Source organism: Nannobrachium achirus, assembly GCF_963921795.1.
Source record: "Nannobrachium achirus genome assembly, chromosome: 16".
Classification (NCBI taxonomy): domain Eukaryota; kingdom Metazoa; phylum Chordata; class Actinopteri; order Myctophiformes; family Myctophidae; genus Nannobrachium; species Nannobrachium achirus.
In genome coordinates this window covers 787,501-840,257 of record NC_137823.1, presented here as the reverse complement: position 1 = coordinate 840,257, position 52,757 = coordinate 787,501, and the positions used below count along the sequence as shown (strand labels likewise).

The 52,757-nt window shown below is 40.8% G+C and overlaps 1 protein-coding gene across 1 annotated transcript; it reads left to right on the top strand.

Annotated features, from left to right (window-relative positions):
- Window positions 1–43,774: 43,774 nt before the first annotated feature.
- On the top strand, window positions 43,775–47,356 carry LOC308300331 (serotriflin-like; the record flags this gene model as incomplete). Its single annotated transcript, XM_080744147.1, has 4 exons — window positions 43,775–43,897; window positions 45,052–45,149; window positions 46,215–46,291; window positions 47,229–47,356. The coding sequence occupies 4 exons, from the start codon at window positions 43,775–43,777 to the stop codon at window positions 47,354–47,356; spliced, it is 426 nt and encodes a 141-aa protein (XP_080600273.1).
- Window positions 47,357–52,757: the final 5,401 nt, after the last annotated feature.

Genomic DNA, 52,757 nt, shown 5'->3' with positions numbered 1-52,757 from the left:
TTGGCTGCAGCTTCGTCGTTCCAACTCTGTGAGAACGAGAGGACGCTGGATGTTAGGCAGTGGCGTCAGTTCAGAAAAAAACTAAGGTATATGGCAACATGACGTGCAAGACACCAGACACCATATATTTATTTTAAGAAGAAGTACATTTTATTGTTTTCCCCCGTTTCTGCGGTTTCTTGGGCTGGATGGCAGACTGGAACTGGAACAGTTGTTCAAGTGCAGAGCACTAAACGTGGCATGTTAGTAAACGTAGTAAACGTGCCACAATTAACAATAATGCATTGGACCTGTGCAGCTGACCTGCGGAACCTGGGAATATACCATCTTGTCAAGATGGGAAGAATAAAAGTGTGGAGAATATAATTATAATACCTTGTTAAAGTGACCATTTTGTAAAATGTTGCATTTGCAGTTATTTTACTGTAATTTAAGAACATAATAACCAGCACAGATCGACAAAGAGATATTCATGGATCTATATTTAGAAGAACTAACTTTTATCTTCCCCCCCTGGACCGAGGGTATGGCAGCTGCATACCCCTGCCATACCCAGCTGACGCCCCTGATGTTAGGTCTGTAATAAGAACCTCTGATATAGTTAGTGGTCATGAACAGTGCATGAGAACCACTGACATAGCAATATGGGAACGCATTCAGTAAAAAAAAGTAAAAAAATATATAGGCTATGTTCCCCTTATTCTTTTTGCCTCTGGGGGAGTCTCGTGCCAAACAAACATTCCACAATCTCCCGAAATCCGAGTAACGGAAGCTGGCATTTCAGTTCAAGAACAAATATTGATGATGGCCCACGCCATCATCAAAGTTGCCAACCCCTGGTGTAGCTGTTAACACATCTAGACCTGGAACGTTTGTGTTCAAACATTATTTTATGCTTTAGCTATTGTAAAAAAAATGCAGATACAAGCTCACATTGCAGCACCGAGTTTGTAGAACTGCTGTTTTTGAATAATCTTGAACATTCAAGTCTTTGAATACACAGTACTGACCCGATTCCACAATGTCTTTAAATCCTTCTTCTAAATGAGTGGTTCTCAAACCTTTTCATGTTAAGGACCCCCAAAATTACTTGTATTTCGCCCGCGGACCCCCATCTCAAAATATGTCGTTCCAGGGACCCCCCAGAAGCAAGTACAGTATGTTCACTTTCAAAAAGATATAAGATATTCAAATATTTGCCCAAAAAAACAAACATGATTCTTCAAAAATAGCAGATCTACAAGCTTGCAGCGTGGCACTCGGTGCCACACTGTGAGCTTTTATATCTGCCATTTGTAATAGTTTAACCATAAAATAATGGTTAAAGTGGTTCCAGGTCTTCTTGACCACTATATATCAGTGACCCATCTGAAAATGTCGTTCCACCATACAAGATTTGTGTTGCTATTTATTTTATTTATTTTTCGAAAATATTCAATTCACAATTGTTGTGAGCTATGGATCGACTGGTGAGACACTGGATCGTATATATGTGTATATTTTATACTTTATACTTTATGGACCTTCTGGAGAGCAGGGGGCGTCAATTGGGTCCAGGGGGGAAATTAAAAGTTACTTTTAAATATAAATCCATGAATGTTTCTTTGTCTATCTGTTCTGGTTATTATGTTCATTAAAATAACTACAAATGCAAAATTTAACAAAATGGTCACTTTAAGAAGGTATTATAATTATATTCTCCCCATCTTGACAGAATGGTATATTCCCAGGTTCCGCAGGTCAGCTGCACAGGTGCAATGCATTATTGTTAATTGTGGCACATTTACAAACATGCCAAGTTTAGCTGCACTTGAACAACCGTTCCAGGCTGCCATATCCAGCCCAAGAAACCGTAGAAAAGGGGGACAAAATTAAATGTACTTGAATGTGTCATGCCTGTTGCTAAGGTATGGCAACATGACTGGTGTCTTGCACGCATGTTGCCATAATGTACCTTTCTGAACTGACGCCACTGCTGGAGAGTGTGAATTACAGATGGAATTGAATGGAACACTGTATGTGGTGTGTCTTACCATCTTCAGCATGTTGCTAGCGGGGGGGTCCACTCCTAGTATATAAAAGTATTGGTATTAGTATTATTATTACATTAGTATCAGTATTATGTAGAGAGAGAGTGGGAGTGCGTGTGTGTGTGTGTGCGTGTGTGCGTGCGTGCGCGTGCACCTCTTCTCAGCTCGTTATGTTTGTTCACAATGTCATTCTGGTCTGACACGGGTACTCCTCCTACATGAACACAAATAGACCAAAAAGACAGGAAAGATTGAGTGAAATTCTGACAAACAACGTTATAGAGAGAGAGGAAAGGTTCATTAATACTGCAAAGAGCATGAATTCAAAACATTTTTTTTACATAATTATGTCTTGGGCCTAAAATTATTGGATGCTTTAACTATTAAAAAATAGCAGATATACAAGCTCACAGCGCGGCACTTGAAAATGTTGTGAAAATGTGTGCAAATCTTTGAATATATGTATTTTCAAAGCAAACGTTTATAACTCAGATTTTGCTTCTGGGGGTGGTCCCTGGAACTAAATATTTTGAGATGGGCACCCGTGGCCAAATACATATCATTTTGGGGGTCCTTCACATGAAAAGGTTTGAGAACCACTGACATAGTAGTCTCTCAAGAACAGACTAACTGAGCTCCATTTAAGTGAAAAGGACCTTTTCTTTGACGATGGCTGATGGAATTTTGGATCATATTCCATATTGATGAACAGTTTTCCCCAATCATAATAAAATACTCCACACAATGAATGAGACCACACCGGAGAATATGCGTTTTTTGGTGAAGTTTTAGTCAGAGTTCAAAGTAGTGTACAAAGTACAGTAGTGAGCATTTTCTCACCCATAGTTTCTCTCTGAGTACAAAGCATAATGATTCCACATATATAGTTGAATGTGTACAGCATAAAATACATTAGTCACATTCTGATTGGACAATTCAGAACATGGATGGGATGTTGTTGTGACTGAGTCACAAGCCAAGGATGTAGAATGTTTTGGCTTTCCATTATCCCGTGTCCTAGACACTTTGACATTTCGCTGGTCAATCTTTCTGTCCCTGGAGTGGGGCAGATTCTCGTCTCGTGCATTAGTTATCAGATCAAAACATCATGGCATTGACTTTTAACACTGAGAATGATATCTATACCATGTTAAACAACAATAACATATTGTACTATCAATTCCCTCCTGAGATAGCATTTGAAGTGTTAAATGTCAAGGCAGCATAAACAACAAGGGAAGAAAACATGGGTTAAACTTTTTTTTAAGGTATTTGAAACAGAACATAATAATTGAACAATTTAAGTCAAAACATTTCGATAGTTTTTGAAGAGTAGAGTCAAAAGAACTGTATATTTCCAAAGGTATTTAAATCAGAATATCATAATTGAACTTTGTTTTTGTTTTTTAAGTAGAGGTAAAAGATTTGTATTGTCTTAATTATTAATTATTATATATATGTATTTTACAAAGGTTCAATGTGTCGAAGATTGATTGGAAATTATCCATGTCAAGCAAGATAAAAACACATCAGCATCACGCTCCCGGGTGGTTATTACAATTTGGGGCCGATTTTAGTCAAAACAAGACGAACTTGACTCTTTACCATAATTTAGGTTAAAGACAAAAGCATTCAAAATGTATTTAGACAGCATCCGAAAATCAGCCGTTTGGCGGTCATAATTCGTACACCTCCGAGGTTACCTTTAGGTAATGAGTGGTCTTAATTGTCCCTGCAGGTTGGGGACATTTATAGTGAGGTGTCAAACCGGAGCCGCCTTAAAGCCAACTGTCTATTCCTCCTTACTGGCTTTTGTCCGAGTCAAGGTCTGAAAAAAAACTTTACAGCGGGAAAACGTGTGTGATGCAGTTTCATACTCACGAAATACATATGGATTTTTCAATCATCCTTTTTGACATTTCCACTTTGGACAGACATGTAGTGAAGTATGTGTCTGTCAAATCATTCTCAATTATCATCTCAAAATATCTTTATCTGTAAGACAAGGGAAAAGACAGGGACAAATCAATCCATACTGTAAGGCAATAAGGTATTTATATATAGAAATTAAATTGAAATGTTTAGATACATCACCAAAAAGGGGACACAAGTTGTGTCAGTTTGTTCTGTTAGGGGAAACAGATTAACCCTGTTGAGGATTGGAATCAACTTCACAAAATGAAATATATTTAAATGGGATGAAATGAAAACAAAATGAAATATGAAAATATGAAATCAGAAAATGAAATATGAATTCAGAAAATGAAAATATGAAAGAAATAAAATTAAATGAAAAAATATTAATTCTAAATATTAATTCTCCAAACACATTCCCTCCCGTTTGCCACAGCCAAAAATATTGGGTGTGACAAAAATTGTTTTGTTTGGAGGATAATTTGTTAAAATATGGTTAAATGAGAAACAGATGGTACCGAGGTACAGTAGGGTACCGAGGTACAGTAAAGGACAATGACTCTGCTCACTGTCAGAGTTAGAGTGAGCTTCCAGGCCTGTGAGGGGGGAAGTGTATCATAACAAGATAAGGTTTTCCCAAAACAATAGTTAGCGAGGCCTGCTGAAAGGCTCTCTACTGAAAGTGTCCCAGAGAGAGAGACTTTAAAGAAGTAAAATAATAATAATAAAAATACATAACATAATCATAATGTCATTTTTTTTTTTCCATAATGTGTAATCCCGTATAAGCCCAGTAGGGTTGTAATAATTGTGGAATTTGACTGAACGGGTTTGAATGGAGCCCAGCCATCTAAATTGTTTTTGGAACCGTCTCAGCCTGCTTTTACTCAAGTAAAGAGGATAAAGTATTACCAAAAATAAACCAACATGAGAAATTAAAGGTTGAGTAAAGCAGGGCTAGGCCTCTTCCATCCTTAACCCATACTGCAGTTTATGTGTTAAGAATGGTAAAAGTAAATGTTTTTGGTTCATGTCCATAAGGTGTGGTTTGAAAGAACAAGGTTCAGTTGTTACACAGGAAATAGTGTTTTTCACGACAAAACAGGAGGACAGGAGAAAACTGGTTAAAATAAAATTGAAATAAAACAGTCAGTCAGTCAGTCACTGATAATCAGTCAGTTAAGTTGGTAGCGAGTTAGTGGAGTTAGTTCCACTATACCTGTTCTGCCATGTCATTAGTCCGTCCTGTCCCCTAAAATAAAATAAAGCCCACCTGTCATTGATGGGAAGAAAAAAATTATTAAGACATAGAAACATTCAAATAAACCCAAGCGTTGGTTGTTATCAGTACGAGTATAGTCATAACAAGAGCGAATGAGATCCCCTTTGAGAGAGAGAGGGAGAGACAGTCATATGTGTAAATAATTCCTAGTTTTGCAAACCAGGCAAGTGAGTTAGAACACAATACAGAGGGAGAAAAACCCAAGACAGATTCAAATATAACCCCAGCACATTGTTATCAAGCCCTGTATTAGAATGTAAACAGTAGATTATACAGAACAAGAGCGAATGAAACCCATTTTTGAGAGAGAAAGAGAGAGCAAGGTCACACAGAAACTGAATCGGCTCGTGGCCTCTCAAGGTAAAAATAAGAAAAATGAAATAAAAAACAATTCCAGCAATCCCCTCATAGTTTTTTTTCCAAAATAAAACAATAATAACACATAGGCCGTGCCAGCCTATAAGCAGCGTAAGCAGCTCACGCGAGCAGCAGGCATTGAGCAAGCAAGCAGCATAAGCCAAGCACATATTGTACCATATTGTACACAGAAGCCGCACCGCTCACTTTATACTTGGTTTGATTTTCCTGCTTTCATAATAGACAAACCGAAATGTAACCAGGGGAGGAAAATTGGATTAGAGATGATTAGACAGACAATATATCAAAAACATTTAACAGATGGGTTTGTCAGTCAGAACTTGATTTTTTTTTCTTTTTTTTTTTCTCAGAAGTCGTACTTAGTCAAAAGTAAACAAAATATATAGTACCATTATCTCGGGCGTCCCCAGGGTCAAAAGAGCGTTTGTTCTTTTCGGGACATTGTAATCCATGACAGTCACGTAGCAGATCTACAAGCTCACAACGCGCCCCATCGCGTTGTGAGTGAAAGGCCAGCCAGGTTCGGCTGGGGGGGGGGCTCTGTCAAGCCCTTCAGCCCATCGTGTTGTGAGTGAAAGGCCAGCCAGGTTCGGCTGGGGGGGGGGGGGCTCTGTCAAGCCCTTCAGCATCTTGAAAACATTGCTTGCGTCCTCTGTTCCTTCCTGATGAGGTTCGAACATCCAGTGGCAAATAATGTCCGATTTCTCCACAGCTCCGCACATATCCATTGACATGTTCCAGGAAAAGTTTTAGGCAGTGTTGATAACTGGGAGTCCCCGATGATCTTCCAGAATGACTTGAGGTCCGGGTTAAAAAGAGGTTCTGGGTTTAGATTGTAACCTTTCATCCGTGTGGGTCCAGGTTTTACACGATAAAAACACTGCTTCTCGGAGCAGGGGGCTTTTTTAGCTTGAATGGTCATGTTTCTTAAAAATGTTCTTAGGAGCGCTGAGATAAAAAGCTCCTGTATTCAACATCTCAGAGTCGCCTGAGACGGAAATTAAATAAAATAAAATAAGATAAGACGAAAACGAAGCTTAAAGCATGAAGATTTCCGTCAGAACGTTCGGTTCTAGAGCATAAAGTGAAATCTCCTAATTAAAATAACCACGCTATTTCTTATGTGATTAAGTGGCTCTAATCAGCCGTATTGGGTTATCGTACTGGCCGAAGAGACATTCCTTCAGAACAAAATATGTTCTGGCCCCAAATAAAAAGATTTCTTCTCAGAACTTCTTGAAACAGCCGTTCTAGAGCATAAAATGAAATCTATATTGAAGTCTCGTACTGATACAAACCCAACCTTAGACAAGCAATCTCCGTGGCCAAACGGCTGCTATGTCCTCAAAACATGTAACAAAAAGCGACAAAAACAATAGACTACAAAACATTAAACATTAAACAATAAAAACGCAGCTGTGTTAAGAGCTAGCTAGCCTCTTAAGACAGCAGGTATAAACGTATGACCTGGGTTCTGTTGAATTAGGACAGTGTGTGAGAATGAAGCCCGCCTCTCAAGTCTCTGTGAGAGAAACTGTCTGTGTCCGGTCCCTGGTGTGGAACGCTGTGCCAGAGCCAACCCTGGCTGCCTCCATTTCGGCTTTCTTCAGACCGTTGTGAGATTTTATCGATATGTTGATGTGGGAGAGAGTCATCATATCCGAATTCCTTTCTCCATATGGGCAAAAATGGTGCAATTGTGGGGCACCTAGAAACAACTGTTTCATTTCCTCATCGTCTATCTTAGCCATTAAAGCTGTTATCAGTTCATTCCCCAAGCTTTGGAGAGAGGCTTCAAGCTCAAAAATGGTGCAATTGTTCCGTTTATAAAAAGGTTGTTTAGATTTCGGCAGGTGTTTTCTGCCTCCCTGTGCTCGGGGCGTCCCAAGGTAATTTCTCCTCGCGCAGGAGGAAAAAACGTGTGGGAGATAGTCCTTTCCGTGGGAGTCAGGGGAAACGTCTGATAATATCCCCGGCTGGTTGTTAACTGGTTCTAGCAGCGGAAGAGACCAATATCTCCTCGGAGCTAATCCGGCAATCGAATGGACCATTTGATGGAATTTTGGATCATATTCCATATTGATGAACAGTTTTCCCCAATCATAATAAAATACTCCACACAATGAATGAGACCACACCGGAGAATATGCGTTTTTTGGTGAAGTTTTAGTCAGAGTTCAAAGTAGTGTACAAAGTACAGTAGTGAGCATTTTCTCACCCATAGTTTCTCTCTGAGTACAAAGCATAATGATTCCACATATATAGTTGAATGTGTACAGCATAAAATACATTAGTCACATTCTGATTGGACAATTCAGAACATGGATGGGATGTTGTTGTGACTGAGTCACAAGCCAAGGATGTAGAATGTTTTGGCTTTCCATTATCCCGTGTCCTAGACACTTTGACATTTCGCTGGTCAATCTTTCTGTCCCTGGAGTGGGGCAGATTCTCGTCTCGTGCATTAGTTATCAGATCAAAACATCATGGCATTGACTTTTAACACTGAGAATGATATCTATACCATGTTAAACAACAATAACATATTGTACTATCAATGGCTGGCCAGATTGCTGACATAGAAACATAGGTTTTTCAAAAAACCTTAGAAGGATTCAATAGACACTTATAGAATCGGGTCAAAATTCAAATTTTCACGACTTTTCAAAAATAGCAGATCTACAAGCTTGCAGCGCAGCACTCGGTGCCACGCTGTGAGCTTGTATATCTGCTATTTTTTCAATAGTTAAAGCATAAAATAATGATACACAATAATGTGTACCCGTTGTAAATGGATTAAAAGGAAACAGTCAATGTTCATTAGAAACTCTTGCATCATCATATGGTAACAGAAAATACCATGTTATGAATACGTCTCTCTGGTATAGCCTCAACTAGAGCCTGAACTGAGTCCTTTAGGCCTCTATTAGACGAAAACAGGCTTCACTATAAACGGCTAAGAGCCGTTTAGTTTTCATTTTTTATGTGGTCTTTAGATGAAAACGCAATTTGTCCATAAACGCGGTAATTTGCATGCCAGGTCGCTAGGTGGCGCATGTCGCCATGACCGCACTGCCCAAGTTCCGTTCTCTGGTCCTCCTCAGTAGAGATGGGATTTATGGCTCTTTGAAGTGAGCCGAATCTCTGGGATCCGTTCCTTTCAAAGAGCCGTTCAAAAGACTGGCTCATTCTAGTCACTAGTTGTACTTACTTTGTAGATTTTGATTATAATTATCACTTATACATTAACCCTATATACATTTATTTCGGACATAATAGGTTCAAACGACAGCGATCCTCTGTCTTGAATTCGGGCCCGGTATATCCCGCTGTGCCAGTGAACTATCTGATACCTTTTCAATTGAGCCAGATATCCTGGATGACCACCCCTAGCGATCTCGGGCCAGAGTTGAATGGGGAAAAAGTTTTATTTTATTTTTTCTGGCAGTTGATTGAATAAAGAAACAAGGCTCCAGCCTCCAAGGAAAGACAAAGTGGCAGCGGTTCTCAAACTATGTGTCCCGACCCAACTTGGGGTCGCGGAAGGTGCCATGGGCTTGCACATTGCCGACCAAAAGAATAAAAAAATAATAATGAATAGGCCTATAACCAAGAAACGCTAAAAGTGAAGTTGTTGCGACCAGCGTGAAGCCAACGGACACGTTCCCAGCCTACATATACTGTGTATAACGTGTATTTGCCCTTCTAAATATTAAAACGGCGAAATTATACAAATATATTCGCTATATAATAAAGAGTCTCTCTCTCTCTCCCTCTCTCTCTCTGTCTGTGACATATTTGTAGCTAATAATGCAGTATTGATACTTTTACTTAAGTAAAGAATGGGAGTACTTTTACCATCACTGCTCAAATTAACTGTTCATCAGCGTGAATGCTTTCAGGTGTGTATGTGTATCTGATCAATATAGGAAATTGCCCAGTACATTCTGCATGACATCAGAGCGACATGTTGTGTGAGCATCTTGTGAGCATGAGAGAGTTTGAACTTGAACGATGTAGGCCTAGTGCGCTACATCGTGAAAAAAGTATCAAGAGTAGACCTAGGCCTATAAAAGCCTTTTAAAATGTTATATCTTGCTCAAATTAATCATTACATCATTGCGCGAAACTAGGTCAGATCAATAATTAGCGCATCAGTTCCAGCTGGTGGTCGCTGCAACAGCTGACTGGAGTAAAACAAATTTTCAAAAAGTGTGTCTGCATGACTAGGTATTAAGTCAGATATTGCATCTGAAAGGGGCAGTGGTTCTCAAACTATAATATAGTTTGAGACCCAACGTGGGATCGCGGAAGGTCCCATGGGCTTTGCCGACCAATATAAATAAATAATGAATATATTGTTGTAACCAACAGCGTGAAGCGAAGGACGCGTCCTCTCCCTTTCCACACACACACACACACACACACACACACACACACACACACACACACACACACACACAGATCATTCATTTTGATACAAAAAAATAGAAAACGAAGAGGGAAAACACGATCTGATCATAGCTGGTGCTTCAAATAGTGGTCCTTGAGGGTGTTCCAGGTGGTCCCCAGCTTAATGATGGAGATAACCAAATGGACCCTGAATCTTCTTGAGAGCGTAAAATGAAACCGCCGTATGGCTCCATTTGGTTTCATAATCATTCATGCGCGAACGGTAGACTACTACTTCATTGGAGAGACGACATGGAATCACCTGCCAGCCAAGTGAGCCAACGTGAGCAGCCTTACATTGCTGTGCGTTTCCTAAAACTGTCCATTAACTTAAATCCACAATGCAAGGCTACAGTATATGAATACAATGATGGGGATGTTCATCCCATCCATCCATAGTTCCATACATGGTGCGTGCATTGAGTTGATGTATTCTCAAACAGCCGGTCTGTTCTCTGTGACTGTTCCACGCCAAATCATTTTCCTCATTATGGAGCCGTGGTATTAAAAAGGTTTGAGAACCCCTGGACTAGAGTATATTTGGCTGTCAAAGCATGCAGTGATCCTTTCTGAGTTTGTTTTTTGAGTTTGAACTTGTAGTGCGCTACATCGTGATTACATAATACAATTAATTAAAAGGGGAAGAAACACGCAAATTAACCCGGGATATATTATATAGCTCTCTCCCTCTCCTCCGTTTGAGCTTGCAGATCGGCTATTTTTCATGCTGAAACTTGTTGAAGGATGAGTCAGTGTGATGCCGGCAGCGAATCACTGCAGTCAGATAGACCTATTAGTCTGTTATATTATTTAATAAACTGTTACTGTCCAACTTTATAAATGACGTTCCAACCTCGAGTTTCACCTCGCTATAAAGAAAAGTTATGATTTAACTTCAGCCGATTGGCGCCGCGGGAATGAATACAAGGCTCACAAAAACAGGTATAGTAGTAAAAATAACAATAATAATAATCCACCCCCTATGTGAATGGGGCCAACGATATGAACCATATGGAATAAGGCGAACATCAACTGTCAAACCAAACCTTGCCGTTGTGACGCCGTAAAAGATGATTTGACATCCAACTCCAAGCCAAATATAGCCTAATATTACTATTAGCCTATCTTATATAAATATAATAAAAATATTATATATCCCCACGTGTTGTTGTGGGGAAAGGCTTTTTGTGTGGTGATAGAAAGAAAAAAGAACGCTAGGCCTATAACGTTTTTGAACAAGTGATTAGGCTAAAACATTTTAGGGGGAAAAGTAAAGTAAAAAGTAAGTAAAAATGATAATAACAATAATAATCTGACCCCAGTGTCCACTCCTAAAAGGCAGAGGAGGAGAAACTGGCTTGGATAGGTTATAATCTGGAGTAATCCCGGGGATTCATTCAGACGACAATAATTGTAAAGGATTTCTAGCCGATGGCCCGAGAATATCAAGCTTAATACTGTCGGGAGCCCTCCCGAGGTCATAAAAAGTCCATTAACATAATCCAATCGTGTCGGGGTGCCGTTCAAACCCAAGACCGAGTCCGGGGCTGACAGAACGATTTTCCCGCGGGGGTCATAGAATTCAGCCCGAGTAAAATTCGGCTACGGGATCTGCCCAGTGCGCACGGGCCTTAACAGACATCAAGGAGTGTAAATCCCTGGCCTCCTTCAAAACCGCTCTGAAAGCCACTTACAGGCGGCTGCACTCCAAACTGGTAAAATAAAACATAGTACTGTGTTTTATTGGTCTGTCATTCAATGTTATATGAGTTAAATATCTATCATAGTACTGTGTTCTATCTGTCTGTCATTCAATGTTGTATGAGTTAAATATCTATCATAGTACTGTGTTGTATTGGTCTGTCATTCAACGTTATAGGAGTTAAATATCTATCATAGTACCGTGTTCTATCTGTCTGTCATTCAATGTTATATGAGTTAAATATCTATCATAGTACTGTGTTCTATCTGTCTGTCATTCAATGTTATATGAGTTAAATATCTATCATAGTACCGTGTTCTATCTGTTTGTCATTCAATGTTATATGAGTTAAATATCTATCATTGATTGATTGAAGAATTTATTAAGTTTGCAATAGAAAAAAGTACAGTTTCATGACAGTACAAATCACTGGTACAAGGTCAACTAAAAGGAGATCCTAGAAAGCCGAGGCTTATTTCCACAGGAACCACACTTTAAGTATCTCATATAACATTGAAAGACAGACGGATAGAACATAGTACTTTATCTAGGATAATATCAGTTTCAAGAGCATAACATCAAATACAAAGGCAGAAAAAAAAGAAAAAAAGAGGGGGGGGGGGGGGGGGAGCATGGGGCTTAGTCTATTTACAAGTCACGGGTAGCAGCTGTCTGAAGGTGACTTTTCATACCAATTTTGAAGGAGGCTAGGGATTTGCTCTCCTTTAAAGCTATACTGTGTAAGTTGCTCAACTAGTGGTCAGAGCTGTAAAGCAAACCGCGGTCCCGTCCGCGTCTTTCGGCCGTTTTTCGCTGCGGACCGGGCCTCTCGCCTGCAGCTCGCCGAGATCTATCTTTAGAGGGGTCCCTGGTTCCTGTGCGTTCAGGCATTCCGGAGAAACTGACTCCTTCACCCGAGTATGTTGTTGTTATGTTGAGGCAAGCTACTTCCTGAGAAGTCAGCAAGATGCGCCTGTGATTGGCCGGTAGTGTACCATGTGTTTATGATCGGCGATATGATTGGTCAACGTATACACATGATGCAGATGACGTCATTTTGCCGCGAAATTCTCCCCCCCCTCACGGCTCATAGAAAACATATAAAGAGAACGCTTTAGAAGCTGAAATTAACGGAGTGGGGGTTCTAAAACTTTAGCGATTTAACAGTTAGGACAATTATAAGATGTGTTTTATAAAAAAAGTTACATGGTATAACTTTAAGGCTTGTGGAAGGGCGTTCCACATGTTGATGGTATAGAGTACTGTGTTCTATCTGTCTGTCATTGAATGTTATATGAGTTAAATATCTATCATAGTACTGTGTTTTATTGGTCTGTCATTCAATGTTATATGAGTTAAATATCTATCATAGTACTGTGTTCTATCTGTTTGTCATTCAATGTTATATGAGTTAAATATCTATCATAGTACTGTGTTCTATCTATTTGTCATTCAATGTTATGAGTTAAATATCTATCATAGTACTGTGTTCTATCTGTCTGTCATTCAATGTTATATGAGTTAAATATCTATCACAGTACTATGTTTTATTGGTCTGTCATTCAATGTTATATGAGTTAAATATCTATACTGTGTTCTATCTGTTTGTCATTCAATGTTATATGAGTTAAAAATCTATCATAGTACTGTGTTCTATCTATTTGTCATTCAATGTTATGAGTTAAATATCTATCATAGTACTGTGTTCTATCTATTTGTCATTCAATGTTATGAGTTAAATATCTATCATAGTACTGTGTTCTATCTATTTGTCATGCAATGTTATGAGTTAAATATCTATCATAGTGTGTTCTATCGGTCTGTCATTCAATGTTTTATGAGTAAAAAAAGGACCCCAATTGAAGCCGAAACCTTTCTTCAGGTGTTTATCCTTTTAGTTGACCTTGTACCAGTGATGAGTACCTATGCATAATTATAATAGTCAATCATCAATCAATCAATCAATCAATCAATCAAAAAATAATAAATCAATAAATCAATCAATCATAACTCATGACATGTTTTTACGGCTATGCCTCTCACAAACCGATTTTGTCAAACTTTTTTTTGTAAAAAAAATATCCCTCTGCACTTATTATTTACAAATTACAATTTACAAGTTATTTACAATGTCATAAATTCATTGCATGGCCATATTTATCTAAAATTCTTGTTTTTTTCCCCCTATGGCTTATTGCACATAATGCATTTAGCATTCCATTTCACATAATGTTATGTATTGCATTGCTCGCCCTTCACATTGCTGCTTGCAGCTATATCCATTTTTATGAATGTATAATTGTTCATTAATAGTAAATGGAGGTAAAGGTTTGCTCCTGATTGTTGTACTGTGTATTTTCTTACCCTCAGCTGCTGGTGTTGCTCCAGTTCCAGCCAGGAGAACAAAGAGCACCGTGAGAGCAATGTACGCCTTCATCCTCTGTGGAAACCATAAGAAATCATCTTGTTTAATAGGCCTAGGATTATTGACTGCTTTAACTGTTGAAAAATAGCAGATATACAAGCTCACAGCGTGGAGTGCCGCGTTGCGAACTTGTAGATCTGCTATTTTTGAAAATTAGATTTTTGACCCGATTCTATAAGTGTCTTTTGAATCCTTCTAAGGTTTTTTGAAAAACCTTTGTTTCTATGTCAGCAATCTGGCCAGCCATCGTCAAAGAAAAGGTCCTTTTCACTTAACTGGAGCTCAGTTAGTCTGTTCTTGAGAGACTACTATGTCAGTGGTTCTCAATCTTTTTTAAGGGGAAAGATCCCCACAATGATGTGTATTTGGCCACAGAACAAAATATTTAGTTCCAGGGACCACCCAGAAACAAAATTTTAGTTACAAACGTTCGCTTTAAAAATACATATATTCAAAGATTTGCTCACATTTTCACTACTTTTTAAAAAATAGCAGATCTACAAGCTTGCAGCGCGGCTAAATGTGTTAAAGTCTGGGCGGACACATAGATGGACGGACGGACGGACGGACGGACGGACGGACGGACGGACGGACGGACGGACGAGTTAAAGTCTGGGCGGACACATAGATGGACGGACGGACGGACGGACGGACGGACGGACGGACGACGGATAGAGACGGAGAGAGAGAGAGAGAGAGAGAGAGAGAGAGAGAGAGAGAGTACTGTATGTCTGTGCACTTTTATGAATATTTGATGCTGATGACAATTGTAACAACAACAACAACAACAACAGTCATTATTCCATCTAATACAACAGTGAGATATAAAACAGAAAATAAATATGAATGATATTATAATGACAACAGAAATATAGCAAAACATTATCAAAAGAGTCAATCTAAAATCATATGATGAAAGAAAAGCTCAGAGTATCAAATGTACTCTGTTAAGATGCTTAACTGTGAAGTCAAATTGAATGGAAATGGAAACAGGAGATCCGCTGAAAGTAGTAGAAACTTGTGAGAGTTGATAAACCTACCGTCAGTGGTTTGAAGTGTGTCCTTTCAGATAAAAGAACTGCTGATGTTGAATGTTGGTTAGTCTCATCCATTGGTCATAGATATATCCTCAAATAATTAGCCTGTGTGTGTGTGTGTGTGTGTGTGTGTGTGTGTGTGTGTGTGTGTGTGTGTGTGTGTGTGTGTGTGTGTGTGTGTGTGTGTGTGTGTGTGTGTGTGTGTGTGTGTGTGCGTGCATGCTTGCGTGTGTGCGTCTCACAGTGTGTTTTCATAGATAAACACCCAGGGCCTGTGTGTATTTACACATCACCTCATATTGTGCCAAGGTCTTCATGTTGCAGCATAATCAACGTCAGTTTGTTTTATTCTTCAAACACGTCTAATAATTAATTGTCACACAAATAATTGCTTTTAGGCAATTATGTAATCATTTCAACAGGCCCAGGTCACCAGCTGAGTCAGGTGACCAACTGCTGTAGCTGCTCCATTGTAATGAATTGGATGTTGGTAGACTTATTTGCAGAGAAAGGTGTTGAAATACCAGCCGTGTGCTATGTTCACTGTTTACATTTAGTACTTCTTCCAAGGAATTTACTCCCAGCTGACCGTATGAATATATTTACATTTATTAGTGTTGTTGCCCTAGCAAGGCAACCAGAATAAAGTAATTGTCTTAGGACTTTATTTCCATAGTGCGTAGAGCATACATGGGCAACTGGCGGCCCGGGGGCGACATGCGGCCCCCACCTTCGCTTAATGCGGCCCGCAGGTTAATACCGGAATACTGATATATTATTGATTTCAGCTGTTACAATTCCTAACATGACCTGGTTTAATTCCGTTAGACTATATTAGTAGCTTAATGACTAGTATAGTAGTATTTTCTTTTTATGTCCAATGTATTTGTATTTAAGTTCATAAAGTTAACATGAATAATATAACTAAAGATTCTGGAAAGACAAAGTAGGACGTAGCAATATGCAATGTAGCCCTCTGGAGTGAAGGTGGAAATATGGTGGCCCTCGCCCCTTGCCATCATCAAAGTTGCCCACCCCTGGCGTAGAGCATGACACATAGTGCGTGTCGCGCAGTGTCACGCACTTGGGCCGTATGTCAAATCAATCAGCTTCATCAGGGGTGCAATTTGAGATACAGTACGTTATAGAGTTTAATTTATATAAATGTATGTGTGAATACATTTTCTCCTTTGACTTTAATTAAAAAATAAAATCTTTCCCCCAAAATTGAGATGACTGACATCATAGATCAGTGTTTATCAACCTTTTTTCTGCATGGGAACACTTTTCATGTCCCAAGAATCCTTGGGCACACCAACATATTGTCACTGTCTGGAAGAACAGAGCACCGCAAGGCGTTGTGTGCTTGTAGATCTGCTGTTTTCACTAGTTTAAACCATTTTTTAAATGATAAATACAATACTGGCTTTCAAGCAGTTGCAAGGGGCACACTTGACCCTTCTCAGGGGCACACCAAAGGACATCTAAGATGTCTGACATAAACACAATATGGCCATATATGGGCATTCCAAGAAATGGGCATTCCAAGAAATGGGCTTGATATTGATGACATCAGGGATCTATGGGCATGAAAGGGACAATGACTGACACAGAGATCTACATATGGCCATTAATGTATTTGTGAATACATTTTCCCCATTGACTTGAATGAATGGGAACCACACTTGCAATTTCCAATTGCGTCTTTCTAGTTTATTATTAATTTTATAACCCCTCCTCCACACACGCACGCAATCACGCAGGCCCAGTCCAGCACAGTTTGAAATCGTCACTGTCGGGCAGAAACCTTGTATCTCCAAGTTTCAAATGTTTGTTTTTTTCATAAAGTAAAGCCCTGTTTCATCATACAAGACTGTCGCACAGGACTAATGAAAATAGCAGATCTACAAGCACACAACGCCTTGCGGTGTGACTCTTGCAAGGCTTTGTTAAGGGTAGATCAGGGGGGAGGATGAGTGGGGACCGTAAGGAACGGGTTAGGACCTATTTAAAATGAACAAATCGCCATAATGGTAATCCCTGTTGTCATCAATATGACATCATAATACTGACATCAGGTAACTCTCAATTTACCATATATGGGAGACCATTAGGCATCAGCATTATTGATTGGCTTAACTTTCCATGATGTTTGTGTCGCTGATTCTATATAGGTTTTTGCATGCACATTAGAGCTGCATTCTTGTACAGAACCAGACTGAAATAATAATCATTTTTTATCCACTGTGCTGCAGGAGTGTAAAATGTTTCACTGGACCGCTCATCTCAACGTCAAACCAAATAGATCCTATGATCATCCGGCTGTTGTCGTGGACAACAAGCTGTACTCCTTTGGAGAGTACAGCGACATGAACGACAGAGTTCACGTCTTCAGTACAGTGTCTTTATGCTGGATGACCCCTGTGACAACAACTGCAAGAGGAGAACGTCACCTTGTGGTTCCCTCCAGGCGCTGGGGCCACACAGCTGTGTTGATAGAACATATCAGCTACATCTGGGGAGGACAGTGTGCTTCCACATTGAAGTGCTGCAACGCGCCTTATGCATTTGATATCAACACCCACACATGGTTCAAACCCAGGGTTTCCGGTACAGTTCCACAGGAGAGGTGCGACCACTCAGCCTGTGTCTTTGGGAAGGTCATGTACATCCATGGAGGAAGCAATGACCTGCTGATATACAATGACATCTACAGGTTGGACACCACCACAATGGTCTGGTCTTTAATTAACACCAGAGGCACTCCACCACCTGTTTCATCAGATCACTCTGCCACCATCATCGGGACAAAGATGTTTGTATCTGGGGGCATGGGGGACGAGGGGGACGAGGGGGTCTACAACAACATCAGAGTGTTTGACACAGAGACCAACTGCTGGCTGAGCACACCTTCTGCACAGCTTCTTCCAGAAGGCCGCTTGGGTCATTCATCCTTTGCCCACAATGGAGAGCTGTACATATTTGGTGGCCAGCACCACGGCGAGGACTTGAATGATCTATGGAAATTCAATCCAGAAACCTTCCGCTGGAAGAAGGTTGAGCCCAAGGGAACAGGCCCGTGTTCAGGGATGTCTTGGATGTGCTGTTGCATGGTGGGATATCGTATCATCCTCATTGATGATGATCTGTACATCTTAGACCTGAGTCCTGGTCTCAAGATGTTGTGCAAGCTAGCAGTTCTACAGTACAACCTGGAGCAGTCAGAACTTCCACATGACATCAGGTGGGAACTGGCAGCCATGACTAACCAACAGCAAGAGGAGAAATAATATCCAATACAAAACTATCTCCTGAATAGGCAAAACAAGAAGACAGAAACAGCCCACTAATGAATATATTAAAAAAGCTAACAAAAAAGTGTTTTGTCTAATAGGCCAGGGGTCCCAAACTTTTTTGTCTCAGGGCACCCCATACATTTTTTTTTAAATCCGAGGCACCCCTACATTATAATTTTCACTCCCAGCACCTTATATTTATAGCATATCGTCGTTGTCGAGTGGAAACCTTGTGTCCAAAACCATTCGTTTTGTATTTATCATCTATAAAATGTACTAAACTAGTGAAAACAGCAGATCTACAAGCACACAATGCCTCGCGATGTGCTCGTAGATCGGCTGTTTTCACTAGTTGTGTGTGACGGCCTTGTATGATGAAGCAGGGCTTTGCTTTACCAAAAGACGTACACATTTGAAACTTGGAGATATGAGGTTTCTGCCTGACAGTGACGATATTTTAGTGATTATGTTGCGAGGTAAACATTGACATAATGGCCATTTTGGTTAGAACTGACTGAAAATAACTTTGTAGTTCAAGTTTAAAATTATACTAAATATTTTTTCAAGTGTCCAAATAAATTGCAAATATTATAAAATTATCTCGCGGCACCCCTGGACTGCTGTCACGGCACCCCAGGGTCCCCCCGTCACCCACTTTGAAAAAGAAAAACCTGTAATAGGCCAAGGGTGTGTACTGTCACATCATAATGACAAAGACAAGAAAAAATAATTGCTGTAATAATTTTATAATTGTTATTTGTGTTCCAAAGACTATTTGCTTGTGTAATATGACACAATGCCCTGAGCCAGGGTGGTGTTAAGTTTTATGCATCCAAAAGACAGGGCTGTCATCATGACATTTTACATTTACACATTTTGAATAGTTTATTTTTATACTTGTACGGGGTTTACGGGGTTCATTGTTCAGAAAAGACTGAGCAACCCTGAGAAAGCTCTAGCAAATGAGATACAATGAGCTATATGTTCTTCTTAGAACTTTTTTTTCTCTCCAAATAAGCCTCCCAATATGCACATTAATGTCAACAGAGTAGCAGTAGATTGTCACCTGACTTGGCTTGTCAAGTGTATTACATAATGGCCATTATTTGAGTGACAATTAATCGTCAATTAAAATGTCACGACCAGGACAGAACTAGTTTAGACGTGTTTGAAGAATAAAACAAACTGACATTGACAACAGTTCCTCTGGGCATTATTTGATTATGCTGCAAAATGATGTTGGCATTTTTTTAATGCTTTATTTGGCATTTTATGACGTTAAAGTACACACAGGCCCTGGGCGTTTATCTATGAAAAACAGACTGTGAGGAAACACACACACGCACGCACGCACGCACGCACGCACACACGCACGCACGCACGCACGCACGCACGCACACACACACACACACACACACACACACACACACACACACACACACACACACACACACACACACACACACACACACAACCCTATGGCAAATACATTATTTGAGGATCTGCATAAGACCGACCAACATTCAACATCATCGGTTCTTTCATCTGAAAGAGGGTAGGATCTCCCGTTTCCATCTGCTTAAATGTGACTTTACAGTTAAATATCTTAACAGAGTATATTTGAAATTATGTATACTCTGAGCCTTTCTTTCATCATGTGATTTTAGATTTTCTTTATTTATATAATGTCTTGCTATACTTGTTGTCATTATTATACCTTTGATATTCACTTTCTGTATTGTCTCATTCTTGTTGTCAGCTGTAATAATATAATAATAATGCTTGTTGTTGTTCTTGTCATCAGCATCATTTATTCATAAAAATCTGCTCTGCGTACCTTTTTAACACCTAACCTAATCCTCACCCTGACCCCAATAGTGCCAGTAAATACACACACACACACACACACACACACACACACACACACACACACACACACAGTATCTATCCCACTCTTTCTCTCTTCCCCTCTCCGTCCGTTTGTCTGCCCGCCACACACTTTGAACATGATGTTTTCTCGTGGTTTTCACAGAGCATGAAGGTGTTCATTGCTCTCACGATGCTCTTTGTTCTACTGGCTGGAACAGAAGCAACGCCAGCAGATGAGGGTAAGAAATAAAACATAGTACAACTATCAGGGGTACATTTTTGCATTAACCCATTTAGGCCTGAACACATTATTACGCAATATTTTATGCTTTAAATATTAAAAAATAGCAGATATACAAGCTCACAGCGCGGCACCGAGTGCCGCGCTGCGAGCTTGTATATCTGCTATTTTTGAAAATTCTTGAAAATTTGTGCAAATCTTTGAATATTTTGAACCGATTCTATAATTGTCTTCTAAATCCTTCTAAGGTTTTTTTTTTTTTTTTTTTTTTGTTTTAACTATATTTCAGTGGTTCTCAAAATGTTTCATGCCAAGGACCCCCAAAACTACATGTATTTGGCCACGGACCCCCATCTCAAAATATGTTGTTCCAGGGACCCACCATCTCAAAATAATGTATCAGGGACCCACCAGAAGCAAATATTTGAGTTACAAATGTTCACTTTCAAAAAGATATATTCATATATATTATATTCATTAAAAAAAAAAAATATATATATATATATATATATATATATATATATATATATATATATAGCTTGTATATCTGCTATTTTTCAATAGCTAAAGCATTCAATAATTCTAGGCCTAAATGGGTTGAACAGTTAAACAATTAGTATGGAGACCAGGCAATGCAATATATGAAATCTGTAATGCACAAGAATATGAACTACATTTTAATTTGAGAGAAAATTTGCCATGCAATTAAATTATGACATTGGAAAGTCATAGTCCAGACGGATTGTGTATATTGTAATCTATCTCTGTATTATGTTGATTATCATGCTTTTTTAAATTATTAGATAGGTTATCATGACAGAATGTGCCAATTGGTGTAAGCAAGTTTCAAACAAGGCATGCCTGTTCAACGTTCTCATGTTCAAAATGTTCGCTATAGCGCCCTCCTTTGGTCAATTGGAGTAATGTTGGTTTCAGCACTGTTTGGCATGACTCTCTACTGTAATACAGTTGTTATCATGCCATAGTTTGCGTGTGGGAAGTTTGATGTGATCGCTCAAAAATCCCAGGAGGATGCTAGATTTAACCCATTTAGGCCTAACATTATTGACTGCTTTAACCAGTGAAAAATAGCAGATATACAAGCTCACAGCGCGGCACCGAGTGCCGCGCTGCGAGCTTGTAGATCTGCTATTTTTTTAAAAGTCATGAAAATGTGTGCAAATCTTTGAATATATGTATTTTCAAAGCGAACGTTTGTAACTCAAATTTTGCTTCTGGGGGGGGTCCCTGGAACTAAATATTTTGAGATGGGTGCCCGTGGCCAAATACATATCATTTTGGGGGTCCTTCACATGAAAAGGTTTGAGCACCACTGACATAGTAGTCTCTCAAGAACAGACTAACTGAGCTCCAGTTGAAGTGAAAAGGACCTTTTCTTTGACGATGGCTGGCCAGATTGCTGACATAGAAACATAGGTTTTCTCCAAAAATCTTAGAAGGATTCACAGTTGATTTAGTCAACTAAAATGTATTTTGGCAAGCCTTGATGGCATTGGCATCGTAATGACTGATTTTACACTTGGTTGCATGCTGAAAATAGCCGATCTACAAGCTCACAACGCGTCCCAGCGTTGTGAGCTTGTAGATCGGCTATTTTCAGCACGCAACACCTGAGAGCAACCAAACATAAAATTACTCTCTTCTCCACTAGTCCCTCCCTAACGTTTTAGTCTAGTTTTTATTTTGTTGTAGAAATTGTCAATATATTTAGTCTTACTTTAAGTCACCACAGCTTATTTTTTGTTTAGTTTTTATTTAGTTTTCATCAGTGAAAAAAACACAGTCGACAAACATTTTTCGTCATAGTTTTAGTCAATGAAATCAACACTGGTTAGAAGATTGACCTGGGGGCAGACAGAGACCTTCTGTTTGCCGGACGGTTTCTCTACCAAAACGTCTTTGAGTTTACTCTCTCCATCCATCTGCTTCTCCCTGTCCTGTCCACCTACCGTCGTCCCAGAGCTGATCTGCTACACTGGCGACGGCAGAGACTATCGGGGAGAGGTTGCCACAACAGAATCTGGGTTAACCTGCCAGAGCTGGTCATCCCAGACACCTTACGAACACGACACCACACCAGAGAATTACCCAGACAAGTAAGAAGTCCCAGCCAAACATCTATACAGCAGGGGTTCCCAAACTTTTTTGTCTCAGCTAGGACACCCCATGAATATTTTTTTAATCCGAGGCACCCCTACATTATAATTTTCATTCCCAGCACCTTATATTTATAGCATATCGTCGTTGTTGGGTGGAAACCTTGTATGTCCAAAACCGTTTGTTTTGTATTTATCACCTATAAAATGTACTAACATGAGCTTGTAGATCGGCTGTTTTCACTAGTTTAGTGCAACAGTCTTGTATGATGAAGCAGGGCTTTGCTTTACCAAAAGACGTACACATTTGAAACTTGGAGATACGAGGTTTCTGCCCGACAGTGACGATATTTTAGTGATTATGTTGCAAGATAAACGTTGACATAAAAGCCATTTTGGTTAGAACTGACTGAAAATAACTTTGTACTTCAAGTTTAAAATGATACTAAATATTTTGTGTCCAAATAAATTCCAAATATTATCAAACTATATCTCACGGCACCCCTGGACTGCCGTCACGGCACCCCAGGGTGCCCCGTCACCCACTTTGAAAAGCTCTGCTGTACAGTATATCCATCTAAATGATCTAGCCATCTGTCTGTCTGCCTGTCTGCCTGTCTGTCTGTCTGTCTGTCTGTCTGTCTGCCTGCCTGCCTATCTGAATGTCTGTCTGCCATTCTGTTGGTATTTCTCCTTACTAACTACTGTCCCTACCTACCTATACATATCTTTGTCAGGGGCCTGGACAACAACAACTACTGCCGTAATCCTGACCTTGTGGCGATGCCATGGTGCTGGACCACTGACCCAGAGATGCCATTCGAGTACTGCCAGGTCCCCAAATGTGGTATTCCAGGTAACTTTGAGCACTTACGTACATGACAATAATTTTATTGATGACTTTTAGGACATTTCTGCAGAGGATGAATAAGAAATCCTCATCTCTCTATGATTCACTGTACTATTTTCAGATAAACTGACCGTGATTATAGTTTACTAGGTAGGTAGGTACTCAGGTTGGTTGGTCAGTAGGTAGGTTGGTCGGTAGGTACTTTATTCATCCCAGAGGTGAAAAGTGTTACAGCTCTCATTGAGACATCAATATAAACACATTTGTGTCCCAATCTCACTGAGAGCCAGTCATTGCAATTTTTTTTTTCATTTTCATTTTTTCATTTCATTTGAAAGCTGGGGATCATAGCTACAAAATGATATATTGGTTGTGGAGATTGACCCAACAGTTTTGAAGATATGGCTTATAGAATGATGCCATGCTGAAATAGGACTTTTGAGATATTCAAGTTTTAAATAAATTTCTAACCTGCAATGACCTGACTCCGCCACATGGGGAGCAATCTTCAATTCAATCTTCAATTCAAAGAAGCTTTTTTGGCATGAGAACACAAACGTTTACACAGTGGTGGAAAAAGTACCAACATTTTATAATTAAGTAAAAGTATCAATTCTGCAATGTAGAATCACTCTGTTACAAGTAAAAGTCCAGAATTAAAAATGTACTTGAGTAAAAGTACAAAAGTATTGGTATCCAAATGTACTTAAAGTACCAAAAGTAAAAGTACAAAATGTTTGAAAATAGCAGATCTACAAGCTCACAACGCGTCGCACCGCAATGCGTTGTGAGCTTGTAGATCGGCTATTTTCAAATAGCCTTGGTATAACATAGGGCTAAAGTGGTTTATGTATGTTTTAAACTTTAGTTATTGCTTTGTAGATTAGCATTATTGGGCTAAATGTAAAGACGCTACGCTGCGCCAACCGTGAATTCAACACAATCTGCTGTTGAGCAGTTTAACCAATTTGCTACGTACGTCTACACAAACGGTCAGATTACAAAGATAAATTGCTTAGTGAAGGCTCACGGATGTCACCATAGGGTACGCTCCAGCAGAATGTCCCGTAATGATCGTATTATTTAACGAGGAGCATTTTAATCCGATCGGTCGTCGTTTCCTTAAAAAGGTATTAATGTATCTAAGTGCAGTACACCTCGCAACCGAAGGGGTCGCATGGCTGAAAAACAACAGAAAATGGCGTCTGATCGGATTAAAATGCTGTTTATTAAACAATACGAAAGATACGGGTAATTCTGCTTGAGCGTACCATACTGTGACATCTGTGAGACTTCAGTAAGCACTTTATCTTTGAAATATGAACGTTTTTGTAGACGTACGTAGCAAATAGGTTTAACTGCTCAACACGAGGTTGAAGTGAATTTATTACGTGCGCAACACCGTTAGCCTGTCGGCTAACTGTGCTAACTGTGCTTTATATAACATCGTCGAGTGTTTGTGTAACTTCAGTCAGATTGAAGGATCATCTGACTCTGATAATGAACCACAATCTACAGGCTACGCTTAACCGCCTCGCGTTGTGAGCTTGTAGAAGAGCAAAAATAGAGTTTGGTCGCGTTTTATACAACAGATGCCTATGTTAGCCTGCAGCTAGCGCTAGCTAACGTTAGCGTTAGCCGTTAGCCAGTCATCTAGAATAGTCTAATAAGTCAATTTTCCGACGGCGAGTGAACGAGCATTCCATGTGTCCTTCTGATGGATTTTTTTTCCTGGCTGTGAATGTTTTTATTGTCCAAAAAGAAAACGCTCTGAACGTTAAAACTAGATAGTTTACGATGACACACTGTTCTAAGTCAAAGCTAAGCTAACTCAGTGAGAAAGGACACTCCTCGCCATCCGGTCCAGGCAGGAAACTGATCATTTTCCCCCCAAAAGTCGAGAAGAAGAACAGTCAACGGCTGAATAATAAATAAATAAATAATAGATTAAATCATTATAACAACGTAACGTGGTTCATTTGGAACATACGTGGCACTACATTAACGGGATAAATACTGTGATTTGCAACGCTAGGTAATGGAGCGCCGATATTACCGCATTTGGCTACAAATGGCTAACACAGGGTGGTGAAAACTAGCATGTTAGCTGTATTCTGGGAGGACCAACATAATTATGTCCCAATCTCTCACATTAATTAAAAAAAGTCTTATTTACATGCAGAGTTAAGCTCTGGCGTTTAAGTGAAACGCCTGATATTTATGAAATACTTTTGTGGCTTTATCACATTTTAATGAAAAAAAAAAAAAAGTTATTTCAGCTGTGGTCTAAAGTGGTACCATGCGAAATGACTGGCTCTGGGTGAGATTCAGACACATTTGGTAAAAAAATAAAAAAAATAAAAAATAAAAATAGGCATCTACCAAAACATTACTAAAAGAGTCTGATAAACTTGCATCTCACATCCCCCATCTCAAACAGCCTGATCAAACATCTCCTATAGCAGTGTTCCTCAACCACTGTGCCTGGGGACCTTTGGTGTGCCCCTAAGAAGGGTCAAGTGTGCCCCTTGAAACTGCTTGAAAGCCAGTATTGTATTTATCATTTTAAAAATGATTTAAACTAGTGAAAACAGCCGATCTACAAGCACACAACGCCTCGCGGTGCGAGGCGTTGTAGATCTGCTGTAGATCTGCTGTTTTCACAACTGTTGTGCTACAGCCTTGTATGATGAAGCAAGGCTTTACTTTGCGTAGAAACGTACACATTTGAAACTTGGAGATACAAGGTTTCTTCCCGACAGTGACGATATTTACACCCCCGTATTATGTGGGTGTGCCCATGGATTCTTGGGACATGAAAAGTGTACCCATGCAGAAAAAAGGTTGAGAAACACTGTCCTATAGCACTCCTTCTTGCAACTTTAGCTGTAACAGTCTGTTGCTAAAGGAGCCCTGTCACAGAGTATGGTATGGATGAGAGGGCTTGTCCATGATGGCCAGGAGTTTAGCCTTCATTCTGCCATTGGATATTGTTCCACAGCATCCAAGGTGGAGCCTAGGACAGAACCAACTGTCTTGATAAACAATGAACGCTATTGAGTTTCTGGCTTTTGGGTTTCTCTAACAAAACACTGGTCTTTGTGTTTACTCCATCCATCTGCTACTCCCTGTCCTGTCCACCTGCCATCGTCCCAGGTGTGTCCTGCTACGTTGGCGATGGCAAATACTTTCGGGGGAAGGTTGCCAAGACGGTCTCTGGGAAAACCTGCCAGAGTTGGTCGGCCCAGAAACCTCAAGTACACGACCGCACGCCAGAAAACTACTCAGGCAAGTAAGAAGAATTAGCCAAACATCTATCTATCTATCTATCTATCTATCTATCTATCTATCTATCTATGCCAGTCTGTTGGCCTGTCTACTACCTACCTACCTACCTACCTACCTACCTACTTACCTACCTATAGGGATGGGTATCGTTCACCTTTGAATCGATACGATACCTTTTTCGATACCTGGGAATTGATACGATACCCTTTTCGATACCATTTTCGATACTTTTTATTTAAGTTGAGGTGATGATGATGATCACACAGTGTGGCGGAGCGGAGAATATAGATGTTGGATAATCATCATAATAATAAACATTACAAGCTATTGTCGGCTATTTTTCACAGTAACGAGTGAAGCCTACTAAAGCAGTCATTAAACTCTCAGTAGCCCAACTGTTACAGATTCGACCGGGGGTGCGTTCCAGAGTATGTAAACAAGGTATTGTTCGTTTTTACGCGAACCGATACCCGATAGTATCGACGTCATGCGATCGATACCATTAAAAGTATCGCAGACGATACCCATCCCTACCTACCTACCTACGTATTTTTGCCAGAGGCCTGGACAGCAACAACTACTGCCGTAATCCAGACGGTGAGAAGATGCCATGGTGCTACACCACTGACCCAGAGAAACGATGGGAGTACTGCCAGGTCCCCAGATGTGAAGGTAACTTTGATCACTTAAGTTCATGGCAAATTATTTTCTTGATAATGTTGAGGACATTTCTGTTGAGGTTGAATAACAAACCCTCATCTCTCTGTGATTCACTGGACTGTTCTCAGAGAAACTGACCATGAGTTTAGCTAGATGTCGAAGTTCCCTTGATTATAGTTTACTGAGCATCAGTAGCAGCCTTATCTCTGCCTCAGGGACAGACACGTGTGATTAGGGGTGGGCGATATGGTGATAATTATCGTATCGACGATACAGCTTTGCCACGATATGCCTTTTCAGATTATCGTATGTCTCGTGATACAAACAGTCAAGGCTCTGGATACAGCGAGTGCACGTTCTATGAGTCACAGCTCTATTGCTTAATTTATACTTCTATAGTACGGTGGTGTAATTCGCCAAAAAGAAGTCGCGGCTCAACGTGCCATATAGCTTGAGGATCTGTCCCTTTGCTTTCACGGCCCGCCCCCGGGCAGCACGCAGACAGGCTACGAGTGTCTACACTCTACACTGCTCCGGCCAGTCAGTCACTGTAGACTCTACAGTGACTGACTGGCCGGAGCACCGAGCGAGCACGGCACACTGGTCCACGATTTAGTTTCACTTTCACGGGACTTTGTAAAGCAGTGATGCAGCTTGCCCTGCATTCTTTGAAGCATATCTATCTATAAATGCGAGAAGTCTCTGCGTGTCTGTCTGTGTGTATGTAATCCGCGTATCTCGAGAACCGTTCGTCCCACCGGCTTCAGATTCGGCACGCGCGTTCCCCGCCGCGGCACGGAGTGCAGTGCCGGGTCTCGACCCGACCTGACGCGCGGTTTTCCCGAACCGGCGAGAAACGTTCGGAATCTCCTTATGCGGGGTTGATTGTTGACATCAGGCTGTTCCGGAGGAAATCGGCGAAAGCTCTGACTCATTGTGACATCACTTCATAAAAGGCTCTGACATCACGTACGCCACATGAGTCAACAAAAAATCTCTGTGAGTGTGTATGTATGTATGTAACCGCGTATCTCGAGAACCGTTCGTCCCACGGGCACGCGCGTTCTCCATATATGGGCATAAAGTGAATGCCCCCATATATGGGCATAAAATGGAAAAAATCTCTGTGAGTGTGTATGTATGTATGTAATCCGCGTATCTCGAGAACCGTTCGTCCCACGGGCACGCGCGTTCTCCATATATGGGCATAAAATGAATGCCCCCATATATGGGCATAAAATGGATTGCAGACAGACAGATACAGATATCTCCATATATGGACAGAGGCAAACAGATGGTCAAAGATCTCCATATATGGGCATAAAATGGACGCAGACAGACAGATACAGATATCTCCATATATGGGCATAAATGGACACAGGCAAACAGATGTTCAAAACGGGTCCTATGACAACATGTATAATGAGGTTTGCATTAAAGGGGGAACCGGCACTGTGTCTGCAACACAGTTGGAGGCACAGACAGATACTCCATATATGGGCATACAATGGACGCAGATAGACAGATATCTCCATATCTGGGCATAAAATGGACCCAGAACTATAACTGCAGTGATCTCCATATATGGACATAAAATGGACGCCGACAGACAGACAGACAGATACAGATATCTCCATATATGGGCATAAATGGACACAGGCAGACAGATGGTCAAAACGGGTCCTAAAGGGCGGGGCATTCATTCCCTATTTACATTGTTCCGAGTTGGCCAGGTCGCCGACTAGACGCTGGCTTCTAGTTTTTAATAATGGATGCATTAAACTATCAGGACGCAAACTACTTTATCCGTCCTGCTATCGCTATCAGCCATCTCACTGCAAAGCTGAGCTGTGTGTGCTGGAGTCTCCACTCCACAGCTGTGTGTTCTGGCAGTATTGATGAGGTGATTTAGATCGCCTTGTGAATCCATGCTTCTGTTTTTATTAACTACAAACAAGTAGTTATTTGCCGCTATTTGTAAAGTGCTTTGTTTGTTATGCTTTCACCGTTGTGCATGCGTGTGTCTCGCGGTGAAATCATCGCGTCTATTTCGCGTCTATTTCATAATTGGCTTAGTTATAAAACCATGCCATTTTTGTTAGTAGAAAAGCTAAACGCTAGGATGATAACTGTATTGTAAAATACAGAGTAATTATGTAAAAAGAAAGCTTGTATCATAACAAACCTCCTGACTTTGGTTGGTCGTAGGGTAATTTGTTTCCACCCAAGTTTCAATGGTAAGGCATGGGTTGTTGTCAACCTGTGGGTCGAGACCCCCAGAGAGGTCCCGAAATTATTTAGCCAAATTGTTTTGAAAATAGCCGATCTACAAGCTCACAACACTCAAAAACATTTTATGGGAACCCATAAAACATTTCTTGGACCCATTTGAATGACCTGAACCATCATCACACCAACTAGTAAATATGTTGAGGTAAAAGATGTTAATTGTTTAATCAAAAATCAAAATGTTATCATTAAAGAAATCATAGATTAGGCTATCTATCTTTCTATCTGCAGCATAACAATGAATAGATTATCAATAGAATATCTGTGCTGGTCTAATAATCATAATAAACCTAAAAACTCACATAAAACAGTATCGTGATAATATCGTGTATCGTGATACTGCATGAAGAGTATCGTGATAATGTTTTTTTTCCAGTATCGCCCACCCCTACGTGTGATTGATTCCACTCATAACATAACACTGGTCTTTGTGTTTACTCCCCATCCATCTATTATACTTCTCCCTGTCTTGTCCCACTACGTCGTCCCAGATGTGTCCTGCTACATTGGCGACGGCAGAGACTATCGGGGGAAGGTGGCCAGTACGACTTCTGGGAAAACCTGTCAGAGCTGGTCGGCCCAGAAACCTCACCGACACGACCTCACGCCAGGAAACTACCCAGACGAGTAAGAAGACCCAGCCAGACCCAGCCTATGTATCTATCTACAGCAGGGGTTCCTAAATATTCTTGTCTCAGGGCACCCCATACATTTTTTTTTTAAATCCGAGGCACCCCTACATTATAATTTTTCACTCCCAGCACCTTATATTTATAGCATATCGTCTAAAATGTACTAAACTAGTGAAAACAGCAGATCTACAAGCACACAACGCCTCGCATCACGAGGCGTTGTGTGCTTGTAGATCGACTGTTTTCACCAGTTTGTGCGACAGTCTTGTATGATGAAGCAGGGCTTTGCTTTACCAAAAGACGTACACATTTGAAACTTGGAGATACGAGGTTTCTGCCCGACAGTGACGATATTTTAGTGATTATGTTGCAAGGAAAACGTTGAGATTAAAGCCATTTTGGTTAGAACTGGATGAAAATAACATTGTACTTCAAGTTTAAAATGATACTAAATATTTTTTCAAGTGTCAAAATAAATTCCAAATATTATCAGATTATCTCGCGGCACTGGACTGCCGTCACGGCACCCCAGGGTGCCCCGTCACCCACTTTGAAAACCCCTGATCTACAGTATCAATCCATCTACAGTAGCTTATCTATCCATCAATGTGTCTGTCTGTCTATCTACTAACTACCTACTGTGCATATTTTTGTCAGAGGCCTGAATGAAAACTACTGCCGTAATCCAGACGGTGAGGAGAAGCCATGGTGCTACACCACTGACTCAGAGAAACGCTGGGAGTACTGCCAGGTCCCCAGATGTGATGATCTAGGTAACTTTGACCACTAGGTTCATGACAATGATTTCCTTGATTACTTTTAGGATATATTAGTATATCTCTGCTGGGGACGAATAACAAACCCTCATCTCTTTGTGACTCACTGCAGGGGCGTCAATTGGGTATGGCAGGGGTATGCAGCTGCCATACCCTGGGTCTAGGGGGGAAAATAAAAGTTACTTTTAAATATAAATCCATGAATGTCTCTTTGTCTATCTACGCTGGTTATTATGTTGTTAAATTACAGTAAAATAACTACAAATGCAAAATTTAGGTATTATAATTATATTCTCCACACTTGTATTCTCCCCAGCTTGACAAAAAGGTACATTACCAGGTTCCGCAGGTCAGCTGCACAGGTGCAATGCATTATTGTTAATTGTGGCACGTTTACTAACATGCTAAGTTTAGCTGCACTTGAAAAACCATTCCAGGCTGCCATATCGCGCTGCGATGTGTTTTGAGCTTGTAGATCGGCTATTTTTGCCTCTTTTGAATTGGAATCCTGAATAATTTTTTGTTGTTTTTGAATTGGAATCCTGAAATGTAAAATGTGTATCTAATTTCGAATGCATTTAGTTATATAGTCATGTTAACTTTATGAACCTAAACACAAATACATTGGACATAAAAAAAATAAAAATGTAATACAACTATACTAGTCATTAAGCTACTAATATAGACTGACAAAATTAAAGCAGGTCACGTTTGGAATTGTAAGAGCTGAAATCAGTAATATATCAGTATTCCTGTATTAACCTGTGGGCCACATTAAGTGCCGCATGTGGCCCCCGGGCCACCAGTTGCCCATGTATGCTTTAGACCTACCCTTAAAAAAAACACAGCAACTCTATATCAATTTAATTAAGAGATAAAAGAATGCGGTCAGTTAATTTCATGTCTGTCTGTCTGTCTGTCTCTGCTGCTCTCTCTCTCTCTCTCTCTCTCAGTAAATGCTTAAGAGAAAAGTCCAGCAGTCCTGGGATCAAAAATGACTACAGTAGGAACCCTGTCTTTGTGGACATCTGCCCCGCCTCCTGCAGGTTCACCACTGAGATCATCTAAACGCCTGGCCACGCCCACTCCACATGCACGCATCACAAGAAACATGATTTAACCCATTTAGGCCTAGAATGCTTTAACCAGTGAAGATCTACAAGCTCGCAGCGCGGCACTCGGTGCCGCACTGTGAGCTTGTATATCTGCTATTTTTCACTGGTTAAAGCATTCAATAATTCTAGGCCTATTAATCCATGTGCAATGATATTCCTTATTATAGTTATCATCATGCTATCTGCTTCGCTGTGTCTCTGTCTATCTCTCTATGGCTATGCATGGCTATCATACTGTACGCATATACCACTGGTTCTCAAAATGGGGTCTGGGGACCCCCAGGGGTCCTTGAGGGGGTTCCAAGGGTTCCCCAGCTAAATTTGTTAATATTGCATCAAAATGTCTTTGACCACTTCGACACCTTTTTATACTTCAACTAAAATATCTGAACTACAAGCTCAAAACACATCACAATGCGATGCATTTTGAGCTTGTAATTTGGCTATTAAAAATATATAAATCATAATCCTTGAGTAAGTGCACATTCATTTTGGGGTTCTTGACATGAAAATGCTTTGAGAACCAATGGCATATACTGTAGTCAATGTAATCTACTAATTATTATTACGCTGTGCTTTTAGAAAATAAAGTAGCATTTTGATTGAGCATTACAATACTGACTTTCTCGCTTTCTTTTTGACTGTATATTAATTATTAATTGTTTTGTATTAATATATTTTCACTAAATTCACACTGGCAGCCTAAATCATCCAGGTTGGAATCAGATTGTTTAGAGCAGGGGTGGGCAACATCTCTTTCCAGGGGGCCATACTGACTTTGATAAATCGAGTGAAGGGCCACATGTTGGACAATTGAAACTTGAAACACATAGTGCTGAATGAAGTTAAAACTGCATGAATTTGAATGACACGACAGACAAACATATTGCCTATTTTGTGTAGGGTCTTTAAGGCTTCTGAATTATTTTATGAATATGGATCCATGGCAGACTGTTTCGCTGTTAACATTATAAGCGTTTAACATTTGAGAACATACAGATGGAATATACTCAAATGGTACAAAGGCCTACGTATTAATTACTAATGATGAATTGGAGTTACCTTCAATTGATTTCCCTAAAAACATGATGCTGCCTTTTAACATGTCGATTTTATGGGGGTCATTTTGTTTTTCTTGAGGACTTCGAGGGCCGTATTGAGATGGTTGAAGGGCCGGGTCCGGCCCCTGGGCCTTATGTTGCCCATGTGTGGTTTCTGGTTTAGAGCAACTCTGAATTCTGACACCATTACAAAACATACAGTGAAATGGTGAAGGATTTCAGTTTGTACTGGAGAGTCTGACAGAAAGGTTTGCCTTTATTGCGACCGTAGGTCGCATTTACTACCAAAACCTCCACCGGCTGTCTGTGAGTGAGTGAGTGAGTCAGTCACACTTTTGCCCTGCTCATATCTCCACAACCGTTGCCCCCATCCATGCCAAATTTTGCACACACACTCCTTGACTGCCAAACTACAACCTCCAAGGACCCCCGGAGCCCCAGGGACCCCCAGGTCCCTGGGGGACCCCCAGATGTAAAAAATGACCAAATGTGCTCACACGTCACACGTCACACTTTTTCCCTGCTTATATCTCCGCACCCGTTGACCCGATCCATGCCAGATTTTACACACACACTCCTTGCCTGCCAAACTACAACCTCCAAGGACCCCCGGAGCCCCAGGGGACCCCCAGATGTAAAAAATGACCAAATGTGCAAAAATGACCAAATGACCACCCCAACGGGGCTGCTCGCGGGGAATTCCCGGGGACCACCGACTCCTGGTGCTTCAGAACGGATGCAAAAGTGGTGGCGCCCCCAGTGGAGGACCCCCTGCCACTGCAGCGCACATAAAATGCCGTAACTCGGGCTAGGAGCGTCCGGGAGAGCCGGGGCCGGTACCTATTCGTCCGCCAAGGCAACGCGGAGACCCCACCCCTCATTTCTCACATGGCCCTATTCTAGCGCCACCTTCAGGCCGATTTTTAAAACACATTTTTGGACACTGCTCCTACAGTTTTTGCCCTAAAATCACGAATATCACTACACAGCATGTCTACACTCATGTCATCAACATGGATCAGGAAGATTTTGGAAAAACACATTTTTGCCCTATTTGTGGAGATAAGCCACCTACGGTCGCTTATCTCCCGATTAGGGAGTCTTACTGGTTGATAGTATACAGTAGATAGACAGGAAATAGGGAGACAGAGACGGGGATTGACGCGACCACAGTTTTCCCGGTTTTCCCACACCAGGCTATTGAAACCAAGTATTGTATGAAATGAACAGTACGGGGGAGTCTTCGGGTTGCACAACAGACTGAAACTCTTGTCACACGTTGTACAGTGGAAAGGTTTTACCCCAGTGTGGATGCGCTGGTGTATTTTTTAGGTAATCTAAACAACTGAAACTAGTTACACTGATAACAACAGTGTTTTTGTTCCTGTGTAAGTCAGCTGTGCACATCTCCTCCTGGCTGGGTTCAATTCTTGGTGGACTGTTGATGAATGTAAGCTCCTGGTTTGTCCTTGCCTTTTTGTTTCTGGCTGGTTATTTGCTGACAGGCTGCTGAGGGGATCTGTCCATTGCTCAGCAGCAGAGGCGTCAGCTCAGCAAAAGCTAAAGGGTCCTCATGGAAAATAGGCATTACATTTTGGATAACACGGTTCTATTGGCTGCGAGGCGTTGTGAGCATGTAGATCGGCTATTTTCACAATGTCTGAAAAACAAACAAAAAAACCACTTTTGTCAGTTTTTTACACAGTTTTCTATGGTTTCTTGGGCTGGATATGGCAGCCTGGAACGGTTGTTTAAGTGCAGCTAAACTTAGCATGTTAGTAAACGTGCCACAATTAACAATAATGCATTGCACCTGTGCAGCTGACCTGCGGAAACCTGGTATATACCATTTTGTCAAGCTGGGGAGAATACAAGTGTGGAGAATATAATTATAATACCTTGTTAAAGTGACCATTATGTAAAATGTTGTTTTTGTAGTTATTTTACTGTAATTTAACAGCATAATAACCAGCGCAGATATACAAAGAGACATTCATGGATTTATATTTAAAAGTAGCTTATATTTTCCCCCCTGGACCCAGGGTATGGCAGCTGCATACCCCTGCCATACCCAATTGACACCCCTGCTCAGCAGTTTTCTGTAGAGGCTCCTCCTGGTGACAGTTCATCATCAAAGCCTCTGCAATACATTGCATGGACTTTAGATGGGGATAGAGTGTAGGTCTTTTAGGGAAGGACTCTCTCTCCCTCTCTAACTTTCTCTCTAAAACTCTCCATGTCTTTCCCTGTCTCTTGGCCATACTATAATATGCCTATATCTCTATCTATGTCGGGGATGTGCAGAGTGGTGGAAAAAGTATCAAATGATTTACTTAAAGGGGAAGACCACCCATTTTCAATATTGAAATATGTCATTAATATACCTTAGAGGAGTTGTGAGGAAATATAAAAAAAGTTCCCCCTCTTCTGTGTTGCCTAGAACTGGAGGATTGCTTTTGGGGTTTGTATTGTAAAGTACAATGTGTGATGTCATCAAGTTGTAATTTTCAATACAAACCCCAAAATCAATCCTCCAGTTTTAGGCAACACAGAAGAGCGTGAACTTTTTTTCTATTTCCACACAACTCCTCTAAGGTATATTAATGACATATTTCAATATTGAAAATGGGTGGTCTTCCCCTTTAAGTAAAAGTATCAATACTGCAATCTAGAAATACTCCGTTAGGGTGCCCTCACACCAAACTACCTATGAGAGTGGAATCCGTGTTCCGCCAATGCATTTCAATGAGAAGGGGGCGGTTTCATGTCAGTAAAGGATTTCTGCAAAAAAAAAAAAACGCTCCCTTCTCATTGAAATGCATTGGCGGAACGCGGATTCCACTCTAATAGGTATTTTGGTGTGAGGGCACCCTTACAAGTAAAAGTCCAGAATTCAAAAGGTACTTGAGTAAAAGTAAGAAAGTATTGGCATCAAAATGTACTTCAAGTACCAAAAGTAAAAGTACAAAATGTTTGAAAATAGCAGATCTACAAGCTCACAACGCGTCGCGAGTGAGCTTGTAGATCGGCTATTTTCAAATGTCCTAGGTATAAAATAGGACTAAAGTGGTTTATGTGTGTTTTATAATATCATAATTTATATCTGCAAAGTAACAAGTAACTAAAGTTTTCAAATAAATGTAGTGGAGTAAAAGTACGGTATTTGGATCCCAGATGTAGTGGAGTAGAAGTAGAAGTATTGGAAATTGGAAATACTCAAGTAAAGTACGAATACCTCAAAACTGTACTTAAGTACAGTACTTAAGTAAATGTACTTAGTTACTTTACACCACTGCGTGCAGACTATGTGAGAGAGGCAGGGGCTGACATTTCCAAAGGGGCCTTTTGGTGAGAATGTTGAAAATAGCAGACCTACAAGCTTGGAGGCCGGCTATGTTTGGTACCACTATGTTTGACACCACACTAAACTATAAGGCAATACTGGAGATATGGTGTACAGCATGGATTTCTACACAGTGAGGGCAAAACACAGCTTATGTTCAATTCATTTTACATAAATAAAAACAAAACAAAAAAAATTGTTTTCCTATTGATTACTCACCCCATGGAGACTTGAGTTCATAGATTATTTATTTATTTGTTTCACTTTCCAAAGCCAATAATGTGATGACCAGGAGTTTCCCTATGGAGTATTTTGGGTCATACACTTTCAGATTACTTTTCAGATTACATGTTTTATAATAAGCCCTGTTTATTTCTTACCCTCAGCTGCTGGTGCAAAGAGCAGTACATCTTCATGCTCTGTGAAAACCATAAGAACACATCCTGTTGTGTGTGTGTGTCCTTAAATCATTAGCCTTAGGATTGTTTGTTTTCAAACACCCAGGAGTCTACTTTAGCGTCTTGTCATATTGTGCCAAGTACAACATGCCAGCATTATGTATTATCAAACAATGTCCGGAGGAACGGCGGTCAATCAATGTCAGTTTGTTTGATTCTTAAAACCCGTCGAGACAGCTGTGGTAGGTGACTGTTTACTGTGGCCACTCTGTTGAAATCAATTGGATATTTGGAGGTGTATTTGGAGAGAAATAGACATTTTAGTGTATGGGAGGGGCTTACAGTACATGTACAGTATGTATCAACATATTTGTTTTTGTAGGCTAATTTCTGATTTGGGCCTAACTATAAGTTATTCCACGGTCCACAAGTTCTTGTTAAAAATGTAACAAACATATTTTGATAATAGCAAATCTACTTGGAGATCAGCAATTTAAAAATGTGAATGAAGTCCTGACCTACAGTACATTAAGTAGGAGAGTCCATTCCTGACCGCCATAGAGCAGGAGTTCTAAACCATGGGCCCGCAAATCCCTGTGGATTTCACGGGGTTACAACATTGTGAGGGAAATGGTATTTAAAACAACTAAATACATGATTCAATGTACTCTATACACAGTACAATGTCAAACAATGTGAGACTGAATGTAAAGTGAGAAAGTAATTGTTCACTACGTGTGTGGCACGTTATTTATTACTAATGCATAAATATAATCATGGGGATTCCGTTGAACCTTTGAGGTTGAAGGGGTTCAGAAAAGCTTGAGAAACTATTTGTTAATAAATGGATACGTGAACTATATTTTCTTTCTGAACTATATTCTTTTTCTTTTCGTGTGTGTGTGTGTGTGTGTGTGTGTGTGTGTGTGTGTGTGTGTGTGTGTGTGTGTGTGTGTGTGTGTGTGTGTGTGTGTGTTTGTGTATAACAGTATTGTACTATTTTCTCTAAACAAGCCTCCCAATATATTGTCACCTGACTTGAAGAATAAAACAAACTGACATTGACCTCAGTTCCTCTGGATATTGTATGATTATGCTGCAAAATAAATGTTGGCTTGTTGGCAATATTGTACTTGGCAATATTGTATGTTGTGCCATGCATAATTAGTGTCATATCATATTGCATATGATGTGACACTAAATACACACCTGGGTGTTTGTCTGTGAAAGCAGTGTGACACTCACACCCATAAGGCTAATAATGTAAGGATATAAATGACCATCACCACATAAGACTAGCCAAACATCAGCAGTTATTTCATCTCAAAGGACACCTTCAAACTACACAAGGTAAAACTCACATTTACACGTTTCTTCTACTTTCAGAGGATCTTCTGTTTCCATCTGCTTCAATTTGACTTTGCTGTTAAATATCTTAACAGAGTACATTAAGTTATACTCTTGAGTTTTTCATTCGTCATAATGTGATCATTATATATTTAGTCTGGACTAAAATATATATATTTTCTCCTACTTGGTCCGAATTCCCCAGCAGACCCCCTAAGAGCAGAGAAAATAAGCATATTGCTACTTTGTTATTTGTTGCGGTCAATTTATTTATATATTTTTGATCTGTTATTAGTTGTCATTACACACTCATCCATGCCTTGGTTGTCCCACACGAGCCATTGTAGTCTGCTAAACAGAATACTGAATATACAGCTGTTGTTTGTTTTGCCAAGTCCCGGAAAAGACGTGCTGTGATTGGCCAGTACAGTTACTTTGATTATAGCTGTGCCGAACACCCACCCCAAAACATGATTTAGGAGACTATGGAACAACCATAAGTCATGGATGCGTGTGTAAAATGACTGGCCAAGTAGTATGTTTTTCTTGTGACTGTCTTCATGAAAACACTGCTTTGTTGTTATTAGTATCAACAGCATCATTTGTACATGAAAATGAATGTGTACTTCATGTGGTTTCCACAGAGGATGAAGGCATACGTTGTTCTCACCATGCTCTTTGCTCTCCTGGCTGGAACTGAAGCAACACCAGCAGCTGGGGGTAAGAAATACCACAGTTCAGGGGTCTTCAACGTTTTCAGGCCAAGGACCCCTTAGCCGAGAGGGAGATGAAGCAGGGACCCCCACAACCTCTTCATAGATTCCATAGTTTCATTGTTTGACAGCACGATCATCAGTGTATTTTGGATTCAGGTCAATTTGTGTTTTCAGATATTTAACCAATTGAACTTTCAATACTTCTCCCCGCTAAACCAAACCTCTTTGCCGAAAATAGCGCGAGGCGTTGTGAGCTTGTAGAGCTGCTATTTTTGGCTAAAGGGCCAAAGAATCTGGCTAAAAAAGAGATTATTATTATTATTTTATTTTTTTATCACACAAAGATTTGGAGTAACCCTGTAGTAACCCTGAGGACCCTCTGTTGAAGACCCCTGCCATAGTACAAATATTAGGGTCAAACTTTTTCCTCGATTACTGAACAATTTTAAAGATACATATAGCTGCTATATGCCTATAGCAGCCATCCAGGGGCCAAGGAATGCAATAGGCAATATATTATGTGCAACAACAAGCCATAGAAACAGATAACCCTCTAATAACAATAGAAGTCAAGTCCGGATGAATGCACCAAAGGGTTCTTATAACATGTAAAGGCCTATAATATAATCTTTGCTGTAGCTTATATTGGAGCAGAATGGACGTTTGTTGTTAGCAATTAGAATTTCACTCAACCTCTATGGATGTCTGTGGTGCGTTTGTGTTCATGTAGAGATGACCGACGCCGTCAAGGAGGAGATTGTGAACAAACACAACGAGCTGAGAAGAGGTGGATATTGCACAAACACTCTCTCTATATATACATAATACTAATACTAATACTAATATACTATACTAATATATATATACTAGAAAAAAAGCCCCTTGCGGGGGCTTCTCCCATGCTTCTCCCCACCGGGGGAAATGGATGTGCTGTGGCAGCGCGCCGCATCCAGTTGGGGTTACCGCGCGGCACTTCACGTGCGTCGATACCGCGATGGGACGCTGCGCAGCTGCCCGCGTTCAGTGTGTGCTCCACTTTATGTCCCTAGTGCCCAGTTGTCTAGGTGGCCGCCTCTCCAAGTGCCCACATATCCCTATTGGCCAGTTAAAGGGAATGGCCTCAGCAAGGCATTTTTGTATTATGTTTTTTACACAATTGAACAACGGACAGTCGGACGCAGAGTTAGCAGAAATGCGGACAGACTGGCTGGTACGTATTCTGATTAAGGTAGTGAGATAATATCCAAGATTTATCATGAACAAAAAGGCACACATGGACACTAATGGTAAAATACGCCAACACAACCTCCTCCAGTCCCTTAAGCGGCCGTGGCCCCATTAGGCTTATTTCCTGTGGAAATAATAAGCCTCGGCTTTCTAGGATCTCCTTTTAGTTGACCTTGTAGCAGTGATTTGTACTGTCATGAAACTGTACTTTTTTCTATTGCAAACTTCTAATAGATTTTTCAACCACCTCCCCACCCGGTCTGGGCTGTCTGAAAGTGAGTTAGTCTTTTTTAGCACCAATATAATAGGAGTCAGGAGAAATCAAATGGCGAAAGTAGGCACGTTCTGAGACATGTCGACCCGTTGATTGTTGTTAATATTTGGGGTTTTTGATGTTGGAAATTACATAAATGCCTCGCTGGTATGTTTTTTGTGTATTCCACTATTCCTCATCCTACCCCTGCTCTCCATTGCAGAAAGCAACATAAGGATTGAAGCTTGCACGTTAGAGTAGCGTCCCTCCGTCAACACAATGTTACATGCGTAGGCTATTTAGTTACACCATAGCATTTGCACGTTCGCGAATGTGTCACTGTGTGCGTTCGGCGTGCGTGCTCTATTAACGCATTATTATGATACACGATCCAGTGGTTATGAAGTGAGGCAATGTTTTTTGTGAACATGGATCGGAGAGACAGAGAAACAGACAGGTTTTCACTGCAGCGCACGCACGCACACACACACACACACACACACACACACACACACACACACACACACACAGGACGGAGGACGGTGTATCTTTCTCTGTCTGTATCCGATCCGAGGCATTTTAACGGTCCGGTCGCGCCCCCCGCCGCCGCCGAAAACCGAAAGAGAAAAAGTGTTTCTAAAAGCTGTATGTGTTTGCAGCGTGTGTGCAGCTTTTGCATTAACAATACTATCCGTGTCCGTGTTGTGTCCAAAAATGCCATACGATTGTCTGCCTGCTGCTGCTGCTGCTACTGTGTGAGATATGGGACGTTCGCGAACGAATCAAGTCTTGTGAACGGCTCTTTGAAATGAACGATGGGATCCGGTTCGTAGTAGGGAGCCGTTCCTTTTGTAAATGAAGAGTGGTGGGAAAAGTACTCAAATTCTTTACTTAAGTCAAAAAAATATCAATACTGCAATCCATGTGGAAATACTCTGCCACAAGTGGAAACCTGGAATGTTAAGTAAAAGTACAAAAGTATTGGTATCAAAATGTACTGTAAGAATGTCCTGTTTCACAGGTTTTACAATGAATAAAAGGTAAAAAAAGAAAAGAAATAAAAAAATAATTTGTGAGCTTGTAGATGGGCTATTTTCAAATAGCAGGTATGTAGGCTACATATGTATGTCAGAAATACATTTATATAGGGTTGAAGTTATTTGTAATCATAATCAAAATCTACATAGTAACTCAAATGAGTCAGTCTTTTGAACGGCTCTTTGAAAGGAACGGATCCCAGAGATCCGGCTCACTTCAGAGAGCCATAAATCCCATCTCTACTTGTGTGCACTGCAGTCGCACATGCGCAGTAGGGTGGGAGGGGGGTCCTAGCGAGAGGTGGCTAAAATATATGCCTGTATAAAAAATAACGTTTTATATTAATTGTTTGACATTTAAGTACAATCATGGCGGCAAACATAGCTTAGGCCCTTTCCAGAGTATTGAGCAGTGTACATGCCGAGCGGGGAACCGTGACGTTCACTGGTTTGCTGGGAATAGGCCTTCATGGCGTACATGACCTAGCTCTCCAATTATAATATTAAGATATATATATATATATATATATATATATAAAATACTATTATATTCTATAGGTGTGCAGCCTACAGCCAGCAACATGCTGAAGATGGTAAGACACTCCTGGAGGTTTGATTTGATTTGACGTATTTAATGACAACGCTCATATAATGTGAAACACACTCATACTGCTGCATTGTCAAAGGGTATTTTGTGAATGTAACCTTACCTTACTGCACCCATAATATTTGTGTCCCTGCATGTTTCTCCCTTATGTGGACATGAATAAATGGTTAAAATGCACGCGGCTGTGTGTGTGTGTGTGTGTGTGTGTGTGTGTGTGTGTGTGTGTGTGTGTGTGTGTGTGTGTGTGTGCGCGCGCGCGCGCGCGTATGTCCTGTGTCCTCTCATTCTCACAGACGTGGAATGAGGAAGCGGCCGCCAATGCTCAGAAATGGGCCGACAAGTGTAGCACCGGACACAGCACCGCCGCAGAAAGGAGAATTAGCTGTAAGACCCCTTTAACTTTAATATTAATAATTATATTATGCTTTAAATAACATTCAGTTTTTTCCATTATCCATTATCATGCAAGTATGTGTGCTTAATTATGGTTGCAAACTGTACCTTGGAATACGCAATTGTCCCTTAATAATTTGGAAACTAAAATACATGCCCCTTATTGAACTGATAAGTGACACACTTGATATGATCAAAGAGCTCATACCAGTAAGACTCCCTAATCGGGAGATAAGTAACAGTCAGGTCGCAGCCACAAACTGTACGAGTAAAGGGGTTTCCTCCTGTATGTATGTTTTGTGTGTCTCTTCCGATCTCCCTTTTGATCAGCTTGTATTTTCACTGCACGTAACTCCTCCTCTGGTCTTAGAAAAAGCTCTTCTTGTTCCTCTTTAATCTCTAGAGGCTCTGGATCCTCCTTACTGGCCAGAGTATTTCCATGTTAATACTGGTCACAATGCCTATAGGCTCAGTGGAACAGCACATAAAAAATTAGCTTTCATTTTATTTCTCTACCATATTATAAGTGAGCATTAGTTAATTGCAACCGTCAGATCGCAGTTACTATCAAAACCTCCACCGGCTGTCAGTCTGTCTGTCAGTCTGTCAGTCAGTATGTCCGTCACATTACACACACACTCTTGGCTGCCAAACCACAACCTCCACCCCTCATTTCTCACATGGCCCTCTTCTAGCGCCACCATGAGGCCGATTCTTGCAAAACATTTTTTTGGACACTGCTCCTACTGCTCCTACTGCTCCTGTCCCATTTCCCATAGTCCCTCTGATTGGCTATCATTGCCTTCTAAAGTTTGAGTACGCGAACTGACGGTCGCTTATCTCCCGATTAGGGAGTCTTACTGGTTGTATGAAGATAGGTTGAACATTGGTGCATTTGGCCTTTAAAGATTCAGTTTGTATCTCTGTATAGATTCACTCTCAGCCTCATTTACTGATATCCACATGATCCTCTCTCTCTCTCTCTCTCTCTCTCTCTCTCTCTCTCTCTCTCTCTCTAGCCAGTGGTTGCGGTGAGAACATGTTCCTGTCCAGCCATGAGCTCCCGTGGACCACTGCTGTCCAGAACTGGTATAATGAGGTGAAGAACTACGAGCACGGAGTGGGATCAGTCAATGGAAAAACAGTGGGACACTTCACACAGGTACACTCACGCCATAGACTGTAAACAATATATTTTCTATGCTGCGAAAATGGTGCTTTTTTTGGCTCTGTACGGGTGCCGCCATCATTGTAGAAATCAACGTCGCAATTAGAACTACAGACTCACTCCCTAGCTTCCGCCGTGGACTGACGACGCACCTCTTCAGACCCATAGCACTACTGTAACACTCATTGACCATACATTAAGCTAGTTAGCATTTTAGGGCTTAGAAACGTTTTTTACTGATTAGGTGTTATTTTATTTCTAGATTGATATTCCTATGCATTTTTTATATTGTTGTTGATGTACTGACATATTATCTTGCTTATTATATTGATGTATTACCTGCTTATTGTAAGTCGCTTTGGATTAAAAGCGTCTGCTAAATGCCTAAACTGTAAACTGTAACTGTAAACGGCGCCCCTGACTCAAACCCAGTGCCGGAAGACATACTAATAGGCCTTATGCACAGCTCTGTTCCATTCTGGTCTAGAGTATTGTGCATGTTGGCTCACCAGAAACACTCCAGTGGGTCTAAAAATGTCTGCTTTATATTGGTCTGCAACTCTGAGAGTGTTCATCATAATGTTGAAGAACCACTACAGTACACTAAATGGAACAGAGCCTCAATCAGAATCATTGCTAAAACCTGTGAAGGAAATAAAGAAGGGGACCAATTTATTTCCATGGCTGCTGTACATAGACAAATTTTTGATTGATTGACGTTCTGCTCTGGCCTGCAAGGAGTGTGTGCACAGTTTCACGCCGATCCACCAAAGACTAGCAGTGTCCGATTGCCAAGAAACTTCACATTGGCCTGATATAGCGCCACCAGGAGGCCGATTTTTATTTTGCTGTTACTCCTACAGATTCTGTGCAAACAGCATGCAAATCGATACACACTATCTCTATTCTTTGAGACACATACACAGGCCACCATTTCTTTTCTTCATATTTCACCATTGGATTGCATTTGGGAATGTACGTTGTTACATTTAGTTAGTTTTTTTGTCATGACATATTCCAGAAGTCATCAAGACAGACCTGTAAAACCCAGATTGACTTCAACTACCTGGACTAGCCTGAGACCTGTGTTTTCAGGATCACATTGTTCTAGTTTAAGCAGTGATGTTGTGTTATTGTGTGTTGCCCAGGTTGCGTGGTACCGCTCCAACCAGGTGGGATGTGCCATGGCCCACTGCCCCGATTCTGATCCCTACAAATACCACTATGTGTGTCAATACTGTCCACCGTAAGTACTACTGTCCCAACACCATGTACACATGCTGTACTACTGTCCCAACACCATGTACACATGCTGTACTACTGTCCCAACACCATGTACACATGCTGTACTACTGTCCCAACACCATGTACACATACTGTACTACTGTCCCAACGCCATGTACACATGCTGTACTACTGTCCCAACACCATGTACACATACTGTACTACTGTCCCAACGCCATGTACACATACTGTACTACTGTCCCAACGCCATGTACACATACTTTACTACTGTCCCAACGCCATGTACACATGCTGTACTACTGTCCCAACGCCATTTACACATACTGTACTACTGTCCCAACACCATGTACACATGCTGTACTACTGTCCCAACGCCATGTACACATACTGTACTACTGTCCCAACACCATGTACACATGCTGTACTACTGTCCCAACGCCATGTACACATACTGTACTACTGTCCCAACGCCATGTACACATACTGTACTACTGTCCCAACACCATGTACACATACTGTACTACTGTCCCAACGCCATGTACACATACTGTACTACTGTCCCAACGCCATGTACACATACTGTACTACTGTCCCAACACCATGTACACTGTACAGTACTGTGGCATATATATGGCGGAGAACCACTAGTGTATGCATGTATGTATGCATTGAGATTTATTTTTGGCCAGGCGGATTGGTCTGGTTCCAGGCTAGCTTGAGACACCGCCATGAAAATCAACCAATCAAAACACCGCGACGCACAACACTTTCAAACCCCAGCTTCTGAGTTGGGTTGGTCAGTGCGTGCACTGAGCACACCCGGGGTGCACCTCACTCGATTTTCGAACGACAACGCACCGAGTGCACCGAATAAACGAACGACCAGAGGGAACACCAGTATTTATTTATAACACCCATATTTATCATGTTTAACTTGTTTACTACCAACATAATTTTTCGCCTCGTTCCTTGCCGCGCTTTTTTCATTTTCCGCACCTAAAAGTAGTCACAGCATATCCATCTCAAGTAAGATGTAAATATTTGATGTTCTGTCCGTACATTGCAGTGGCGGTTTGAGAAACATCTACAAGATTGGACCCTCTTGCGGTGACTGTCCAAATGACTGTGATGACAAGCTGTGCAGTAAGTCACTATAATAATATAGCGGTGGATCATGTGGCATGAGCGGTAGCGCCCGGGTGGCTGGGAAACCCACCCCACGGTAGTCGTTTCAAATCCCACTAGGGCAGGGGTTCCCAAACTTTTTTGTCTCAGGGCACCCCATAAATATTTTTTTAATCCGAGGCACCCCTACATTATAATTTTCACTCCCAGCACCTTATATTTATAGCCTAGCATATTGTCGTTGTCAGGTGGAAACTTTGTATGTCCAAAACCGTTCATTTTGTATTTATCATCTATAAAATGTACTAAACTAGTGAAAACAGCAGATCTACAAGCACACCACGCCTCACGATCGGCTGTTTTCACTAGTTTTGTGCGACAGTCTTGTATGATGAAGCAGGGCTTTGCTTTACCAAAAGACGTACGCAGAGATTCTGCTCGACAGTGACGATATTTTTGTGATTATGTTATTATTATGAGGAAAACGTTGAGATAATAGCCATTTTGATTAGAAGTGCCTGCAAATAACTTTGTACTTCAAGTTTAAAATGATACTAAATATTGTTTTTTTTTTCAAGTGTCCAAATAAATTCCAAATATTATCAAATCATCTCGCGGCACCCCTGGACTGCAGTCACGGCACCCCAGGGTGCCCCGTCACCCACTTTGAAAACCCCTGCACTAGGGGATTCCCTTTTTTCTTTTTTTCTTCAGTCCGTAGAGCTTGTCGATACACTCGGCTGATAAACGCTTCAGTTGGCAGAGCATGGCCCTGCTAGCTGGATAATATCGGCTGAGAAGACGTGATAATATCCGATGGTATCGGATGATAACATTAGAATCAGGTGCAATAAAGTCATAGAAGGGAGTTACAGTGTGCAAACTCATCTTTTTGCCTTTTGACATGATGTTTGAGTTCGGTGCCTACAGTAATCTGTCTGTCGTTCTTTCTCAGCCAACCCGTGTCCCTACATAAACAAGTACAGCAACTGCCCTGCTCTGAAGAAGAGCCATACATGCAGTCACAAGAAAATCGCAGAGATCTGCCCCGCCTCCTGCAAGTGCACCACTGAGATCAACTGAACGCCTGGCCACGCCCACTCCACACGCATCACGAGAAACATGATTTAATCTACACTCAATGATATTCCTTATTGTGCAAAGTTTCAAACGTATGGCTATCCTACTATCTGCTAGCATGGCGTTGCTCATACTAATTCCTCACTGCAGTTGTTGTGCAGTCTGGTTTATTAACCAGGCTAACTATCTGCCTCTCTGTCTCTCTCTGTCTCTCTCTGTTTCTCTCTCTCTCTCTCTCTCTATCCATTGCTATCTTACTGTACGCATACTCTACCAGTGGACCAGGGGATCCCCAGCTAAATTAGTTAAAATAGTATAAAAATTGGTTTTATACATCAGCTGATAGCAGAGCTACAGGTTCAAAACAGATCTCAATGCGTTGCGTTTTGAGCTTGCAGTTTGGCTATTTATAGGAAAAAACATCTGCAGATAAATATACAGTGTTGGGGAAGTTACTTTGAAAGCGTAACTTGTGCTGTTACAAGTAACTCACCATGGCAGTAACTTGATCAAGTTAAAGTTATACCCCTGGAGAAATATAACTTATAAAGTTTCAAGTTACATAGAAAAAGTAACTTGAGTAACTTGAGTTACTTTTTTTCAGCATTAAATTGAGAAACAAAATATAATATTCTAAAAAAAAGTCACATGCCAGCAGAACCAAGTTTTTTGTTTCATTTCAAAAAGGTTGACATTTTCTTTTGTAAACATCTGTGTTCCTAAAATAAAGTAAAAAAATAAATAAAATAAAATTATGATCTGGACATTTGATCGTCAATCTTCACAAAACCTAAATGTAAAATTATAACTTAGCTTGTAACTTCTTGTAACTTGTAACTTGAGCCAAACATGACCCAAAAAGTATCTCAGTTACTTGATGAGTTACAGAAATATGAATGTAACTCAGTTACCAGCAAAATGTAACTTAGTTACATAACTCAGTTACATGTAACTTCCCCAACACTGCAAATATATTAATTTGGGGGTCCTTGACATGAAAATGTTTGTGAACCTCTGGCATGTTCTCTGTGTACTGTATATCCAATGGAAATATCACTCTATGCTTGTAGAAAATAAAGTAGCATTTATAGATTGAGCATTGCAATACTGACTTCCTCACCTTCTTTTTGCCTGATTATCTTTCTTCTTTTGTTTTACAATGTTCACACTGGCAGACCAATAAGATCTAGATTGGAAACAGATCAGTTTTTATGAAGCCTGAAATGACCTGACTTTAACTTTATAACAGGGTTCCCCTAGGGGGTCCTCAGAGTCAGTACAGGGGGTCCTCCAAATCTTTGTGTGATAGAAACCTTTTTTTCTCCTTTTATATATTACCACTTGAACTCTAACGTCCTGAACTTTTGACAAAAATAGCAGATCTACAAGCTCACAACGCCTCACGCTGCGAGGCGTTGTGAGCTTGTAGATCGACTATTTTCGGCCAAGAGGTTTGGTGTAGAGGGGAAAAAGAGAAGACTAAGTACAGAGTGAAAGGTCAAGTTTATTAAGTATTGACGGTTCAAGTGGTTAAATATCTTAAATTGACATGAATCCAAAATACACTGATGATTGTGCTGTCAAACAATGAAACTATTATGGAATCTACGAAAAGGTTGTGGTGGTCCCTGCTTCATCTCTCTCTCTCAGCTAAGGGATCCTTGGCCTGAAAACATTGAAAACCCCTGCTTTATACTTGTGTCATTATTGATATGTAACACTGGCTCTTAAAAACACTAGAGCTTTCTGATACAAGTCCAGTTAGGCCTAACAAAAAAAAAATGGTTTCCGGTTGGCTGTCATTTTAGGGCTGAGTAGGTAGGGAATTTATTTTATTTTATTTTTTATTTTTATTTTTTTGTGGGCATGGAATTTTATTTTATTTCTTCATGGGAAGGATGGGTAGGTAGTTTTTTTTTTTTTTTTTTTCCCCTATGGCAATGATCGATATGCTTCTTTTTTAATATATTCTGTTTTCCTGAGTTACCAATTTCTAAATCGAAGGCTCCGATTCCGAGGCTTCCTCCTCGCATCTCAGGGCTAAATATTTAAAGTCGAACATGGCCAAAACAGACCCAGCCTGAGAGGCTAGAGGCTCGGTGGGCGTAGAGAGTATGTCGACTGAGATGTGGGTCCCAGGGCTCCAGACTAACTTTTTTTCACCTACGTCCCGGGACCGTCCCAAAATACAAATTGAACCGTCTCCAAATGAATGTAATCCGTCCCAAAAAATAATAAAAAAATAAAAAAATATTGCAGGTCTATTAGTATTACTATTATAATAATATCTATTATTATTGTTATTGTTGTTATTATATTGTTGTTGTTGCTGGTGTAATTGGCTTGACAATCCTTTCTATTTTTATACTGTCATTTCTCATTTGTGGCTTGTGGCAAAAAATCTTACCTCAGCCATTGATTGATTGATTGAAGAATTTATTAGAAGTTTGCAATAGAAAAAAGTACAGTTTCGTGACAGTACAAATCACTGGTACAAGGTCAACTAAAAGGAGATCCTAGAAAGCCGAGGCTTATTTCCACAGGAACCACACTTTAAGTATCTCATATAACATTGAAAGACAGTTTGCTGGTGTGATTGTCATATACGGTAAACTAAAGAACCAGTCATGCACGACTGTTGGAGGAATTACGGTAAAACTGGGTTTGTACTGTGTCCGTACGAATGTGTTGCGCGTTATTCTACAAGCCTACAACTAGATGCATCCTCGGGGCTTTGAGGGCTTTTTAGATCGTCTATATGCTCACCGCACCGCACAACACCGTCGTACTGAAAGATATAACCAGTGCCATGCTTGATAGAGTGGAGACGCGTGCAGTCTGCTTTTTGGGTCTGTTGTGCTTCACAGCAAGCGGTTCAGATGAACTGTAGCCGAAATGGAGTAATTTATTATGAGCGGACCGGTTGTTTTTGAGAGTTAAATAAGAGACGATTACTGGAGAAAATAAGCCGCCACACAGCACGGGAACTCTGTGAAATGAATGCCAGCTTGCACGGCTGGTTGTGATGAAGTTGATTAGAACATAACGTCTTGTATTTGGGAATATCTAGGCTATAGGTTTATAGAGATGACAAAAGTTAAACAAACCGTTGATTTAATTACAATGTGTCCTACTCCTATATTCAAACAACGGCTCTTGCTGCTCACTAAACGTAGGCTATGTGTCTGTGCTTGGCATCGCGTTCCGTTTTACATTTTCATTAATAATCACAATCCAAATCATACAACGTTACTCTTTATGTAGCGAAGCAGAGGGCGGGGATGCTAAGATTTATCTCTCCCTTAGTCTCGAGCCCTGGTGGGTCCATGTATCCGCTCGGTCGTGTCTACCTGCTGCAGATGAAAACTGACATCGGCACTGTTTCACCTCCTTAATTATGTCTGCAAACGTTTTAGTAGTCAATCGAATTATTTTAGGAGGTGGTTTGCACGGGCAGACGACAGACACTGTACACCATGGCTGGTGGAGGACATGCATGTGCTGCTGTTGTTGTTGTGTGCCGCCGTCTCCTCGCGATGACGCAATGACGCATGAATAGTAAAACAAAACATTTGCGCACATAATATTTTAGACGAAAGAAAACTTCGATTAAACTTCGCGAATGTGGTCGCACCAAATATATTTTTTGTAAGACGTTTTTGATCGACTCGGTCGGATTTTGACTTAATTTTATTTATTTTTTTATTTTCACTCCAAATGCCAATAAAATCATCTGGGTCGCACGTATTTAATAGGGTCGGTCGCCAAACGGGAACCAGCATATTATGTTGTTAGGCCTTATCACTCACTACGACTGACCTGTTTGATCTGTTACTAGTTCATAGCTAGGGTTACACACACACACACACACTCCTCTAATTGATTTCAATGGAGTTCCTACCGTAGATTGTCACCTGTGACCTGAACTCACCTGTTTACGTCACGTTTGAAGAAATAAGCAAACTGATGTTGACCACAGTTCCATTGTTTGATCACAACTGTACTTGGCACGATATGACGTGACGCTAAAGTACACACATGCCATGGGTGTTTATCTATGTCAACACAGATGGACACACACACACACACACACACACACACACACACACACACACACACACACACACACACACACTAGTGTTGTAATCGAGTCCACCTAAAGCGAGTCCAAGTCAAGTCCAAGTCATATGAGGTTCGAGTTCGAGTCGAGTCCGAGTCATGACCCCCTGGGAGGGGGCCGAGTCCGAGTCGAGTCCGAGACCGACGGGAGTCGAGTCCGAGTCGAGTCCGAGTCTGACGGGAGGCGAGACTGAATCGAGTCCCCGAAACCCGTTTTTTTTTTTTTTTTTTTTTTTTTTTTTAGGTAGGCTACAGAAAGCAACCTTTTTTTGTTGTTGTTTTTGTTTAGTTGTTTTGGGGGAATGAGGGTTCTTTGTTCTTTATTAAAACAATAATAGGTCTCCTCAAATTACCTTTGGTTGCTGTGGTTTAGACCAGATGGGAGAGAGGCCCGCTGACAGCTCCGTCTCCGTCATCAGACGGGTCATGTGACCCGTCTGATGACGGAGACGCAGTCGTCCAGCGGTCAAGACGCAGCTTTGCGTCTCTTGACGCAGCTTTGCGTCTTCTAGACGCGAAACCGCGGCCCTGGTAGACTTACCGCGTTTACAGACGCGATCATCACGGCTCTGTGAAGCACACCGCGGCTCCGGACGCGATTATCGGCTCAAAGACGGGGCTTGGAGGCTACCGCGGCGTCTGGCTGGAACTCGGAGCGGCCGCAAAGTCTGCTGTGTGCTGTCTTTGTATCTAATCACACCTTGATTCTATTTGATAATTATTAGTATTATTTATTGTCAATGGAACATGCAATATTCTACCATATTGTCGCCATTATAGTGTGTAATGATAACGTTTTTAGTGAGAAAATATCTCTTTTCTTTCTTTTTTTTTCGCATTTAAAAAAAAATGCTGGTTATAGCTGCGTGGATTCATGGCACAAAGCGTGCCGTTTAGCTCAGTCGGTACAGCTCTCGTCTCGTTATCCGGGGGTCGCCAGTTCGATCCCCGCTCAAGTCAATCTTTTCACCACCTCCCACGTTTTTATTTCTAGACCGTTATCACACTGTAAAGCACTGTAAAACACGTTTTCAAGCCAAGGACCCCTTAGTTGAGAGAGAGATGAAGCAGGGACCCCCAAGACATTTTCATAGATTCCAGATATTTAACCACGTGAACCGTCAATACCTAATGAACTTGGCCTCTCTCTCTCTGTACCTCCGTAGCCTCCAAACGCAGCGGCTCACAGACGGCTCGAGACGCAGGCGGCTGTAACTCCTAAGACGGAGCTTTGTGAGACTACATCGCGTCTGTAACTCAGAGAGACGCGGCTCGGAGTTATAGA